Source organism: Pan troglodytes, chromosome 3 (assembly GCF_028858775.2).
Source record: "Pan troglodytes isolate AG18354 chromosome 3, NHGRI_mPanTro3-v2.0_pri, whole genome shotgun sequence".
Taxonomy (NCBI): Eukaryota; Metazoa; Chordata; class Mammalia; order Primates; family Hominidae; genus Pan; species Pan troglodytes.
The window spans coordinates 66,558,767-66,630,855 of record NC_072401.2 but is presented as its reverse complement, the minus strand read 5'-3'; the positions used below and the strand labels follow the sequence as shown (position 1 = coordinate 66,630,855).

Here is a 72,089-nt window from a genome sequence, read left to right as displayed (position 1 = left end):
TTTTGTTAGTATATCCATGGTATACATTTCATTCATTATTTTACTTTTCACCTTACTCCATTCATACCTTTAAAGTCTATCTCCTATTGAAAAGCGGCACACAGTTTTTATTTTTTGTTCTAGTTTGTCAACATTAGTCTTTGTATTGGAGTCTTTAAAATAGTTTCATTTAATGTAATTAGTCAAGGTTTTGGAATTATATATACTGTGTAATTGTTTTTGATTTAGCAATGTAATTTGTTCTTTCTTCCCTCCTGTCTGGCTTCCTTAGGGGTTAACCAAATGCATACATCTTCTATCATACATTTGATTATAAAATTATTAAAGTAAAGCTCCAGCAGATATTAAACTTCCAGCTTTTACTTTTATGTCTACAAAACTTATTTCTTGTGCTAGGTTTTTCCGTTGCTAGGGTATTGGAATATTTTAGTAATATTTACCTCTATATAAAGTGTTGTTATTTTAAGGAAATATTTTAATTTCGCATATGTATTTAAACCACTGAATAAATATTGTTTTGTACATTCCACATTTATATATATGTACCCACATATTACATTTTCTATTGTTCTTCATACTTTCCTGAATTTCTGTGTTCCCATTTGAGAATATTTTTCTCTCTGAAAAGAATTCTTTTTAATATTTATTTTTGAGAAAATAAATATGTTTCTGGAATACATCTTTCTTGACCATCGTTTTTGAAGAAATGTTTAGGATTCATAGTTGTCTTTATTCTATTTCAAAATTATACATATTCCATTTTACTGTCTTCTGTTTTCCATCAATTTTTGTTCAGAAATCAGTCACTCTTAATAATACTATTTTAAAAGCAAGTAGTTTATAATTTGGCTGTTTTTAAGATTTTCTCTAGGTCTTTCTAAATCAATATAGGTTGATTACCTCTAATCAAAAATCCGTTGTCTCTAATCAAAAATCCATTGTCTTAGCCCAAAATCTCCTTAAGCTGATAAGCAACTTCAGCAAAGTCTCAGGATACAAAATCAATGTACAAAAATCACAAGCATTCTTATACACCAACAACAGACAAACAGAGAGCCAAATCATGAGTGAAATCCCATTCACAATTGCTTCAAAGAGAATAAAATCCCTAGGAATCCAACTTACAAGGGATGTGAAGGACCTCTTCAAGGAGAACTACAAACCACTGCTCAACAAAATAAAACAGGATACAAACAAATGGAAGAACATTCCATGCTCATGGGTAGGAAGACTCAATATTGTGAAAATGGCCATACTGCCCAAGGTAATTTATAGATTCAATGCCATCCCCATCAAGCTACCAATGACTTTCTTCACAGAATTGGAAAAAACTACTTTAAAGTTCATATGGAACCAAAAAAGAGCCCGCATCGCCAAGACAATACTAAGCCAAAAGAACGAAGCTGGAGGCATCACACTACCTGACTTCAAACTATACTGCAAGGCTACAGTAACCAAAACAGCATGGTACTGGTACCAAAACAGAGATATAGATCAATGGAACAGAACAGAGCCCTCAGAAATAATGCTGCATATCTGCAACTATCTGATCTTTGACAAACCTGAGAAAAACAAGCAATGGGGAAAGGATTCCCTATTTAATAAATGGTGCTGGGAAAATTGGCTAGCCATATGTAGAAAGCTGAAACTGGATCCCTTCCTTACACCTTATACAAAAATTAATTCAAGATAGATTAAAGACTTAAATGTTAGACCTAAAACCATAAAAACCCTAGAAGACAACCTAGGCATTACCATTCAGCACATAGTCACGGGCGAGGACTTCATGTCTAAAACACCAAAAGCAATGGCAACAAAAGACAAAATTGACAAATGGGATCCAATTAAACTAAAGAGCTTCTGCACAGCAAAAGAAACTACTATCACAGTCAACAGGCAACCTACAAAATGGGAGAAAATTTTCGCAACCTACTCATCTGACAAAGGGCTAATATCCAGAATCTACAATGAACTCAAACAAATTTACAAGAAAAAAACAAACAACCCCATCAAAAAGTGGACAAAGGACATGAACAGACACTTCTCAAAAGAAGACATTTATGCAGCCGAAAAACACATGAAAAAATGCTCATCATCACTGGCCATCAGAGAAATGCAAATCAAAACCACAATGAGATACCATCTCACACTAGTTAGAATGGCAATCATTAAAAAGTCAGGAAACAACAGGTGCTGGAGAGGATGTGGAGAAATAGGAACACTTTTACACTGTTGGTGGGACTGTAAACTAGTTCAACCATTGTAGAAGTCAGTGTGGCGATTCCTCTGGGATCTAGAACTAGAAATACCATACTGATCTGCAGTCTATGGGAAAGCAAAAATTATTGGGCCTAATACAAATGTTTAAATTGTGGATGTCAATTCTATATGAAGTGAAGGAAATTGTCATCGTCCATAAACTTGCCAAGCTTGAGAAAGAAGAATCACAGTCATGTATCAAGAAAGCAGACTTTAGTCAGTCTCCAGTTTTCCCAGTGGTTCCTGTATCCAGAAAGACAAATTAAAAGTATAACAAAATTGGGTAGAAATAAAAAACAATCACACAAAACAGGGGTCATTGTGATAGCAAAGGTGTATTTCTGCCACATATATTCTGAGGCACTAAATTCCATTCACTTATTATTATTGTTATTATTTTGCTTTGGGTCCCAGTATTGGAGCAGTAGAACACTATGTTGAAACTCCTTCTTAAAATGAAGATTGTGAATAGTATAGTCTAATATTTTACTCTACTTACAGGTTAGTAAGACAACCCGTAACTACTTCATGGCTGCTAGCAGAAGACACTAGACTATGGGATAGAGACAAATCAGTTTATTATTAATGAAAAAAGCAATGGCCATGTCTTCATATTGTTTGCATCAGTTTCCTTTATTCCAGTTCAATTCCCAGTGAGGTTACTCAAAGGGGCCTATGAAAGAAGGCTCTACAGGCAGTAGGCTTTATTACAGGAAAGGAACAATGTACTTGGGGGACACACTGCTTTTACCATGAGCAGAACCAAGCCTGCTTTCTGTCCAGGGGAAGACATAAACTTATTCCTTAAGATTGCTCATTGCAAATGCAACTCTGAAAAATATCCAAGATAATGAACAGCAAGGGCCTTGCATTTCTGGAAGAGTTCACAACTTGCATGGAATCTCGGCCCATGGTGGATTGCTTCTGGACCCTTAGCAGCTGTTGTTAGCCTTTCAGGTATAGCACCAACTCATGCTAGGAAAAATCAAAGATAGCCTGAAAGAAGTGTGGATGATAAAGACTCAGTTTGAATAAACATCATTACCACTGAGAGGAACAAAAGTGATTGTACACTCAAGCTAATTCACTATATAAAAGGAGGTCACAGGTATAACATCATATTCAAAGAGATGTCATTTGAATATGTCACAAGTTAAAAACCAAATTTACTCTATTTTATAATATATTCTTTATGTTTCTGTATGTAGAAATCCATATTTCTAAAGCATCATAAATCTTCCTCATATGCTCTATATTACTTTGTTACAAAAGTACTTTGGGAAATTTTTCAGAGTTGTTGTCTGGGAATTAACTTGCACATAGCAGATCAAAACCTAAAATGCAATTTAGAAACACTTCAAAATGAATAATAGCTTTTTCATGTTGGAACGTAATATAGAAACACATTCAACCCAAGGTATTTTTTGTTATACTATAATGCTATCAATTGACAAAGATAACCAGTTCATTATTTTCAAAGCAACATTAAAATATTATGCAAAATCTAACATTCCATCTCCAGTACCCAGTTGTCAGAATCAGCTTTTAAAGAACAGTTTTTAATTTGACCTGCATGGAATATGCAAGCCTTTCTGCACAAAAGTATAAAGTTCATCATAAGGTTTTCACACAAACAAGAAATGAGAAGCAGTGAGATTTTCTTTATTAACCTATTATATTTATATTTATTCCACATTTTGGCTCGTCATTTTACTTTATTCATGGTGCCCTTTGTGGCACATAGTTTGTAATTTTGATATTATCCAATTATCTTTTCTTTCGTTGTTTGTGCTTTTGCAATCCTATTTAAGAATTTGTTTTTTAATTCAGGGTCATGAAGATGTATCCCTATGTTTTCTTCTAAGAGATTTACAGTTTTAGATATTACATTAAGTTTGTAACCCATTTGGAGTTAATTTTCACATACAGTATAAGATCCCAATGTTCTGCATTTTTTTTTTTTTTTTTTTTTTTTTTTTTGCTTTTAGAGATCTAGTTGCCACAGTAGCATTTGTTGTAAACACACTTCCTTTCCCATGGAACTGTCTTTACACTCTTGTGTCAATAAAATCATTTGACCTAGATGTATCAATTTATTTTTGGACTCTCAATTTTCTACCATTGTGATATATGTCTATCCTTGTGCCAGTAAAACACTTTCTTGATTAAGGTGGTTTTGTAAATAAGTTTCGAAATGTGGAAGTATCAGTCTTCTTACTTTTTTCTTTTTTTCATGGGATTGTTACGGCTTTCTAGTTCCTCTGAAATGCTACACAAATTCTAAAATCAATCTTTAATTTCTACAAAAATCCAGCTGGAATTCTGTTAGAAATAACATCTAATTTGTACATCAGTTTGGAAGTATAGTCATTTAATAATGTTAAGTTTTTTGACCCATGAACATTTTTATTTATTTAGATATTAATTTTTTGAATGTTTTATACCTTTTATAATATTAACTTTAACACTTCTTGTTAAAATTATTCTTTAGTACAGCAGATCCTTGAATAACATTACTTTGTTTAGCATTACTTTGTTATAAGTTGAAGAGAAAACAAATTGATTTCTCATAGAGGTGACTGTGTGGAATTTGCATGTTCTCCCCATGCCTGCATGAGGTTTCTGAAGTTTCTCCAGTTTCCTCCCACATCCCAAAGATGTGGCATTAGGCTTATTGACAAGTCTAAATTGTCCCAGAGTGAGTGAGTGTAAGATATATATGAGTGCACTCTGTGATTAAATGGCATCCTGCCCAAAGTTGGTAATCAGTTGGTGCACTGAACTGCTGGGTTAGGCTCTGGCCCTTAGTGACCCTGAACTGAAATAAGTGGGTTGAAAAATGCATGCATGAATGAATACAAATTATTGTAATATAGAAGTGTGTAAAGTTTGTGAAAATTATACAAATACATGACAGTAAGTGATGTGATACCTAAGTGCTCAGCAAGACTGCCATGTTTGTTATTGTTTGTTTTTGACCTGCATGGTGTTAAGAGGTACTCCTTACAATTTTCACTTTGCAAACACTTATTCCTTAATTTAACTCACACCACTACGACCACCGTCACCCACTAAGTGACCAAAAATTGAGTAAATAATTACTTGTTTCTATTAATCTTTCTTAACTGTAGGTATGGCTCACATTTATTGTAATGTTTAATATTAGAAGTGTTTTTATTCATTATTTAGAATTTTGATGATGTTGCTGTGATCAGATATACACTGTATCATCTTACCTCTTGTTTACATTAATTTGCCTATGGTGAAATTGGTTTCATTGTATGTTTACTTAATGTCACAGTTGCTACTAACCTATTGACTACATTAATTGTAGATTTATTGCATTTATTTTTATTCTACTGTGAGTGGAATTGTCTTCTAAACTTTATTTTTTGGATTATTCATTGCAAGCATATAAAAATACCATTGATTTTTGTGTACTTATTCTGTGTCCTGCAAACTTTTGTATGCATTTAAAGTTCTATAGCTTTCGGCAGATTTCTTAGAATTGTCTATATAAAAGTTAAAGTCATCCAGGTATAGCAATAGTTTTTCTTATCCCCCTTGTCTCCTTTTATTTTATTTTTTCTTGCTTAATTGCCCTGGATAAAATCTCAAGTACAATGTTAAGAGAGAAGTCATCAAAGTAGACATCCTTGTCTTGTTCTTGATCTTAGAAAGCATCTGGTTTACATCATTAAATAAAATATTAGCTGTTGGTTTTTCATAGATGCTCTTTATCAGATTGAGGAATTCTTTTATTGCTAGTTTGGGTCAGATTTTGTCAAATGCTTTTTCTCTGTCTATTGAGATAATTATATAATTGTTGTTTATTATGTTGATGAGATATATTATATTAATTGATTTTCAGATGTTAGATAATCCTTGCATCCCTGGAATACATTGTATTTGATCATGACATAATTATTGTTAGAAATTCTTTTATTTCTTTTGCTGGTACTTTGTTGAAGATTGTGTGTGTCTACTTGAAGTTCATTGAGCTTGCTGGATGTGTAGACTTATGTTTTAAGTTAATTTTAAAAGTTTGCAGTCATGTTTTTGAATAATTTTAATACATCCTTTCTCTTTTCTCTCATGTTGGTACTCCCATTGCATGTATGTTGATATAGTTAATGCTGTCCTACCTTTTTCTGAGGCTCTGCTTATTTTTCATTTTTTCTCTCAGTACATTAGCCTGCATAATCTCTGTTGATCTTTGTTCAAGTTCACTAATTTTTTCCTAACAGTCCAAACTAACTGACTTAGTTTGAACTCAGTTATTATTCACTAAGGTCCTCTCAGTGAATATTTTTAAATTTCAGTTATAGTATCTTTCAACCCTAAGGTTTCCATTTTATTTTTATTTTTAGTATCTCTTTTGTATTGATATTTTATATTTAATGTTACATTATCATCATATCTTCATTTATTTCTTTAATCATACTTATCTTTAGTTATGTAAACATATTTATATGGTTACTTTGATATCTAACATCTGGTTACTCCAACAAGTAGTTTCTGTTAACTGCTCTTATTTCATTGTGTGATCTTGCTTTCCTGTTTATTTGCATGCCTTGTAATTTCTTGTTGGAAATTTGGTACAGGTTGAGTATTCCTAATCCAAAAATTCAAAATTCAAAATGCTCCAAAATTGGAACTTTTTCACTCCTACCATACCATAGTGGAAAATAACACACCTGAACTTATGTGACAGGCCAGAGTAAAAACATAGTAAAAACCTTTTTTGTGTGGACAAAATTATTCAAAATTTTGTATACAGTTATCTTCAGGCTATGTGTATAAGGCATATATAAAACATAAGTGAATTTTATGTTTAGACTTCGGTCCCATCCCCAAGATATCTCATTATGTATATGCAAATATTCCAAAATCCAAAACATTTTCCATCTTAAGTGTTTCAGATAAGAGATATTCAAACTGTATTATAGCTACTCTGGTTAAAGATTTCTACCCATCCCTGACCCCCTCATGCTTCTTATTGTTATTTGCTTATTACCTGACTGGCTGAACTATTTTAGTGAAGTTTATTCCTTGCTCTACTCTAGCCTTCACCCCACCCTCAGTGTTAAGCCTCTGATGTTTCTCCTCAGGGAGACATAGTTTTGTGGTGTCCATTGCCATTCTGTGATTACAGTGGTAGAGTTCTCTTTCTATCTTTCCTAACCACCATGCAGTTGTCAAGTTCCATCAGTTGCCAAGGGATTGCTTTACTGTTGTTAACAATGTCTGGGACATAAATTCCCCTACAAACTAATTCAATAAAATTTTAGCTTCTTTGAAGGATATTTTCTGAGGTTAGTCTTTTATATATTCTGAAATTAGCAGAGCTCTTTCCAGTTCTTATTCCTGGGTTCTTTCCTGTAAACTAGCTGGCTTAAATTATAGGCTGTATCTATCTTAGACCCGTGGATCTCTTCCCAAATGCCTATTACAGCAGCCTTCATAGTTGTTGAGAGAGATTTTAGGTTAAAATTTTCCTAAGCTCTTTTGCAAATGAAGTCAGTTTTTTTTTTTTTTTTCATAAATGTTTAAGGGTTATCTATTTTGTGGCCTTTTTCTTCTCCTGCCCCAGGCAAAATCTGATCTAGGGCTCTTGAGCTGGTGGCAGGGTATGTTTCTTCTGAGTCACCCTTCAACTCTAGGACCTGAGTAGAGGGCAGGGGCAGCCCCTTAGGCAACTTTTGGCTTAATTCTCATGGAATAAAACCACCATCTCATAAGCTGGGCAAGGCCTATTTTAGTCCCAATATTCTCAGTGTGCCACATCTGAGGTAGAGCCTTCACTACAAGAATGAAGATTGGGCAGAAAAAGGAAACCTCCACATCTCCATCCCCTTGCCTCTGACAGCTTCAGCAACAGGCAGCTTAGAGTAGGATGACAAATGGCTCAGGTTCTGCTCCTCAGGGGAAGAAAGCACTGTGGCTGGGAGCTGGGGTAAGAGGGAGCCTTGTGTTTCTGGCTGCAAGCAGTCTAGGATAGCATCTCTATCTTACTAAGCCAGGATTTGGAGGAGGGAGAAGTCTTGGTTAGAATACTGCCAACTCTCATCTTTCTTACTGAATTTTTTTTTTTTTTTTGAAATGGAGTTTTGCTGTATTTCCGAAGCTGGAGTGAAGTGGCACGATCTCGGCTCATTGCCACCTCTACCCCCTGGATTCAAGCAATTCTCCTGCCTCAACCTCCCCAGTAGCTGGGATAACAGACACGCACCACCACGCCTGGCTAATTTTTGCATTTTTAGTAGAGACGGGGTTTCACCATCTTGGCCCAGCTGGTCTTGAACTCCTGACCTCAGGTGATCCACCCGCCTCTGCCTCCCAAAGTGCTGGGATTACAAGTGTGAGCCACCGTGCTTGGTCTACTGAATGTTTTATAGACTGGCTTGATACCTGTTTCTTCATTTGCTTTTAATCCTTACGACCATTTCCAAAGGTTTTGAGTGTTTTAATGATTTTTTAACAATAATTTTTACTAATTTCACTGGAGAATTTAGCCTTTATGTTGTCATGACAGAATAGCAGGTTGAGTTTTTATCACATTTTATTACTCTGGCTTCCTCTTCTGCTTCCCTCTTTCATTTCTAAGGACCCTCATCATTACATTGGGCCCACTTGGACAGGTCAAGATAATCTATATTTTAAAGTCTGACAATTAAACAATTATAATTCCTCTTTCACATGTAACATAATATATGTATCGATTCCAGAAATTAGAACATAAATTTCTTTGGGAAACCATTATTCTATCTACCAAATGCAGCCAATCGGGATAACACATTTACTTATGCTGAATGAAAAGCATAGGAATGGGCATGAATCTCAAGTTGATCTTAATTCCTGAAATCCAGAAGTTTTCTATCAGATCAATGGAAAATTCTCATTTTTTAAATTACAAGCTTTTAGACCATAAAGTAAGCAATTGTAGGTGGCCATTTTTAACATTAAAAAATGGGGCCGGGTGCGGTGGCTCCCGCCTGTAATCTCAACACTTTGGTAGGCCGAGGCGGTCCAATCACAAGGCCATCCTGGCTAACACGAAGAAACCCCGTCTCTACTAAAAACATAAAAAAATTAGCCTGGCGCGGTGGTGGCACCTGTAGTCCCAGTTACTTGGGAGGCTGAGGCAGAGAATGGTGTGAACCCGGGAGGCAGAGCTTGCAGTGAGCCAAGATCGCGCCACTGCGCTCCAGCCTGGGCGACAGAGAGAGACTCTGTCTCAAAAAAAAAAAAAAAAAAAAAAAAGAAGTATTTCTGAAAATAAGGACAATGGTAAGAAAAGCCTAGCTAAGAAGTAATAAAAAGCAATAGGGTCTGGACAGTATTGTTTCAGTGCCTACTTCCAATCATCTGTGAAGTCACATTTATTCCTCAACTTTTCTTATAGGTTAGATATAAGCTGAAGTATTATACACACATTCTCACACAGAAACATTTATGTGTCTATGCCTATGGATTGAACTAGTTTGAATTGTGAGGGCTTTTTAAAAAATCATGAAATACAAAGAAACCTAAGTAAATGAGCCAATTGTATTTTAGTGACTTACAATTATATTGCTGGTCCTTTCTTAAAGGGAGAGGTATACACTTGAAGATATATTCTTCATTTGAATTAACTTTTTCATATACTCTTTCCAACGTCATAATCTCTGAATTAATAGATTATCAAAGTATTCTGGCTTACTTATATGAAAAATCTATAATCATCCTTTCACATGTTTAATGTCAGTAATTTGTTTGTGGTTGTTTTGTAAATTTTCCCAAATAGGCTAAGATTTAAATATACAAAATGAGGGGAGGATTAAGCAATGAATAAGAGATAGCAGATGTAGATACGACACAGGTTTTAAACATATATTTATGAGTTTATACTATAATGTGTTGATGAGTCAGGACTCATTACCCCAATATATGGCACCTTGGTATTTAAGGAAACAGAAGAAACAGGAAGGTTTCTCTCATTTCTTCTCCCCTTTTATGTCTTTTTATGTCTGCCCTAAAGCGGGACGTGAAAAATATCCTCTGACGTTCCTGTGAGGTCATATGAACTTCATTGAAGAAATACCCTTTCTATACTCAGAAAAAAGGAATGTCCCTGTCTCTAAAAATACAGGAACACAGGAATAATTTGAACAGAGGCCTTGATAAGCTCCCCTTCCCCAGTTTACTACCATCATATCATACACGTTTTGTGCAGTCATATATCTGCATGACTGTCTACTTCTTCATCTGCTTCTTTCGGTGTAGGCTGAAAAATACACAGGTTTTCCTGTTTCCTTGGATCTTCATTTCTGAAGGCGCTTGTGCCATGTGAAATTTATATTAAATAAATTTGTATGCTTTCCTTTGTTAATCTGTCTTTTATTATAGGTGCCTCCGCCATGAACCTTGAGTGAGCTGAGGAAAATATATGACATTTTTGCCCCTACAATGTGTAGGAGAGGCAGGATACCGGAGTGTGGAAACAAACTGCCTGTATTAAATTCTCAGCTGCGCATGTTAGCTGTAGGACTTTTGATATATTACTTAACTGAAACTAAAATATAAAATTATATTTTTTGAGCATGACAGAACAAGTAATGGCACCAGAAATATGCAGATGATAATATACTCATGCCTCATAGTTATTATGAAAATATATATTATCTCCAAAGAATAGTATATGCCTGGAATATGGAAAGAGCTCATAAGGATTGTAAGACCATAAGAGTATGTCCTTAAATTTTGTGCCTCAGGTAGCTCGCTTGCATCACACTAGTCTTGATTCTGGTACTTAATCAAAGAAACTGAAATTAAAGACTAAATAAATAAGAATTAACTAACTCGAGAGCACTTTCTTAGAAAACAAGATAACACTACATAGGATACAGATAATTTATGCTTTGACTGAAAAAGCTCTAGTTTTAACTCTGGGGAAGTTTTGATAGGAGTATATGAATTTGAATCTTGCCTAAGGTAAAGGCATTAGCATCCAATAAATGATATACAAAGTTTGGAATTTTCCTGGAAAACACCAGAGTGAGTTTGTTTACTGATGGTTTCAATTGTCATAACCAGTAAGAACGGCTTACTTACAAAACCCAGAAAGACGTAACAATACCTGCTGTGTACTTTTGCCTCGAGTTCTCAGTAAGCCAAGATTTCAGGTGAATCTTGACAAACATACTGTTTGGAGTTAAAGATTACCATAAAGGAGGAATAAAGGAATGCCCTTGAATTTAAACTATGTATGTAGTGATAGGACACATATGACCAACCTGCAATTGATACTGCCTGTACATCTGTAAGTATAATTATTACTGGGCTACATGTATTATAGAAGAAAATTATTTACTTTTGTTGATATTTTTGACAGATATATGCCAATTGAAATTCTCAGATTTTTTTGATGACACAACTTGCCATTATATTGAATAAAACAATATATGACCTGAACACTGAATCCAAAATTTAGGCTACAAGAATAAATCTAAGAAATTAAAGAAAACAAACAAAGCAAATTGTTTCCTATTTATAACATATAGTTTTCCACAACACAATTATTTTTATTTTCTACCACTAATTCAATAATAATAATTATAATTAAAATAATAATAATTATTATTATTTTGAGACAGAGTCTCACTCTGTCGCCCAGGCTGGAAGTGCAGTGGTGTGATCTTGGCTCACTGCAGCCTCTGTTTCCTGGGTTCAAGCACTTTTCCTGCCTCAGCCTCCTGAGTAGCTGGGATTACAGGCATGTGCCACCACACTCAGCTAATTTTTTTGTATTTTTAGTAGAGACGAGGTTTCTCCATGTTGGCCAGGCTGGTCTCGAACTCCTGCCGCCTCGGCCTCCCAAAGTGCTGGGATTACAGGCATGAGCCACTGCTCCTGGCCTCAATTATAATATTTTAAAATTTTCAGTATGGTATGTTATGTTATTAAAACAGATAAAAACAATTTATTATAGAACTGGCCATATTATAAATAACTGTAATATAACTTACTTTGTTTATATTTTCATTCCTTAAGGAAAAAGTAATTTACCATTAAGCTTCATTCAGTGATTTTGCTATTTTACACTGAGATATATACTCTTTCTTTAGTTTGGATAGGACAGATGATTTCCTTCACATATCTGAAGTTGATTTCACAAACAACTTTGGATGTAAAGCAGCTGGTATTCAAATTTTAAAAATCTAAACTCTGCATTAAAATATTCATTTAAGATTTATAGATTGTGAAAATCACCCACTCCATGGAGTAAAAAATGATAACTAACACAAAACTACTTTAAAATAAGTCATTTGATGGCAAATGCAATTTTCAGAGGAAGCAAGAGAGTTCTTAGGGCACAGTGGGAAGTCAGAGCTGTTCATTAATTTACAAAAAGTCATAGATTACTTAAAATTCTATGCTCAGTATAAAGCACTTTAGAATCACAGGGGTATTTCACTTGTTAGTTACTATACCCAGCTTGTTTGATAAAGCAGTTAAGGGATTCTATCATTTACATAAGGCATTTTAAAAAATCTGCTTTAGAGACCTGAAATTAAAATATAAAATTATATTTTTTAAGCATGACAGGACAACATTTTATTTTAACTCAGACTTTCATTACAGGATTTTTAAATACAAATTTGTATTATTAAATGATTCCACATGTTTCTCTGTTTGGAATTAGGATAGTTAAGTAGTGCTCCTCTTATCCTTTGTTGATAGCTCTGTCATTTAATACTGCTTTTCTCTTTGTATTCGATTAAAATTATCCTATTATTGCTTAGGGCTTCTTCAGTAGTTAGCCACTGTACTGTTCATCATTCATATTACAAATTCAGACAGAAGTACATAAATTGGAATCCTTGCTGTTAATCATGTGTATTTATCTTTGTATGAATTTGGGATGAGCAGTATACATTTGTAGGCTGAATGACTAGAATTTCATACAGCGACATAACATAGCATTCAATAAACTGCTTTATGTCAGTGACCTCATGATTAAAACAACAACAACAACAAAAAAAAAAACACTAAACTAAATATATAATTATCTATGTGTGGTGTTAAGTCACTAAATAAAAATCGAATGGAAACCCTTTTCTGTGAGAATTATAATCCAAAAATAAATCATTAAATCAATACTTGACCAAAGTTATTCCATTAATAAATGAATAAACATTTATTTAAAATCCCTTAGCCAAACAAAGGCCATACTTCATGATTATTGCTTCTTTACCTTCATTGATAAATCATAATCTCTCTTGAGATCTCCGCATGCTGGATTACTTAGTTTTTTTCTAATAAACTCTGTTCTCTTTCACTTTTTTGTTTTGTTTTGTTTTGTTTTGTTTTGTACGTGGGTCCTTTCTCTGTATGGAATGTTTTCCATCATTTCTCTCCTTTTGAAACATACCCCTGTGCTTTCCCACTTGCATCTTCTTGACTTTTACTTATCAATAACTTCACATGAAACTTCTCTTTAGGTAACCAGATGACTGGCTAAATGGTTTTACTAATGTGCCGCCAGGTGCTCTGTGTATATATCATTATAACACCATTTAGCATTGCACCTGCAGCTATCGAATCCTTTCCCATGATTGCTGAGAGGAGAGAATATACTCTTTCAATATTGTATCCTCAAGGACTAACAACATACCCAGAAAGAGTATTAGTTGTCTGATAAATATTTCTAGAAAAATATTCATAGTTAAATGAATGAATAATGAAGGAAAAGTTTGAGTTTGAAATTAACTCTTTGATTTAAAGATGTATTACTAGGGCCTAATGTCTCATTATCTTACAGTTTTATTATTTTATATCAAATTTATTTCAATTAAACATAGAAAATGTATATAGAGGACAGTACATCCTCTGAAATATTTAGGCAGTATATTTTAGATTTCTACTTTTCTTTCTTTCTGTACAAGAAATAAAAATTCAGTATGTCTGTAATTCTATTTCATATCCACTATATTTCTGCTGATGTATTTGTGATCGAAACTCTTCAGTTGAAATTAATTAATAAACTGTATCAAATATATTGATCAAGTAATTACTTTTATAAGACAGGTAGAATTATTAAGTATCTGACCTCAGACGATACTGTGAAAGACAACACATTCAGGTAGAAATAATTAATTACCACATGGCTTCTGTAAAATTTGTCAGCCAAGATTTGATATATAAAAAAGCTGTGACTAGCAAAATGGCTCCAGTAAGTTTTAGCTTTAGAAATATATATATTTGCAAATATATTTTCATCTTTTACAGTAGTGCCACAAGAAATTTTCAGTGCAGAGGATTTAATAACAAAGTAAAAAATATATATAATTTCTGTACAAATATTTAGACATTTTTCTTATAGAGTTGATTATACTCCCTTAAACAACCCACATTATTCATTAATTTTGACGAAACTCTGACTATATCATTTCATTAAATGCAGTGACTACACTTCTTTGCATTCTACATAATCTGTCTTGTCTTTAGGCTAAAAGTCCCATTTAATTTGATTTCCATTTCAAGTCACATAATTCCATTTTCCTTGTTTTCCAAAACATTGTCTCCTCCATCTTCTGCCTTAACTAGATAAGACCTCATCAGGGGTACAGAATCCAAAGGTCAAGAAAAAAAAAGCATGGGAATTAAATCTTTTGATATCATTTATCAATTCACATTACCTAGGAATATTTTTCTTTTCTACTAGATGTGTTGATGCCTAGGATGAGATTTTTCATTTGATGTGTATTCATTTACATATAATCCTAGATCTTATAAAAGTTGTTAATAATCTCAAAGGAAAAATACTGAGAAATTTTAAATAATAAATGTAATGTCATTTAAGAATAGTTTTTCACAGTCTAACTGTACTCTTATTGGCTAATTTTCTGGCATAAAAAATTTGTCCTTTACTCAAATTTTATAAAAATTATTCAAGTAATCCAAAAGTTAATTCAATAATTGATCTTTTTAATAAAAACTGGATTATTAAAAAGCAATCACTGAAAATAAATTATTCATATTTAGGGCTTTTGTAACATTGCTTACTTTTAAATATTTTCTTTGGATTTTTTTAATCTAACTGATTTTAGTCAATTAAAAAGAATATCCAGATTAATTCACATTTTCTTGTTTCTGGTGATTTATTTTGTATATCATACACATCAAATTTAATATAAAATGAGGGCTATCTTCTCTAGTCCATCATATATATCCATATCATTTTCAAAACTTCTAGTTTTGGGGGTAGGTGTGAAGATTTGTTATATAGGCAAACTTGTGTCTCAGGCATTTGTTGTACAGATTATTTTGTCACTCAAGTATCAAGTCCAGTACCCAATAGTTATTTTTTCTGCTCCTCTCCCTCCTCCCACCTTCCACCATCAAGTAGACCCGATGTCTGTTGTTCCCTTCTTTGTGTTCATGAAAGAACACACTTTCATGTGTTTCGGCTCCCACTTACAAGTGAAAACATGTGGTATTTGGCTTTCTGTTCTTACGTTAGTTTGCTACGGATAATAGCCTACAGCTCCATCCATGTTTCTGCAAAAGACATGATCTCATTCTTTCTTATGGGTGCATAGTATTCCATGGTGTATATATACCATATATTTTTAATCCAATCTGTCATTGGTGGGCATTTAGGTTGATCCGGTGTGTTTGTTATTCTTAATATTACTGCAATGAACATTCATATGCGTATGTTTTTATGATAGAATGATTTATATTCCTCTGGGTATATATCCAGTAATGGGATTTCTGGGTTGAATGGTGGTCCTGCTTTAAGCTTTTTGAAAAATTGCCATTTTGCTTTCCCCAGTGGTTGAACTGATGCATACTCCCACCAGCAGTGTGTAAATGTTCCCTTTTCTCTGCAACCTTGCCAGCACCTATTATTATTTGACTTTTTAATAATAGCCATTCTGACTGGTGTGAGATGGTATTTCATTGTGGTTTTGATTTGCACTACTCTAATGCTCAGTGATACTGAGTTTTTTACATATGCTTGTTGCATGCATGTTTGTCGTCTTTTGAAAAATGTCTGTTCATGTTTTTTTGTCCACTTTTGAATGGGGTTTTTTCTCTTGTAAATTTATTTAAGTTCCTTATAGATACTGGATATTAGACCTTTGTCAGATGCAAAGATTTCAAATATTTTCTCCCATTCTGTATATTGTCCATTTAATCTGTTGATAGTTTATCTTGTTGTGTAGAAATTACATTTAACTATCTATATCTGCATGCATATACCTTCTAAAATTTAATATTGCAATATATTGTGTCTATGAGTGTATATATTTTGCAAATTAATTGTAACAGTATCTTATCTAGAATATGTGTTTAGAATAATGTTTAAATATTTTGATAAAAATTGTGAGGCATTTTTGACGCTAGTGAGGCAGTGCACCAGAAGTGGGTTGTTAAAAACAGCTTCATGAAGATGTTAATATCTTGGGATAGGTTTAAAACTAAAAATTGCTTTAAAAGAACAGTGACTTATACAAGAAAAAGGAGAATAAAACTGATAAGAATCAAAGGCTTAACATTAATTCTTTGAACACACATTTGAGCACACAGGGCTGGATTCTGTAAAGAATATATTAAAATTAAAGACAAGTTCAATGTTCAGAGAATGCAACAGTAACTACAAAGCAGAATGAAGGTAAGAGTATAAAACTGACAAATAAAAAGTACTGATAGTCAGCTGGTCTAAACACACTCACCTTTTAAGACTCAATAAAGAATATTCTCCTTCTCTAATAGCTTTCCTTAAACACCCAAGGTTAATGGGGGACCCCTCATAAGATTCCCCATAGAACTCTACACAAGGCGCTAAGTGTTTAAGTCTCACTCAGATCCTTTCTAGCAGTGGTGTGCGCATTCTCACCTCCAAACCCAGAGTACCCTGCAAGGCATATCTGCAACACTGAGTATTGCCTTTTGCCTGGGCACCACTTCACTTCTCCAGAGAAGGTTGTTCCTGTCTAGCATTCTGTCCTTGCACCTCCATATTTTCTTCCTCAAACTCGCAGGTGACCAGTGACCTGTAACTGCTGAGGGAGTACAAAAGCTCAGCTCTTTTACCTCCAGGTGGGGTGAAATTTTGAGTTGTTATTTATACTTCAGATCTTCTGGGATTAGCCTATGTCTAGGACTTTAACACAAATCCCACCCTTGCTACACTTTCCCTGTTCCATCCTGCTTCTTCCACACTCTTTCTGGATTCTCCTGAGAGTTCTTCCTTAATACATTTTTCCCACTTGGATCTTTAGCCTACAGTGTGCTTCTCAGAGAATGTCACATAAGCCAAACATCTACCTTCATGCTTACCAAACTGCATTATACTAGCTGTTTACTGGTCAATTTAGGACCATGTACTCTTCATTTTTGTGTCAGATCCTAAGGAGAACAGAAAACAGCACTCCTACTGTATATTGGTTTTCTAGAACTTTGGTAACAAAGCACCACAAACTGGTTGCCTTAGAACAAAAGAAACGTATTGTCTTATGGTTCTGATGTCTAAGGAATTAAAAATTCAGGTGCAGGCAGGCCCATGCTCCCTCGAGGGTTTAGGAAAGAGCTGCCCTAGGCCTCTCCCCTAATTCCTGACAGCATAACTTCAGTTTTCACATGGTCTGGTCTTCTTCCTGTGTGTGTCTGTCTCTTCACAGGCATTCTTTTTTATAAAAACATCAGTCATATTAGATTAGGAGTTCGCCTAAAGATGGGTATGACTTCATCTTAATTTAACTAACTATATTTGCAATGACACTATTTACAAATTAGGCCAAATTCTGAGACATTGCTGCTTAGAACCTCAGCATATGAACTGTGGGGGACAAAATTAATCTCATATTGCTAATTAACCTATTTTATAGGGTATTAAAGTCTTATTAAAAATCATTGCATCTTCCTTTTTGTAAATTTGACATAGATTTGGGAAGAATACTAGAAGAGACCATTAAATTTAGAAGAATTTGCAGTCTTCAGAATAATTCTGAATCTGTCTCAGAATAATTTTGGATAAAGAAAAGGAAGGTCTCTCTGAAAACAAACTAGTAGTATTTGGCTTTTCAAGCATTTGCTAATATAGAAGAAAAATCACTTAGAATAAAAAATATTAATCACAAAAATGTTCCCTAATCGAATGTGTATTGCATGTTTAAACATGTTGGAACCCTGAGATTCATTATGCTTTACAAACCCCGGGTGTGATTTTATTTATCTTTAATTACTAAACCTGAGTACTCATAATAATAGGACTATTGCAAGCATTTTCATGTTCGCACTGTAACTGACATAGTGAAGAAATGGCAGAAAATATAATCTTTCTCCAACTCTTAATTATTGAAAGGGAATTTTAAAACTTACTCTTATCTCTTTATTGCATGTTTATTCTATACCAGACACTACTCTCAGCTTATCATGAGTTAGTCCATTTAATCCTCATTGAAAAAAATAAAATGAGAGGACAAAGAGATCAATTAGCTTTCCACCAAGGCATAAACTCTAGAATCTGGGTTATTAAGCTCCATTGTTTACTACTGATTCATGAAGAAGATAATCTCATCACATTAGAATGAGTGTGGAAAAAAAACAGTATTTAATAATAATATGCTTCAGGTGCTTTGTATACCTTACAGCCATGATATTTCATAAGAGTTTTCTGACAGATAATTCCATTGTATAGCTGGAAAAAACAGAATCATGTAGCAGTTAAACAACTTCTAAATTTTTATAATTCTTTACTAATGGAATTTAAACCTGTTTGTCCAATTGCAAACCTTTAGGCATTGCAATACACTGAATTTCAGTCTGGCCAACTTGAGTCTTGAGGGAAAATAAAGTTCTTATGAATTCCTTAAGTCAACAAACTATCTTGTTCCAAACTAATATATTAAATAGCACAATAAAACCAGAGTTAAACTTCACTTATAAAACTCAATTTCAGATTAAAAAATCACAAGTTATATAAACAAAAGTATTATTAAAATTAAAGTTAACATTAATTTAATGTGAAATAGCATCACATTACAAGTAAATCAATCATTAATTTATGATTTAATTGGTTTTACGATCTAGCTCCAAATACAGCCCATTTCCCTGGCAGTCAGTATATTAAAGTGTTAATATTTTTGCAATATGTTCACTAGAGTATGCTTTTGATGGTAGCCATGAGTCTGATATATTTCAGACCATTGTATAGTGATTTAATTTTCCCAAAACATTTCTTCTTTTGAATGATTTCAAAGTGATGTTCACAGAAGTGCATTTGACTTCAATAAACTATCTTTGTTACCAATTATTAGTCTATGAGACAAGTTAAATATAAGTTGCTGCACTCTTTTATGATTGCAAACAATATTTTAATATTTAAATTACTTAGTTAAATATTTAAATAAATGCAAGTTTTAGTCTTTAAAACTTTATTTCAATTGCAATTTAACTGATTGAATAAAAAATGTCCGTATATATAAGTATAATCATTAACGATCTTTCAAATTAATAGATATTGAGTGTTCCGTAAAATTTCAGGTTCTAGTCTAAGTGCTTGAGATACATCAGTAAGAGAAAATCATACAAAATCTTTGCTTATGGAGTTTACCCAACATGAGGTTATGGATGTCACTGTGTACAATATTAACACATAGCAAAGTAGATGAGTCATATACACTTATCATTGCATTGAGTGTTACTATCTGTTTTTATAGATTTGTACTTGTAAGCAAAGATATTCTAACCTAAAAGTAATCTTCAGCTACAAAGATTACAATTGTCTGTTAAACTTGTTTATAAGGTTATAATCTAGCTAGATTATTACGGTTACTAAACTACTATTATTTTAATGTACTTTGTAATGTTATATTTTAAAATAACAATGGAAATAGAAATTTAAATTTCAAATATATTGTATAAAACTATTTGATAATGACCTCACAACACATTTGTAGAACTACAAGGATCCAGAAAGCCCACATTTGGTGAAAAGATGATGATTCTAACATGGTCATGGTGAGTTTGAATTTTCCATAACACTAGCCACATATATGCTTTTCTTATTATTATTAAGATATAACAATCATCTCTAAAGATATTCAGCTTACATATAATAGAAAACATATACATTAAAATAAAAAATTTTAAAAATAATCCTCAAATTGATGGTGATATCTCTTTCTCGTTCTCTCATCCATCTTTCTGTGTACTTAAATATTTATATTCTAATTTGGCAAATATATAAGACTGCATCAGTATTAGCAACATATATCGATTTTAATATTTCTGGAAAAAACTGACAATATTTGTCTCTTTGTAATCAACTTCTCAATTTATTTAATATAGATTTATCCTAAAGGGATATTTAGATATAACTGGAAATATTCATAGTATCTGAATATAGAAGTATACATAGAGAATAAATATCACAAACATGACTATATAAATGTAAATATTATTTAAAATGTTTAGCAGTAGCCAAATAAATTATGACAGAGTACAATATAGTCACTAACATAATTCTCCAGAAATATATGTAATAATGCCTTATCCATTTATTGTATACTTTATATAAATTTATGGCTCCTATATCTCCTATATGCTAGACTATATTAAATATTGGTTATGCAGCACTGAGCAACGTATATTTGGTTAACATTCTTTCCAAATTATATATGTCAGGAGGGAAACAAATAAACATCAGATAAATAAACATAAATAAAAATATTCATGGGTATGCTACATAAAGAATAATCCAACCTTGAAGCTTATGAAAAGTATAATATAAATATTTTTAAAAGTCTATATTAACATATTTTTAGAAGACAGACTGTAAGGCAAGGTGAAATAGATGTAACTGCAGGAAATACCTTGCCTTTTCTTATAGTATAGTACCATTATGTGAATGCACACATATACATATAATAACATACATATGCACACACATACATTATCTGGGAATCAGCACTGTTCCTTGAAATATAATGTGAGTACCAAAGGTGAGCCACATATGTAATTTAAAATTTCTCGTAGCCAATAAAAGCATATAAAATTAAATTTAATATCTTTTTAAACCAGTCTATCCAACATATTACTATTTCAACATTAATTAATATGAAGATAACTAAAGAGGTTTTTTACATTTTTTGTACTACAGCCTAAAAATCTGGTACACTTATAGCAAGTCTTAATTTGAACAAGCCAGATTTTACACATTCAATATAATGTGACTAGTGGCTATCATTTTGGACAATGAAGACAATATATAAATAAATATAATTTTTAAATTATATTTACATATATTATATATTTATATATGCTAAGGAAGCATAATTTGAAGGAGAGAGAATTGAATTGGGTTAGATCTGGACTGGAACTTGTTGTATAGTGGGCTCATAAGAAATAATTTATTTTTACCTAATCTGATAATTCTGGTACTTCTGTTGCATATAATGTCACAAATTAAATGTATTATAAAGTTACAAATTAATTTTAAAGTTACATAATATGTGTATATTCAAAATAACATTAACACTTGAAATTTGTGCCATGTCATTTAGAAGTCACTTATAGTTTAAAATTTATTTAAAAATTTGTTTTAATGATTTTCCTCTAAAAGTATTTTAACTGAAATAATTGCCAATTAAAATTTTTAAGTCCTTATACACTTATAAAAGCATGATTCCATTTGATTCTATTTCTTCTTTAGTCTCTATAAAAATGAAAACATTATTACTTACTGCTTACCACCAAGATTACCTGACAGAAATATTTACATAAAGTGTTACAATAATGCTTATATTTATTGGACAATCAATATGCCAGCATTATTCTAAGTACTTTCTATATTATGTCATATCATTTTCATTATTCTCTTACAAGATAGGTGATATCCATAATTATGAGAAATATAAAACAGAGCAATACAAATTGTTTCTGTAGTTGTTTTTCTTGGAATATGTAAGTAGAAACACCAAAAAGACTAATTTCATAAACGTGATAGTTCTGGTTGTGCTGTACTTTTCTAATTTTGACGCTTAAATTTGGGATATATGCCTAAAAATGTCTATGATATGAATCCAAATTACACTCTAATTATAGAATTTTGAGGCTACCACTTTAGCATAGCTTGTAGCTAGATTGCCTGTCATAAAATAATTGAGTTAAATACTAATTATAAGGATGCGTGTATTTAATTTTTATGTATCAAAAAACAGCAATTTACATTTAAAATTTGGAAATATTAACACAATTTTGTTTCATTTATTCAGATTCATAGATATTAATATTATGCTAAATCTAACTAGGTCTCTTGAATGTCAAGTTTTATCCCTTCAGAAAATAATACTAAGAGGCAAGGCAGTAGCTATATTGAGACTAAACAGAGATGGAAATGACAGAGTTGTACTAGACTCTTGGTTAACTTCTTTCTAGACATGTGACCAAAGCAGATCAGTTGATCTCTATCCTGTATTGTACTCACCAGTAAAATATGGATAGTAGTCCTGACCTCTTGAGGTAGATGGGAGGATTAAATTAGACACTGTTTTGTAAAGTGCTTAGCTCATTAGGAGTGAAGCATATAGTTCTTATTTGGTAGATGTAATGACTTTTTGGACATAATCATTAAAAGAATAGAAAGTATATTTTAGTGGTAAATAAATATGTTGCCTACAAAAGCATCCAGGTGAATCCTTTTTTAATAACGTAAAGATAATCTTAATTGACCCTGCTTTTCTATTCATTAGGTGTGAATTAGTAAGGTTTACTTCAGATGGGTTTGCCTATATAATCATTATTTTAGTCTGAGTTCATTTTTAGTTAATGTAGCCTGAAATGTGAATCTAGTGAGTAATGTATTTTAGTTACATTGCCAAAAATTTGAAGAAATTCTCAAATTTGCTTGCCAAATGGAGTGTGTCTCTGTAAGGTAACAAATTTAACATTTTGGTTAAAAAGGAAAAAAGTATATAATCATAAAATTTTTAATTATTCTAAACCTTACAGGTGCCATATGGTGATACCTTTATTTTTTAATTACAAATGTAAATATTTAAATGTTTATTTTAGTATCATATTTATATTATATACAAAAGAAAACTAAACTTAATCTCTGCATTTGAAAAATAAGTGCACTTCCTATAAGAATATAAAAACATGGGCTTTGTAGTTTCGCTCAAAATATATTAATGCATATTATATCATTATTAATATTTTAAATAAAGGGATTAAGTTGAACACTTCCTTTTTTCCTGTGACATTTTGTGCTAGGAACTTTCTGCACTGGTGCAGGTAGATACTCTTTTGAATACTACAAAATCAATAAAATCACTGGAATTTGTTTAACTAATATAGTTGTAATAAACTATGAATTAGAAATGACAGATTCCGTGGAGAAGGTTTACTCAACTTTCCATAAGTTGTGGATCAGCCCAACAATATTTAAGCTTAAGTACTTAGTAGTTTAAACTTCAGCATATTTGTCAGAACTAATGCTTTATTTATACACCACTGACTTTTCTTGTCAGGCCACAGGATTTAGTGATTTGGAAACATATGAAATGATGAATTAAAATTTTATGTCAGAATAGGAAAAAAAATCTAACGTATAGTCATCTGTTTTTGTTTTAAACGTCCTGTAAATCATTGAAAAAGAAGATTAAACCTGAATGGAATGTTTTGTATGCTTTTAATAATAACAAATGGATGACTCCCTGATACAATTTTTCTTTCCACTACAACCTATTTTTCGTTCTTTTGCAGGCAGGGCCTAAGCAGTAGTAGTGAAAGCTCTCATGAGTTACTAGCAACAACCACAAATAAAGAAAAGTTTTCAAATATTTTATTTTTGTAACTTTTTAAGTCTAGCTTTAAGAAATATTTGAAGTCTAGCTTTAAGAAATATTTGAAGTCCAGCTTTAAGAAATATTTTTCAACTATATTTCCACTTTTGTGAAGCAGTGTGATTGACATTTAACCTTCCATGCTGCAATACAGCACAGTACTTTGGCTGAAATATCTTAAAATACCTGTTCTCAAAAATCAAATTGGAAACTGAGAATGAAAAATATAATCAACACTTGCTAAAGAAATTATACTTATCTGTGGAGCCTATAATTTGCAAAAATTTTGAGACAGTTTCTATTTCCACAAATACACCTTCGGGGAAATTTCCAAATAACGACATATTGTATTTTAAGACAAATTGGTAAATTTATATGAATTTACTGAGTTATCTTTTTTCCCTTGTGATCATCTGGAAACAATGAGGAGTTTAGGAGTATGTATTTCGTGGATAGAAAAACTCAGTTTCTCTCTAGGGATATTCTTTCTTATTAAAAAACCAGATTAGTACTCTAGATTAAACTATATCATATGACCTCTTTAGAAATGTAATTAGCTGACAGTCAGTGATTATGGTCAAAGGTAATGAAATAACACAGGAGGCAGATGATGATATCTGGGACAAATTCCATGACACTTGGACCTAGGAACAGGGGTACTACCCTGGGCCATATGTATTGGAGTGCTTCACATATATGAACACTGAAACACAAATACAAATGTAATTTATATAGTGTATTAAATAAAAATGCAAATATATATGTCATTATAATTTTTAAGAATTCTCTTAAGAAAGTTTGTTGAATATTTGTACTTAATCAAGCGAATTAAATGTTCTGGAGATGGACTTTGGAGGAGGACTTTGCTTGTCAGGCCACAGGATTTAGTGATACTGACAACACAAGCAGATGATGAGAGGAAAGAACTTGGGTCACCTACAGAGAGTACCTAAGGAACTCGGTTCCAAAGATAAATGGTGCTTCATTTCTCCCCTCTGCTGTGTGGTGGTGTTTTGGGAAGTGCTGAGTACAGTACAGTGTGAGGGACAGGAACGCTGAATAATATGTGGTATGAGAAAGGGAACCAGCCTGCCCTGATTTGCTGGAGAGTTTGACCTTGTCAATCTCCAGTCTGGTTTGAAATGGTCCAGTGATGGCCCAGGCATCATGGGATTCAGGTGCAACTTTGAAAACCCTGTCCTTTCCAGGATATTTTTGCTATGACTCCAGCTGGCTCATAAGCAGTGAGCCTGGCTAGAAGAAAAAAGAAAGCAGCTCCTTTGTTTCCCTGGTTGCAGAAGAATCTCTGAGGAGGAACCAGATGGATCCTGTTACAGGAAAGCAGTTCAGGCTGTGAGTACAGCTACATTTGTAGAGTGTGTGTGTGTGTGTGTGTGTGTGTGTTTGTGTAGACTCCATTTTCCTTCTTGCTCTGGACCCCACAAGTGTTATGGGAAAAAATGTTTATACCAAAATGGTTGTGATAGAGCCTGTGAGAATGGCCCAGATACAAAGACCTGGGAGTCTTGATTGATTTCACACAGTATGTGAAAGAGAATCGTCAAGAATGGCTGTGTTCACGATATATAGAATACTGGGAAATTAGCAGGATTTAAGAAAACAAAGGTTTTTACTTGTTAATTTTGACATATATTACATATTAAAGAAGAAATATTAAGTAGACTTAGTTATTCTGGTGTTGTGGAGAAAGTCAGATTATAGATAATATTTAAAACTGTGGAACTACTTGTGATTTCCTAGAAATTGAGTGTAGATATCAAAGCCCTGGGAAATGCCAACATTTAGAGATTAGAAAGAAAAGAAAAGAAAATTGTTAAGTATCCAATGAGGAAAGAGAAAAATATTGTTTTCATCAAGAATGAAGAAGGGATAAATGATATCAAATACTACTGAATGATGAACTAAAATGAAGATTGAGTAATGACAATTGGATTGGCAATTAAAAGGTTATTGATGACAGTCACAAAATAATTTCAGTGGAGTTGTGGAGATGAAGTCTTAATCATAATTGGTTGGGGAATAAATGAGTGTTTAGGAAGTAGGAACAGGGAATTTAGTTAGCAGAACTTTAATTTACAGTCTTGAAAGCTGGAATTTGAATATCTCATCTGAATAAGACTAGTAGAAACAAGAATTACTTAATACCAATACTCCTCTGACATTAATCTAATGGTGATGTTTGTCTCTTGTCATGTTGATTTTCCTCCTGAAACTGTGCATTTACAGAGAGCATGTTCAGTAATGCCAGCTTTAAAAATAATGAATGCATAGGCAAGAAGCTGGATCTGTCTCTCAATTCTGAACCACTATTCAAAAGAAACTACACTGCTTTATCTGCAAGTATTTGGAAGTTTTAACTTTGTTTTTAATTTCAATAGTGTTATATGAAGCAATTTTATTAATTTTTTGCCACCAGGCATTAACATTTTTAATAAATCTACTTTCCAAATAGTAATGATTCCAATAGGACATTAGAGATAATGAGTTTTACATTAGAGATAAATGAGTTTTACAAAGAACAGATGTAACTTGATTAGGAGCAGAAAGAGACTGAGTCACCCAATCAAAGATTGCTTATTGTGTGTGGACAACTATAACAATCAGAAAACTGAGTAAAGCAAAACCTACAAACACAGTAACTAGAAAAAAGTCATTTATAAAGTTATAACAATTTTTGGAAAGTTTCTGAAGCCTAAGGATAATACTTTCAATTTGATACAGTAGAATCATTCGAAGATACTTACTAAAATGCCACTGCTAGAAATATTAAAAGGTGATAGAAATAAGCATAAAACAAGGCAAGGAGTAGAATAAAACTAAGTTAAAAAGAGAGATATAGATAATTGGATTACAAGATTAGGAAGTTTTAAAATGTGGTTAATTGTAAAGAAAGAAACACAGAGAGTGAAAAAAATGCTAAGGCATTTTGAAGAGGGTTTAAATACACACACACACACACACACACACACACACACACACATATATATATACGACAGTGTGTGAAATACCAAGTATCTTTTCCTACCACAATGGTATGAAACTAGAAATCAATAATAGACAGGATTTTAGAAAATTTACAAATATGTGGAAATTACACAATATGCACTTAAGCAACTAATGAGCCAAAGGTAAGTATAAAAGAAAAATTTAAAATATCTTAGACAAACAAAAATGGATCACCATATACCGAAACTTATGGAATGTAGCAAAAGCTGTTCTAAGAGGGAGGTTATGTCAATAAATGACTACATCAAAAAAAAGAAGAAAGATCTCAAATAAATGAGCTAATATTACACCACAGGAACTAAAAAAAGAATAAACTATGCCATAGTTAGTAGAAGGAAAGAAATAATAAAGACTACAGCAGAAATAAATGAAATACAAGAAATGATGAAGATTGGGAAAATGATAAAAAGGATCAATGACACTAAGGCTTTTTTTTTAAGATTAAGAAAATAACAATCCTTTACATAGAGTGAGAAAAAATCTTAGATTCAAAATCAGAAATGAAAGAGGAAAGATTACAACTAATACCATAGAACTGCACAGGTTCACAAGAGACTATGGTGGGCAATTATACACCAATAAATTGGATTACTTAGAAGAAATTAATAAATTTCTAGACACATACAACCTGCTAAGACTAAATCATGAAGAAATAGAAAAGCTGAACAAATCAATTCTGAGTAAAGAGATTAGCAATAAAAAGCCTTCCATCCAAAAAAGAAAAAAAAGCCCAGGACCTGATAACAGTGTCATTGCTGAATACTATCAAACACTGAAGGAAGATCTAATACCAGTATTTCTCAAACTTCCAAAAATTGAAAAGGAGGTAACACTTAATTTTTTTCCCACAGGTCCAAGAAAACTTCTAATGGGAACACTTTCAAACTTATTTTATAAGGCCAGCATTACTGTGATATTAAAGCCAGACAAGGACACTACAGGAAAAGAACATTACAGGCCAATATGCCTGATTAAAACAGAAGCAAAAATTCTTAATAAAATACTAGCAAACAAAATTCATCCAAACGTTAAAAGGATGATTCACCATAATCAAGTGGGATTTATCCCTGCAATGCAAGGATGGTTCCATGTACACAAATCTATAAATGTTATGTTCCACATTAACTGAATGGACAAAAACCACATGATCATTTCAATACATGCAAAAAAAGGCATTTGACTAAATTTTATATTCTTTCATGAAAAATGCTATCAATAAATTAGATGTAAAAGTAATGTACCTCAACACAATAAAGGTTGTATGTGACAAGACCATAGCTAACATCACACTTGACAGTGAGAAATTGAAAACCTTTTCTCTAAGATTGGGAATAAGACAATTCCTAGGTATTTCAAAATTTTTGTGACTATTATAAATGGATTGTGTTCTTGATTTGAATCTCAGCTTGAATGTTATTGATGTATAGAAATGCTATTGATTTTTACATTGATTTTGTATCCTGATCCCTTACTGAAGTTATTTATCATTTCTAGAAAGGTTTTATGGAGATTTCAAGGTGAAAGTATAGAGTCATATTGTTTGTGAAGAGAGAGTTTGACTTCTTCTTTTCTTATTGGATGCCTTTTATTTCTTTCTGTTGCCTGATTGCTCCAGCTAGAATTTCCAGTCCTAGGGGCATGCTTGTCTTGTTCCAGCTCTCAATGGCAATGGTTCAAGCTTTTTCTCATTCAGCATGATTTTGGCTGTGAGTTTTTTATGGATGGCTCTTACTATTTTTAGGTAAGTTCCATTTTTGTGACAAAGGCACCTAGTTTGTTAAGGGATTCCTTTTTTTGAGGGTTTTTTATATATAAAAATAGTGATTCCTGATCTTTTTATTTTCTATTTGCAAGATCAGTCTTTCTTAATCCTTTGACTTTGTGCCTTTAGGCGTCATTACATGTGAGATGGGTCTGTTGAAAAGGGTAGATGGTGGGGCTATGTCTTTATCCATCTTTCCACTCTATGTCTTGTAAGTAGGATGTTTAGCCTATTTATATCCAGGGTTACTACTGATATGTGATATTTTGATCTTGTTATGTTGTTAGCTTGTTGCTATGAAGACTTGATGATGTAGTTGCTTTACAATGTCCGGATATGTGCTTAATTGTATTTTTGTGGTAACAGTTGTCATTTTCTTATTCCATGTTTAACACCCTTTCCTAGACCTCTTGTAAGGCTGGTCTAGTGGTAATGAATTCCACCAGTGCTTGTCTGAGAAGAATTTTATTTCTCTTTTGCTTATGAGGCCTTGTTTGATAAGATAAAAAATCTTTGGTGAATTTTTTTAAAGGATTCTGAAAATATGCCTACAACCTCTTCTGACTTGTGAGATTTCTGTAAGAGGTCCACTGCTACCCTGAAGGGGTTCCCCTTGTATGTGTACTGATTCTTCTCTTTAGCTGCCTTAAGATTTTTTCCTTCATATTGATCTTGATGAATCAGATGACTGTGTGCCTTGTGGATGGCCATCTTGTACAGTATCTAGGTAGTTGTATTAGTCCATTCTCATGCTTCTATAAAGAACTACCTGAGACTGGCTAGTTTATAAAGAAAAGGGGGATAATTGACTCCCAGTTCCACAGACTTAATGGGAAGTATAACTGAGAGGACTCAGGAAATTTACAATCATGGCTGCAACTGAAGGGAAAGCAAAGACCTACTTCACATGGTGGCAGGAAAGACAGAATGTAAAGTGAGAAGTGCAACATGTCTTTAAATCATGCATGGGATCTTGTGATAATTCAGTCACTATCATAAGAACAGCAAAGAGTAACTTTGCCCCCCAAGATCCAATCTCCTCTCATCAAGAACCTCCTCCAATCTGACATGAGATTTGGTCAGGAACACAAATCCAAGCCTGTGTTTCCAACCTACTGAATCAAAAGAAAAGTTTAACTTTGTGAGATGAGTCCACATATCATAAAGTGTTTTCACAGATAGCTTCCTTCTGGTTTTTAGCATGGGATATTTGATTCCTCAGTATAGGCCTCAATGGGCACCCAAATGATCCTTTGCAGATTCTACAAAAAGAGGGTTTCCAACCTTTTGAATCAAAAGAAAGGTTTAACTCTGTAAGATGAATCTACACATTGCAAGGCATTTTCACAGATAGCTTATTTTTAGTTTTTAACACAAGATATTCAATTTTTCATGAATTACCTCAATGGTCTCCCAAATGTCCCTTCACAGATTCTATGAAAAGCGTGTTTCCAACCTGCTGAATCAAAAGAAATATTTAACTCTGTAAGATGAATCCACACATTGCAAAGAATTTTCACAGATAGCTTCTTTCTAGTTTTTTTGTGGGATATTGGTTTTTTACTACAGGCATCAATGGACTCCAAAATGTCTCTGTGCAGATTCTACAAAAAGAGTGTTTCCAACCTGCTAAATCAAAAAAGATTTAATTCTGTTTGATTTATCCACACATTGGAAAGCATTTTCACAAATAGCTTCCTTCTAGTTTTTATCATGGGATATTTGGTTTCTCACTATATGCTTCTCTGGGTTCTCAAATGTCCCTGCACAGATTCTGCAAAAAGAGTGTTTCCAACCTGCTAAATCAAAAGAAATGTTTAACTCTGTAAGATGAATCCATATATTGCAAAGAATTTTCACAGATAGCTTCTTTCTAGTTTTTATTGCGGGATATTGTTTTTTTACTACAGGCCTCAATGGACTCCAAAATGTCACTGGGCAGATTCTACAAAAAGAGTGTTTCCAACTAGCTAAGTCAAAAAAAGATTTAATTCTGTTTGATTTATCCACACATTGGAAAGCATTTTCACAAATAGCTACTTTTTAGTTTTTATCGTGGGACAGTCAGCTTTCGACTATAGGCCTCAATGAGTTCCGAAATGACTCTTCACAGATTCTACAAAAAGAGTATTTCCAACCTTCTGAACCAAAAGAAAGGTTTAATTCTGTGAGATAAATCCACATATCACAAAACACTCTCACTATTAGATTTGGGATATCGATTTTTACCAAAGGCTTCAATGGACTCCCAAATATGCCTTTGCAGATTCTACAGAAAGGGTGCTTTCAACCTGCTGAATCAAAAGAAATGTTTAATTCTGTGAGATGAATCCACCCATCACAAAGCATTTTCACAAATAGCTTATTTCTAGTTTTTAATGGTGGGATTTCTGTTTTTCACTATAGGTCTCAATGGGCTCCCAAGTGTCCCTGTGCAGATTCTACAGAGTGTTTCATAATCTGAATCATTATCAGACCAATCAGTTAATGTGTTTTTTCGTCCTATTCGTTCAGTCTTTTCATCAAACAAAAATCAAGTTCTTCTTGTTCTGTTTCTTCTGAAGAACATAGCTGATTTAATGACCCCTCAGGAACAGACACTGATTCCCTCAATTTCATTGGGGCTGGCTGATGTCTCTTTTTTACTTCCATCCAAGGTTCTGAGTCCAAGTCAGGCAAACTGGCAAATCTCTAGACATTGTTTGAAGAATACTTGTTTCACTATCTTTCTTTGGAGTCAATGGGCTTCCAATTCTTGGAGAATTTGGGGCAGACTCTGTATGTGAGCAAAAGGCTTAGCCTGGTACAAACTCTGGACAATCAATCAGTTGAGAGAAGTCTGTTCGTGGTACGTTGCATGGAGGAGGGCCTGGAATAGGCCATTTTTCTGGTTCTATCTTTTTTCTCATTTTCTCATTCATAATTTCTACTTCTGTGCTATCCTTCAGTGCCTCTGAGATAAGGTTTGTAGTGAGAGCCTGAACACGTTGGAAACCAGCAATCAGGAAAATAGGCAAGGAATCTTGTTCACCCCTCTTTCCTCGAAGAAAGTAGTCTCTTTTCGAATTTTCTGCATTGAAGTAATATTCAATTTGACGCTTAAAACACTCTTTAAGCAATGCTTCTTCCACGGGGTACAGGTGTATTTTATCGTGGGATGTCTGTTTTCACTATAGGACTAAATGGGCTTCCAAATGTCCTTGCACAGATTCTACAGAAAGAGTGTTTTCAACCCGCTGAATCAAAAGAAAGTTTAAACTCTGTGAGATGAATCCACACATCGCACAGCATTTTAAGAGACAGATTCTTTATCGTTTTTATTGTGGGATATCGGTTTTTCACTATAGGCCTCAATGGGCTCCCAAATATCCCTGCGCAGATTCTACAGAGTGTTTCCAACTAGCTGAATCAAAAGAAAGTTTAACTGTGAGTTGAATCCACACATCGCAAAGCTTTCACACAGATAGCTTCTTTCCAATTTTATCACAGGGTATTCGGTTTTTTACTATAGGACTCACAGGCTCCCAAATGTACCTTTGCAGATTCTGCAAAACATATTTCCAAGTTGCTGAAACAAAAGAAGGGTTTATCTCTGTGAAATGAATCCATACATCCCAAAGCATTTTCAAAGATAGCTTCTTTCTAGTTTTTATCACAGGATATCATTTTTCATTACAGACCTCAATGGGCTCCCAAATGTCCCTGAGCAGATTCTTCAAAAAGAGTGTTTCCAGGGGGCCAAGTGGCAGAGCTGGGATGGGGGTGGGGGGTGAGGGTGGGGGTTGGGGGTGGTGGGGAGCACAATTCACTTGCAGCCCCCCAGAGCAGGGGTCGACTCTGTGTCCCCTCCCTTAGCCTACGTGAAACCTGGCTTTAGGACCTAAGGGCAAAGTGAGCGCCTGGTTCTCCAGGTACCATGTGCGTGGACTGCCCATGCCCCTGGCTGCTGTTGCCCTGTGGGCAGGGCAGGAGCCTGCAGCCAGCCACAGAGGCCTGGTGTGCGCTCCACCCCTGAGCCCGCAGTAAGGGTGGCCTCTGCCCGGGAGTCGGGAGTCATCCCCTTTGTTCTTCCTCGTCCTGGGAGGGCCGCTAGGAGGGGGTAGGCCCTCGGCCGGGCGGGGCCGGTGGGCACCTGGGCGGGCGAATCTGTCAACTCCCGTGGGAGGCCCTGCGAGGGCAGCCGGTGAGTAGCCATATCAAGCTCCTTAGGGAGGCTCCACCCCATCCTCTGGGGTCGCCCTTCCTCGGCGTCCACGCCCCCGCGGGCAGTTACCTGTTCTAGGTGTTCGTGCCGCCCGACTCCGGTAAAGGTCCTCAGCCCCGGCCTGCTACGTCTCAGCTGCTGCCCGCGCCAGGTGAGGGCTCGGGGCTACTGGTTGGGGCTCCCGGCGCTTGGTGTCTGGCTCTGGGAGTGCGCTGCCGAGAGGATTGGGCCGGCGGGCGTTCGGATCCGGGAGGGGGCGGCACGCCGGGCACTGGGCGGCCTAGGCTGGCTGCGGCGGCGACAGCGGCTGTCTCTTGGGTTCTCTGCCCCCAGCCGGAGCCAGTCGGTGCCCCGGCGGTGAGACGGGCAAGTTGGGCTCCCTGGCCTCGGGGCCACCCCGACTGGGGCGGCTGGGGCAGAGGGACGATATTTGCTCACTCCCCGGTGTCTGCCGCTCATTCTCAGCAGGATCTGCCCGCGGTGACTGCTGAGAGGGAGTCGCTGTTGGCCAAGGCGAACCGGCCGGCCGAGCATCAGCCCCTGGCCGAACATGAGGGCAAAGTGGCAGCGAGGGAGGAGAAGGCCAAGGCCACCACCAGCGAGGGGACGCGGGGAGAGCCGTCCTCCCCGGTGGTGCCTACACGCAGCATGCCCCAGGCGGCTGTCCCCGTGAGGCCCTTGGCGCTGCATCTGGCGCACAAGGCGCGTGGGCCCGGGGGCCCTTTCAGCAGGGAGCCGCGGTCGCCGCGGTGGCCAGTGCAGCCGCTGCTGCGGGATCCGTCGGCCTAGGATACCATGGAGGAGGCGGCAGCTGGCCCTAAGGAAAAGCGGCAGCCGCCCCCGCTGCTGCCTAAGAGAAATCCCTGGAACAAAAAGCCTTCACAACACCTGTCCCCAACCACAACAGGTCGGCCGCAGCCAGCGCTGGAAACCCTGGAGGCAGAGTTCGGTTCCCTCAAAATTATGAAAGCAGGAAAACTCAAGAAAAAGAAATCCAACAAGGCTAGTGATTTCAAGGATATGGAGAATTGGCGAACACCAAGTGAATTAGTGAACACTGGATATCAGAGCGTCCTCAGCCAAGGAAATAAAAAGCCACAAGATAGAAAAGAAAAAAGAAGAGAAGGTTGGAAAGAGAAGTAAAAGAACAAACAAAACCGGGAAACAAAATTAAATGGTCCTGGTGAAAATGTCAGTGAGGATGAGGCTTAGTCAAGTAATCAACGAAAGAGAGCTAATAAGCACACGTGGGTACCACTCAGATGATGTAAGACCAGAGAGTCAAGAAAGACCTGAATCCTGGAACAGCTCAAGATGTCAACCTGAAGCAAGTAAACCAACACATAACAATAGGAGAAATGATATATGAAATTGGAGGTGAGATAGAGATAAATATGGTTATCAAGAACATGGTGAAAGGACTTTTCAGCCATTTCAAACAGAACTTAATACCAGTATGATGTATTACTATGATGATGGTACAGGGGTACAGGTGTATCCTGTGGAAGAAGCATTGCTTAAAGAGTGTGTTAAGCGTCAAATTGAACATTACTTCAATGCAGAAAATTCGGAAAGAGACTACTTTCTTCGAGGAAAGAGGGGTGAACAAGATTCCTTGCCTATTTTCCTGATTGCTGGTTTCCAACGTGTTCAGGCTCTCACTACAAACCTTATCTCAGAGGCACTGAAGGATAGCACAGAAGTAGAAATTATGAATGAGAAAATGAGAAAAAAGAACCAGAAAAATGGCCAATTCCAGGCTCTCCTCCATGCAACGTACCACGAACAGACTTCTCTCAACTGATTGTCCAGAGTTTGTACCAGGCTAAGCCTTTTGCTTGCATACAGAGTCTGCCCCAAATTCCCCAAGAATTGGAAGCCCATTGACTCCAAAGAAAGATAGTGAAACAAGTATTCTTCAAGCAATGTCTAGAGATTTGCCAGTTTGCCTGACTTGGATTCAGAACCTGGGATGGAAGTAAAAAAGAGACATCAGCCAGCCCCAATGAAATTGAGGGAATCAGTGTCTGTTCCTGAGGGGTCATTAAATCAGGTATGTTCTTCAGAAGAAACAGAACAAGAAGAATTTGATTTTTGTTTGATGAAAAGACTGAACAAATAGGATGAAAAAACACATTAACTGATTGGTCTGATAATGATTCAGATTATGAAATTGATGACCAAGACTTAAACAAGATTTTGATTGTAACTCAGACACCACCTTATGTGAAAAAACATCCTGGAGGAGATTGAAGAGGCAACCACATGTCTCAGGCAAAAATCACATCTGAACTTATTAAAGTTATCAATGATGGTTTATATTATTAGGAACAGGATCTATGGATGGAAAAAGATGAAAACAAACATACAGCTGTAAAGGTGAAAATACTGAGAACGCCCTTTCTCATATGAAGGATAAAAACAAAGTTACTATGGAAAAAAAAAGTAAGTCTATTAACTAAAATGTTATATTAAACTTATACAGCATTTATGTTTGTAAGTACCTAAACTGTTGTTAAGGGCAGAATTACTTCATGTTTTTGAAAAGAATGAAGATATTTTTAAAAGTTTCAACAATTTTTCAATTTTATCATTAGATGTTTCATATTTTATATTTTATTTTATTTTCCCATTGGAGCCATGTGTTATTTATTGCGATTCTCATTTTAAAAATAAGGAAACAGAGTAGATAATGTAACATGTGCAATATCATGGAAATTCTATGTGTGAGAACAGATTTTCATACCTAACTCTGATGGGTTCAAAGGCTCCATATACTTAAAATTCCATCTGCTTCTTAATTATGGTGTTTAGATTTTAATTGTGAATTAAATCTTGGACATTCACTATGTAGTAAAGATTCAGAACAAAGAAACTTAGTTTTCTTCCTTATTAATCTTCAACTTCCTGAGTTTAATGAAAATTAAAAAGTGTATAGAGTTTATTGATAATATAGGGATTGGCAGAGTATCATTCTTAAGTACTTAATATTTTTGTAATGCTATATTCACACTATGTTAAAAGGGGGAAAGTGTTTTAAATAATATTTTATGAAAATATTTCTTGTTTTTTGAGGAAACATGAATACTTTAATAGGTTGTAAGTCTTTATTCCTTTACAGTGTGTTCGAGTTTTTTAAATGATGAAAAGTCATCTAAGCATACACCTACTTAATAGACTGAAAGTTATAACTTGCATACTAAACTTTGATTTAAGAAATATGCTAACATAATGTGAGATATTTTCTTCTATGTTTCATAATCTTTCTCTGGAGAAATCCTAAAATAGAAGGACCAAATACTTAAAAAAAATTGTGAGAACTTAAGTTTGGTGTTAGATTTTTCACATTTACATTAATTTTACTCATGTAGTCCTAGGATAAATAATTTTTGTATTTTCCTGCTCTTCAATGGTATCTTCATCACAATCCAAATACACTGATCATTAGATGTTTAAATCTTTGAAATCTTTATTCTAATGGAGCATAGGGTAGTTATATAATCTACCCTAAATTATCGATAATGGCCACTGAAGTTCTAAATTTTCCTTGGTAGAATCTTGTCAAATTTTTGATTATTTAGTTCAATTGACACCACATTGCTGAGATTTATTGAAACACTAGTAATTGCTAATATTCAAATGAAAAGAACACACAGAATACAAAGAATTAGGCACTGATATTCTTGTCCCTACCCCTCATTTCCTCTATAACATCCCTGAGCAATGAATCCAAGCCAATTAAGAAGTTAATACCAAGGTCAGGAAAAGAGAAATAAATGATGTCTTCATAAAGACTTAGCAAAAATGTTCAGTTTTGGATGATTTCAGAAATAGTTAATAAAATTCTTCTCTACTTATGCTGATCCAACTCTATATGGGCGTCCCGCTTCTACATACTTCAACTTCCCCCTTTCCTCTCTGCTCTCTCTTCTCTGTCTGTAGCATCTGAACCATCCCCTTTTCTCTTTCATGCACTGGCCTGTTCTGAACATACCCCATTCCTTGGATATTAAAATAATATCTTACAGTGCAGTTAATAATAATGACCAAATTCTCTGTTTTGTTTTAACTTAAAATCTTGTTTAATATCACATTTGCATAATTTAGTTGTTATAAGGAAAGGCTAAAAGTTCACTGAAGGATTTGGGGTTGCTTTATCAACTCTTACTTTGGATTCCCTAATCTCCATCAATTAGTTTATATCCTTGTAGGTCCTGGCGATGTGAAAACTTGGTTAGAAAAGAGCAGGAAGGATTGATTTTCAGAATACTATCAAGTATATTATTGAAATTTGACCGTGAATGGATACTAAATGAGTCCAAGAATAAGAAAATTCATCTTAGCAGTTATGTCTGATGTCTGATGTCTTTCTCTCAAACTGAATGATCAAAAATTCAGTCTGATAAACAGACTAAAAAGCATTCATTTCAAAGATGACTTAACTGGCACCTTCTGGGAATACACTGCTCTGAATGAATGTAAAAATACCATAAAAACCATATCTACTTTCCTTGTGGATGATTTTAAACCTTCTGTTACAAACAAAAGATAAGATGGCAGACTTCCTCCCTTTCCTGAATTACAAGAGCTCGCTGGGCACATCGAAGACATTTTGACCAAGAAAAAAATGCATACCAAATTAATAACTCTTAAGATTAAGCAATTAGCTAAACCATGGTTAAGGAAATGACTATATCTAAACTAGAAAAAAAACTATTGCCAAAATTGTAAGAAAAAGGAATACCACAGGAAAAATTGCCCTCTCCTATCTTAAAATATAAAATCTATTAAATAAACAAAAGACAAACATCATCCAATAAAATGTTGACTCTCAAAAAAAGAAGTCACTCCCATCTGTCCACAAATGCCCTTAACAGCAAAACACTGTTTCTGGGTTGTATCAGTGCCATATTGTCATTTATAAAATCTCCTGTTTTCCATAATTTCTTTCTTAGAATAATGAAAAACTGTCAGTGGCAGGAATCTTGAATGACCTTCAGATTTGGCCTTCTATCTCAGCCACTTCTTCTCTCTGTAGACCCTCTATTAATCAAAACATTTGTTTTGTTTTGTGATTCTATTCGGATGATTATGTGGGGAAGAGACCTACATTTTCAATGTGGTGATACAATTTTAAATTGTGAACAAATCTCTTCCTGGAAATTCATGAAAAATAAAAAAGAAAAATCAATAGCATAGAATTTGATAATGAACCAGATTGATTACAGTATTCATTTTATTTTGCTTCTGTTGCAAATTTACACAGATTTAGTGACTTAGAATAGTATATCTAGTATCTTACAGTCCTGGAGGTAAGACTTCAACAATGAATCTGAAGGGACCAAATCAAGGTATCTGTAGTATTGCATTTATTTGGGAGGCTTCAGGGAAGAATCTGTTTCCTTGCCTTTTCTAGCTTCTAAAAGTTGCCCAAATTTCTTGGTTTACGACCACCTTTCTTTTTCTTCGAAGTAATTTACTCCAGCCTCTTGGTTCATTGGCACATCTCCTTTTCCTCACTTTGACACTTTTGACTCTTTCTTATAAGGATCTTTTATTTTATTACACTGGGCCCACCTGCATAGTACAGAATAATCTCTCCATGAATCTCAAGGATCTTAATGTAATTTCATCTGCAAAGTTATATTTGTTATGTGAGCTAACAAATTATTGGCGTTTATGACATAGATGTCTTTGGTGGGCCATTGGCCTACCACAGTTACCCTCCACTGTTATCTTTGAAGTTGAATCTGTTCCTGATTGTTTCTCTCCTAAAGAAAATTTATATGTGGGACAAATAACACTGAAAGTTCTCAAGTGACCTGGCTATGGTCTTAAAAAATTGTCCTAGGAAGAGAGAAAGTGGCTTTATGAAGACCGATGTCTATTGCAATTGCATACTTCCAGAAAGGATTTATTAACCCTTTTAATGGACATTTTAATATGTTTCCCAACCAAAACCACTAATGCTTGGAGCTACAGTTTTGATTAAAATAAGAACTGAGAATATTTTACAAGTTTAGATATTAAAAGAACTCACAAGAATGTACAAATCATACTCTTGCAAAGCTTTTGGCTGGGTGTGGTGGCTCACGCCTGTAATCCCAGAACTTTGGGAGGCTGAGGCAGGTGGATCATGAGGTCAGGAGTTCGAGACCAGCCAGGCCAACAGAGTGAAACCCCATCTCTACTAAAAATACACAAATTAGCCGGGCATGGTGGCGCACGCCTGTAGTCCCAGCTACTCGGGAGGCTGAGGTGGGAGAATTGATTGAACCTGGGAGGCGAAGGTTGCGGTGAGCTGAGATCAGGCCACTGCACTCCAGCCTGGGCAACAGAGCGAGACTCCATCTCAAATAAATAAATAAATAAGTAAAGCTTTTATTTAAAGGCTAATATTTGGTGCAGCCAAAGATACAGAATAGGCAAGCCCAAGGATTCTGAGAGTCTTTCAGGAGTAAAATTTCCACAGTCATTTTGTGTACATATAGACATGTTTTGTTTCTAATGTAAATCACCATCTGTGTCATGCATCTTAACTTTGGGAGATCCTGAGACAGATGTTCCTAGTCTAATTGCTGGTTTTCTAGTCATATCAGGCTACTTAATCTGTTATGCCCTTCAAAACTATCAATGAACAAATGAACTCTGGCAGTAGTCAGGTAGACTTTGTACTTTAAGTAACATGTTCTGAATTCCCCTGACCTTATCTTGGCCAACAGCCAAAACCATATACCTTTGCATCTCCCAAGATAAAGATAGAATTTATCAGTTCATTTGTAAATTAACTCTATCCTATAAAGTCAACCATCTGATGATCTAGCAACACTTTTTAATTGAAATTGCTTGTGATAATTTCTTCTCATGCATCTATTGCAATATTTATAGAACAAAATGCTAGTGGAAAACTGTCAAATATTATTTTTGCACATGAAATGAGGTATGGGTAAATAAGTCAAATTATTCTTACCAATTACACTAGTATTACACTAAATATTACATTATGAAAAGAAAATTACTATGAAAGAAGTCATTTTGGATTACAATAGTATTTCATACAGCTTCTAACAAAAGCAGTCATTACCTGTATATTAAATGTTGTCATAGGCCATGGTGTAAATCAAGGGTCAAGTTTTAGTTAAATCTGAAATCTCAGTGCCTTGTGGGGCACAGCCATATGACCTTTTTTACTACATGGTTGTATTGAGTAGATTTCATCATGAGCCTTGTATTTAAATCATACTCTTTCTCAGGTGAATCCTTATTTAGGTTTAATGGGCTTTCATTTGCAGCCAACTACGAAGCATTTTGTTACCATAGAATGTTTATTTCATAGTTACAAATTGGACATATAATTTATATCCACAAATGTTGAATTTCCCAGTGCAATATCATTTGGGCTGTAGTCATCTACAATTTAAGTATGGCAGAAAGCTTCTTGTGGGAATCCCTCATTGACATTGGAACTATCAGACTCAAGTATATGTGTTATCACGTTGCCTCTGAACTGATGTTAGTTTCTACTTTCTATGTATATATATATTTTTTACCTCAGCAGTTACCCTTCTGAAAAAAAAAATATATATCCTCTCCATGCACTAAGACACGCAATACTCTGATGAGTTGGAACACAGTACATATGTTAATACAACGGGTATTTTGGTCTTCAAGCAATTTTGTATTCCTCTGTAATAGAAACAGTTACTACAAAACCCCAATAACAAGTTGTCAAACATTTTTTAAATGACATATACTTCGAAGTGACAACAACAAACTTATCCCAAATCCCAGTGGTTTCCACTGGATAAGAGTAAGAAGTTTTGGCCGGGCGCGGTGGCTCACGCCTGTAATCCCAGCACTTTGGGAGGCCGAGGCGGGCGGATCACGAGGTCAGGAGATCGAGACCATCTTGGCTAACACGGTGAAACCCCGTCTCTACTAAAAATACAAAAAATTAGCCGGGCGACGTGGCGGGCGCCTGTAGTCCCAGCTATTCGGGAGGCTGAGGCAGGAGAATGGCGTAAACCCCGGGGGGCGGAGCCTGCAGTGAGCCGAGATCGCGCCACTGCACTCCAGCCTGGGCGACAGAGCGAGACTCCGTCTCAAAAAAAAAAAAAAAAAAAGAGTAAGAAGTTTTTGTGTGGTGGCCATATGTTTCAGACACTTCCAAAATTATTTGAGCATGGGAAGTGTTAATGTTGCGTTGTGTGTTTTTGAAGCTCTAAGACAGCTTGCTTTTAGAAAAAAGATAATCAAATTTGACTGTTTTCCTTTTAATTTTGTGAATAGGTGCTAGCAGTATTTCAAAATGTGGCATGAAAAACTAAATAATCCAATCAGTTAGTGCACCCCTTGATTGATTTTGGAGCTGACCTAGAGAGTAACTTAACTTTGGTTGTCTGAGTAATGTCCTTATGACCCTTGCTTAAGTGATGACAAAAAATTTTATCATTTTTTTCTGAGCTTTACCATATCTGGGTTAATTAGCTTTACTCTAGTGGTCACAGAATTGATAAGCATTTGTAATTATGACTTGGTCTTCAGATTAAGTTATCAACATTATATAACAAATAACAGTACTTTCCCACCGAATCAAATCTATATGTATTTATTTTCACTAGGTTGTGGTAATTAATTAACAGGAGAAATTAAATATTCTTGTAGGAACACAGTGAATGCATGTTGAAGCCCATCCCAAGTAAATGCAAATTGGCTTTCTCTTCTAACTAGAGTTGAAAAAGAAGGCAAGCGCCAAACCAATAAAGGTATGAAAATCTTAATCATTTAGTGGCATGTCTTGAATTTCTACCATATAGAGTATAGCTGATGCTTTTGGTGGAACCATTATACCAGTTGACTTTCAGATTTAATCCTTTATCTATGTTCCATAATGAATTATTAAACAAGTGATTTTAGGGTTCTAATATGCTTATATATAAAACAGACCTTTTGTTAATTTAAATATTTATATTCCTTATGAATCCTATATTGTTTCAAATTAAGCACTTGCATACATTTAGATGATTCTAAATGATTCAGTATGTATTGCCCAATTAAAATAGGTGAAAAACAGATTTGTATAACTTTCCTTTTCCTGTATTTTGCGTAAGTGAAAACTTTCCCATTCAGACAAAACATATATTCCAATAATACATTCTGGCAATTAGGAGGCAACAACAATAAAAAACTTTTGTTCATAAATTTCTACTTGAACCTGACTTTCACCTGCAAATCTCTTATAATTGCATCACCATATCCTAGTGTGAGAATGTAGTGAGAAGTCCCACACTAGATACTGGTGCCTCGATCTTGGACTTCTCAGACTCCACTGTGAGAGAATAAGTTTCTGTTCTTTATAAATTACTCAGTCTGTGATATTTTGTTATAGTACCACAAAATGGACTAAGACAGTCAATGACCAGCAATCCTAATAAGTTTCTTTACCAGACCCAGGCCGTTTTACCCATCCTTGAGTAAATTACCTTGAGTCTCCTACTGGGATTTACTAAGAGACATTAACACTTTTGTCATGCAGAGTCCTAATCCCCTCCTGTGTTAACTGGCACTGACTCTTATAGGATTATAGACTATAATTCTCTGTAATAATCATTTTTTTTAAAAAAAATTAACTATTGGATAAATTAAGTGAATTTTTCGTTGTCCTTTTCCAGACAAAGTAGTTGGTAGAGGAGCTAGACAATCTAATTTCTCATAGTGATCTGTGAAAATTTTAGTGGCTATTCCATCTATTTCCTCCTTTTTAAAATATTTGAATTGAGCTTATGAAGACTTCCACAGAGTTAAACTGTCTTCAGATTTTTCACCTTTTTTTTCTTATTGCTCTCTTTCTTGGTATAATCCTGAAATTTCTCATATTATATTTCGCTCTATTCAGGGGCCTGAAGTTTATAGCAGCTTCCTATAGATCTAAGAATAAAGTCACATAAGGAACTCAAACAATTAGAGTCCATCCTTTATTATGAGAGCATCAATCATTACTGGGTAAGAATCATAGAATTAGTGGAAGTCTTAATATTATACAGGAAGTAATTTTGCAGCTCTAGCAGCCTCTGGCTGCTTATCTGTCAGCATCAGTTGTACCAGAACATACTTTAAAAATCAATACCAAAAAGAATGACAAACATAACCACACTCAAACCCAGTCACACAAGCGCACACACACACAACATTGCATTGTTCATGGACTTATTAAGACATACATATATTTACACACACACACACACATATATACACACACACACTCCCATATATATTTATGTGATATAACACATTTAGATGTTCATCCAAATCTAGATCCACGAATTTTTGGTCTCATAATTTTCTACCTTTCAGTGGATGCAGTACTTGTGCAGCTTAAGCCCAGAAATGGCCAGTAAGTCAACCTGAGGACAATGATTTCTCTCTCCCTCACTTTTATTTCTCTCAAACCATGTCTTAGACATTGTTATTTACATTATATTGTCAGGAGTAGTTTAAAATATCCCATCTCATTGCCATAAATTTTGTAAGTTTGAATATTTTAAAGGTCACACAAGTTGTACAGAGCATCCTTACATAAGGCTTAATGTATAACCAGAGAAAAATAAAGTATAGAAAATAATTGGGAAATCCAAGGGAGCTCCAGGTGCAAGCTCCCAGCATCCTTATTGAAACAGAAGTGCTTTCTATCTTTGAATTCAACCACCCAGAGTTTTATAATAAATATTGCCTTCAGAAATATGCAGAAAAGCTCAATGCAAAATGTCTCTGTGAAGTTTTCATGTTGTTCTGGTCACTTAGTTAAGGTAGGCTACATGTAAATTGAAAATCATCTGTAAAACATTAGACCTGAAGTTCCTGGTGGCCAAGGGCAATGCCCAATCAGGACAGGTTATGTCCTGGGATCGATATATATTTCATCTTGCTTAAAAATGAGAACAATAGCTGTTATTTGTTTAGTGTTCCTTATGTGGCAGATATGATGTTAAGGGCTTTACACTTATCTCCACTTTTAGAAAAGTAACTATTAGTTTCGTTTTACAGATGATGACACTAAGGTTCAAAAACAGACTGGCAGAATCTTGCCTCAGGCCCCCTAGCTAGTTAAGTGGCCCAGCTAGTTTTGATATCGTATGTGGCCCATTTGATCCCCAGTTCACCTGAAAGCACATGAAGCACATCCTAAGGATGCCTAGAAGAACATTACTGTGAACAAACATCAATCTGACACTGCAAGATTCTTGGTTCTCAAGGAAACATAAGATTATATTTAGCAAATTCTGCTTCTAAAATAGGAAAAGGGGTTCAAAGTCAATTGATGAGATACTAAACAAGGACTGATATGAAAAAGAACTTTTCAGGGCTCAAGAGTGACTGAGTATACAGAAATTTTCATTATACACTGTAAATTAAACTTAATTACATTTTAACTCCATATTTTAAAAATAACAAAAAAATTAATAAAATAGTAAAAAGTAAATAGCCCTCAGAAGTTGAGAAGTCACCAGGGGAGGTTCAGACTTTAAAGGGCACGTCATAAATGCCTCCTGATATAAAGATAGAATTTTCCCAATCCACCTATGAATTTACTCTATCTGCAACAAAAATACTTTAAAAAGCTATATTAAAACCAAAGACAGTCTGTTTATCTGAACACAGTATAAAAGTGAATAAACAATCTAAATCTAAATGATACTAGAAATAAAACTGAAACAGTGATAGTACTCATAATATAAATAGGATGCCTACAAATAAGAAAAATCTAAACAACCTAATTTGGATAAGAATAAGAAAAAAATGAATAGGTTATTAATTCAAGAGGAATCTTGAATATCCAATAGGCAGATAAAAAGATGCTTTTGGTTATCATTGGAAATATGTGAAATAAAAATAAAATAACTAATAACAATTTTCACTATTAGATAAAATTTAAAAGCTTGAGAGTAACAAACATTGTCAGGATTTGAAGACAACTAGAATTTTAAACACCTTTGGTATAAAGGTAGAAGTTGTTGTCACTAGTTTGGACCACAATGTGGCCTTTTCTAGTAAACTAAAAATATTTGTAATAGATTACTCTGCAATTCAACCACTGGACATATGCACTAGAGCAGAATTTTTCAAAATTTAATGGTGACTTACAATAACAAAGATATTTGATATTGTGACATTATAAATACATATTTTTAAATATTTGTGTCCATGCACATATAAGCAAAAGAATAATAAAATTATTTATTATAATATTTATATGTATATAAACAAAAGTTAAATGAAACAATATTTACCCCAATGATTTGAGATGAACAATGAAACAAATGCATTCTGTTTAATTCTTCCTGTTTCTTTCTGTTGTGGCTGAGAAAACATTACCCCAAAGTATGGCACTTTGGCATGCTGAGTACTTTGAGCTGAAGGATATTGGAAAGACCTCAGAAACAAAGTCTACTTCTGACCTTTCTTGGCCTTCATTCTCTTACTTTGTTTTCTCTCTTGAGGCAGGCCATAAAATCTGGAATTCCTCTTCCCAAAGGCTGGTCATACAAGCCAAAAATATTACTCTAAATTTCCTCCACTTTTTTGTGTAGAAGCCGGCCATAAAGAAATTATCTGATCTACTTTGTCTGATCGTATCATAGAACCCTCATTCCAAAAGGGTTCTTGCCCCATTCCCAGGAAGAAGGAATACCACACAGAAAGACCAAGAAGAATCTGAACAGACAGGCCTTGCTGTGTTTAGCCAATCAGTCTATGACCATTAGATCACTCCCTTTTTGACACATTTCTACATGGCAGTCCATTCGTTACTGAACCTAAGCATAACAATAGACATTTTTCCCTAAGGCTTTAGGTCTTCATTCTGGTCTCTGTGTCACATAAAATTTTATTAAATACGTCTGTTATACTTTCCTCTTGTTAACCTGTCTTTTGTTGTAAGAGTATCAGCTGTAACCTCTATGATGAGAATAGTTATGACATACTTTCCATTTCTGCAGTTCTGATCTATCACATTACACTCACAAATAGAGGCCATAATTCTCTGAAATACCTTTATGATACTGAAGTGTTGTGACTCACAGATTGAAAATGCTGTTCTCTACATGTGAATAGGGTCTTTTCTTCTTGTACATGTGTAACAAGAGATACATACAAGAATACTTCAATGAATACTGGTGGTTATTCTAAAGTGGGAAAGAATAATATACTCTACAGTAATGAATATAAACTGGAATTAAACTTATATAAAAATAGGTATGAATTTCACATGCATAATGTTCAGCAAAAAAGTTGCAGAAGTAAATAGAAAATGTAATTCCATTTATAATTACAAACATATGAAACAAATTATTAATATTTGTGTGTGCATTAAAGAGAGACAGAGATATAGAAAGAGCTGTATAAAATTTTTAAAAAAGGGCTAGACACAATATTTGATACATTGGTTGTTATTGGCTGCCATCACATAAAGGGCGTATAGGTGGTTTAGAAGGTAAGGTATTCTCTTGTTAAATTTTGATGTAATCAATATATTGATGTGACTTTTAACTTTACTTTTTACATGTGATTTATATATTTAATGTTTTGGATTTAATATTGAATAATTTTAAATATATAATAATTATAAATATATAATTTTAGATAGAGATATATAATTTTTTAGATATAATTAATAAAAGACCTAAAAGGAGATGTTTCTACTTAGTGGAATATCATATGCTAAGTACACAGTATTCTCTTCACTCTGAATATTAAAAGTATCTTGGCCTCAACGTTAAAACGGTGGCCAGGTGCAGAGGCCGGGGTGAGATTTTTGTGCTCCTGCCCTGTGGTAGTGTCTAGGGGTGTGTGCCTGCAACCCCAATGTTACAATGCTCTTAGCCTCGCTATCCACAGACGACTTTAAGTGTCAACCAGCTCAATGAACCCTCTGACTTTTTGCAAGGGCAGAAGGCGAGTGTGACAGCTTTCTGTATCCAAAGTTCTTGTCCAGCATCCCTGAAGAATCTGGTCACACATGGGCTTGAAGGATAAATGCAAGGTTTCATTGAGTGGTAGAGGTGGCTCTCAGTGGGATCGATGGGGAGCCGGAATGGGGGGATGAAGTGGAAAGATGATCTAGGCTGTCCAGCAGCCAAACCCCTCTTCAACCACAGCAACCCAAACTCCTCTTGATGGTCAGACATTCCTCCTCTTCTCTCTTTCTCTGCCGTGTTGTTCGGCCTTTCTCTGCTTGTCTCATGCTAGTCTGCTTCTGGAGCCTAGGGTTTGGGGTTTATATGGATACAGGATAGGGGGCCTATTGGGCCAAAAGGCAGCTTTTTGGGCACAAAAACAGGAATGTCTGTCCTCATTTAGGGCTTTGTGTCTTCAGGCTTGAGGGTGGGGCTTTTGCCAGGGAACTGCTGTGTTCAACCAGTGATTCCCTGTCTCCTATCCATATCACTTTTCCTTTTTATTTATCTTTATGTGGATTTACCTATTTCAGTTCTACCTCATCCTGCCTCCTGAAGTACTGGAACCCTATAATTCCTGCTCCTGTCTGGAGTTCTTCAGGGTGAATTGTCTTGATTCATAAGACATCCATGGTAGCCAGAATTCAGATTTCATCTTTTTCTGCTCTTCTAGATGAGTTATGGATGCTTCCTTCTAGTTTTATCCTTCAAAAACTGTATTGATATTTCTCATCAGCTATTGTGTCCTTCAATACTCTGTGCTTTATGGTGAAATTCAGGGAAAAAAAGAAGATACATGCATTTGCTTTTCTGTTTAACTAGACATTTGTACATATTACTCCATATTACTGTTATCCATGAGCTATAACTCTGAAGACCACAAAAATGCTGCAGTGACTTTTAGTACTACACAGAATGATATCACATAATAAATTTTAGTTTTTCTGTCTTGATGTAAGAGTTATAAGAAAGAATGAAGATTCTAGAAGTCTTTATTTCTTTAAATATTGAGTTATCCTATTAAATACCAGTGGGTGGTACTCACTGGCTGAAATTCTAACACCAAGCAATATTGTTGGAAGTAAAGCCTTTAAAATAAATTTCCTTTTTGTTTATTTATTTATTTATTTTACTTATTTTTGTTTGAGATGGAATCTGGCTCTGTCGCCTAGGCTGGAGTGCAGTGGCACGATCTCGGCTTACTGCCACCTCTGCCTCCCTGGTTCAAGAGATTGTCCTACCTCATCCTCCCAGTTAGCTGGGACTACAGGTGCATGCCATTACACCCAGCCAATTTTTGTATTTTTAGTAGAGACAGAGTTTCACTCTGTTGGCCAGGCTGGTCGCGAACTCTTGACCTGCCTTGGTCCCAAAGTGCTGGGATTACAGGCACGAGCCAAAGCACCTGGCTGAATTTTCTCTTTATAATGGGAGAAGTTTTTAAATTTTTTTTCTTTTTCATTCTAAAGGGATGTAAGGCATTCACTGATACATCACTGCTTAAGAAAAAACGCTGCACTTGGGAGTTTAATCACTGTGATATATTCAAGTTGCCATATTTACAACCAATAACATTCACATTTTTTATTCTGAAAGTAACATAAAAACCTCCCTGGCTGCTCTATATTCAAGCAGAAAATCAGTTATTTGAATATCACAAAGAGTACACTATGACTATTCATATTAATTACAGTTGAATATCCTGTTACTGACTATAAACAATTTAAATTATAAGTAAAAATGAATTTATTTAAAACTACAGTTTATATGAAAATGGACTCCTGAAATTAATGGCCTTGGAAAAAATTAAAAAATCATCTTTCTGAGAATAAATTGATATATAAGATTACTTTTTAGGTGAGGTTTACCAAAAATCCTTTACTATTTAATTACTGGGATATTAGGGTATTTATTTTACATGGAATTACTATAACTACCCTATTCTAGTACTAAAACTGACATAAAATATTTGATCCGAGCTATGAAACATTATAAATAATTAACAGAACATATTAACTTATTTTTGGTTTTTAACTGCTTACACTGATGTCAACACTATCCAAAGTCATCACATAATCAGTGTTCTGTGAAATGAAGTCAAATGCATCATTAAATGTGTTGATCAGCAATTCTTAGTGTGAACTGAGAGCAGTTTTACAGGAGAAAGACCAGCTGCTTTCTCAGAGAGAGAGAGACAGAGAGTGAAAGAGAGAGACAAAGAGAGATTGAGAGTGAAAGAGAGAGAGAGAACAAAGCAGGTCTACTTATTGAACATATGGCAATCCCAGGAGGATCCTAACAACATAACTTAATATGTAAATATCCTAGTGCTTATAAATATTCTAATAAAATGAGCTTTTGCATAGTACATATAAAATGTTAATTTTAGATCAAAGATGATTCATGATAACCCAATGAATTCATTAGTATACTGTCATCCTCAGAGTCTCACCTTGTTATAGGCTAGCTTCTTGAAGTTAATCACCCAAGATTTACTAGCTTGAAATTCTTCTCCTCATTTACATCAGCCTTTTGAATTCTCACTTGAGAGGTGATATTTTGTTCTCATTTCTGTGTCAATCTGGAAGTTTTTCTGAAGCAAATTAAATTAAAATTACAAAGCCTTATTGAATAAAATAATTTATGGTGTATTAATTAGTTTCCAATTAATATTAAACTGTGTTTATCTTTTGCAAATATTAATTATAATTGAGCACTTTGTTCCCCAGGATTTTAAAAATCAAAATTATCCCTGTACTTTTAAAATCAGAACAAGAAAGAGAAATATTAACAATATATTACTGTATGAAATCAAATTTTACCTATGGGAGAAAAATTGTGTTGATGACCTTTGTGAATCGGCTATATCTAACATTAAAATAATTTTTGGAAGTTAAATGTAGTGTTTCATCCACTGAAATTATATCATATGTTGATGTTCAAACTTTTTTCAAATGTCAACCTTAATTGGTACTTTGTCTGGCAAAGACCATGTTGGGCATTGGCATTCACAAAACCATTTTCTTTTTCCCGTCACCATACAGAGAACTACGTTTTCTACACTTCGTGACTCTCTGGCAGGACCATGTAACAGAGTTCTGAACATTTGAATGTGGATATACATGATATATGACTATTCTAAGCTCTAAAATCTCCATGGAATTATTTATGACAGATAATAATGGATTTAGATCATAATCTCAAAAAACACAATCCCAAACCCTGTAATTCCAAATGTTGAAATAATGAATTATCAAAATTCATTAAGTCTAAATCCCTAATGTCTAAAATCCCCAAAAGCATAATCACAGGATAGTTGCATCATGGAACTATTACCTTGCTATTGTCTTTATTTAGAAATTAAGTATGGCTTAAGGAGATGTATATGGATTCCTAATTGACAAGGAGTAGATTTGTGACTTTAATTTTAAGTGTCAGCTTGACTAGATTAAGGAATACCCAGAAAAATGGTAATGCATTATTTTGGACGTGTCTGTGAGAATGTTCCAGAGGAGATTAGTGAGTGAGTCCGAGTGGACAAGGCGAGGAAAACCTGCCCTCAATATTGGTGGAAACCATTTAATCAGCTGGGGAACCAGAGAGAGCAGGTACAGAAAGTCAACTGGTTCCTCTCTGACAACTAGGGTAGACTTTTCTTTTGCTGCTTTGAACATCAGAACTCCAAGCTTTTCAGCATTTGTACTCCAAGACTTACACCAGAGGTCCCCAGGTCCTGAGGCTTACAGCCTCAGTCTGAGAGTTACATCATCTGCTTCTCTGGTTTTCATGTAAAAATATTGACATTTCCTTAGTAAATGATGATATGTTCTTTTTGTATACCTGGATTGGTGAAATTTCTCGAGCTCTCAACTCTTTGGGTTACTGCATACGCAGTGGTGACCCATTGTGATTTTTATTCCATCTTCTCAAAGATTTAGGTTGTTCATAACAGTATTTTAGATGATGAGTTGTGAGTGTACATTATTACCAACCATACTGATTTGTGCTTATACATTTTGGTCTTGACCTATTTCTCTGTGAATATGTTTCATCTGCTTATAACTTGTATATACCTGTGATTGTCGTTAGTATAATTAGTGTTTATGCTTGCAAAAATACTTATATCATTATTGCCTATATTATTGTTCAAATTGGCCTATGAAATGTTGTCATAGTTTTATGTTTCTCAAATAACTTTGTTTTTAAAAATATAAGTAAATATTTATAAAATAATTTTGAAACTATTTTTTCAAGAATTATATTTTTCAGATTTTGATTTTTTTTAGGATTGTGATTTTTGAGTTTATTTAGACTTTGAGGATGTTGATATTCTTATGTTTCAACATTGGAGATTATGGTGTATGGCGTTTGCAGTTGTGTCTTTCAGAATTATTATTGGCTTGTGATGATAGCAGGGAAACTGATACAGTTTGGAAGTGTGTCGCCTCCAAATCTCATGTGAAAGATGAAACCAGTGTTGGAGATTGGCCTTGTGGGAGGTGTTTGGGTCATGGGGCAAATCCCGCATGAATGGCTTGGGACCCTCCTCACAGTAATGAGTGAGTTTTGACTCTTTCAGTTACAAAAAAATTTGATTGTTAAAAGAGCCTGGTACCTCTTCCTCTCCCTCTTGCCATGTGAGGTGTCTGCTTCCCCTTCACTTTCTGCTATGAGTAAATGCTTCCTGAGGCCTCACCAGAAGCTGACCAGTTGCTGGTGTCATGCTTAATAAACTGCACTACCATGAGCCAAATAAACCTCTTTATTTTGTAAATTACCCAGCACTTGGTATTCCTTTATAGTAATGCAAAACATAATACAGTAACCTTAAAGCCAAGTGATGATAATGACAGATTGAAGGCTGGCAGAGATCTTGTGAATGGCTTCTTATGGAAGAGCACTCTTTTTGTATTCCCCACCAACCACCCACAAACTCCAATGTACTGTGAGCTTAGTAAGTGATAAATGTTCATCGTACAAAGAACCTTGAAATGTCTGGCTTTAACAGGTAGAATAGCTACCATTAAATACTATAATATGAGGTTTCTAATTAGAACATATGCAGATGGTAGTTTGCTGAATTATAGTATAATTGATTGGCAATACAAAAATATTAGTAATAATAATAGTAATACATTTGTGGATAACTTTAACCTTTGCTTGAAATTTATTAGAAATTTCTGAAATAGGCAGGATATATTTTTATTTAATCAATAGAAAAATTAAAGTGCAAGATAACATTTTACAATATAGCAAAAATACTATTATACTATCAGAACTTAGTGGCATTAATATATTTATATATTTTATATCTAGTGGCATATATATAGTCACTACAGTCTGATAGTCTTTTTAATATGTAAATAATAAAATATAAACATATTAAATGCTTTATATACATTATTATATAGAGTATTTAATATTGCATTTAATATAGTTTTCTAAACAAATGATAATATATGTAATTGTCCTTCAGGCTATCAAAGTCTTTGTACATATTATCTATTTTTTCTGGTATTCATTTCCTATTGACTTGGTCTGTGAATATTGTAATCATCATTCAAAGTTAATATCAATTATCATTTATTTTTTTGCTACTTCTATTCAGAGACCCCTTGTCCTTTCATGGTCTTGTCCATATATTTTTTTAATTAATTTATTTATTATTATTATACTTTAAGTTTTAGGGTACATGTGCGCAAGTTACATATGTATACATGTGCCATGCTGGTGCGCTGCACCCACTAACTCATCATCTAGCATTAGGTATATCTCCCAATGCTATCCCTACCCCCTCCCCAACCCCACAACAGTCCCCAGAGTGTGATGTTCCCCTTCCTGTGTCCATGTGATCTCATTGTTCAATTCCCACCTATGAGTGAGAATATGCGGTGTTTGGTTTTTTGTTCTTGCGATAGTTTACTGAGAATGATGATTTCCAATTTCATCCATGTCCCTACAAAGGACATGAACTCATCATTTTTTACGGCTGCATAGTATTCCATGGTGTATATGTGCCACATTTTCTTAATCCATTCTATCATTGTTGGACATTTGTGTTGGTTCCAAGTCTTTGCTATTGTGAATAATGCCGCAATAAACATACGTGTGCATGTGTCTTTATAGCAGCATGATTTATAGTCCTTTGGGTATATACCCAGTAATGGGATGGCTGGCTCAAATGGTATTTCTAGTTCTAGAACCTTGAGGAATCGCCACACTGTCTTCCACAATGGTTGAACTAGTTTACAGTCCCACCAACAGTGTAACAGTGTTCCTATTTCTCCACATCCTCTCCAGCACCTGTTGTTTCCTGACTTTTCAATGATCACCATTCTAACTGGTGTGAGTGAGATGGTATCTCATTGTGGTTTTGATTTGCATTTCTCTGATGGCCAGTGATGATGAGCATTTTTTCATGTGTCTGTTGGCTGCATAAATGTCTTCTTTTGAGAAGTGTCTGTTCATATGCTTTGCCCACTTCCACATCCCTCCAGCACCTGTTGTTTCCTGACTTTTTAATGATCGCCATTCTAACTGGTGTGAAATGGTATCTCATTGTGGTTTTGGTCTTGTCCGTATTTTTCTTTATGAAACATTAGATAAAAATGCCACTTTTTCCTAATTTTTTTTATTTAACTCTTTCTTTTTAAATTGTTCAAGGGAGAGCTTAAGTATCCAGGTATTCCAACTCAATAATGGGATATTGACTTATGAAACTTTTATTAAATACCGATAACCTTGTCATGTACTGATAAAAGAGAAAATGAATAGTTGATCTAAAGGCTAATACTACACATAGGGTGACTCTGCTCATGTTAGAATATAAATTTAAAGTGAAAAAGGTAGAAACTGACTTGGATACTTATTTACAAATTATTTTAAAGTATTTATTATATTATGTCTTATTTCTCAATCATTGTTACTTAATATTATTTTTTACAACATATTATTCTAAAATTAAATGTACTTCATTACCCCTAAACTTGTGTAATTTTTAAATTTTATTTCATCCTTCTTTATCCTAATATGTCCCTGTGACATTAAGTGGGCATATAATATAGATCTAATTTAAAGAAGTATGTATTCCTTTTCCTTCCTCTTCCACAATTAATAGAGTTATATTTCCCTAAGAGTCTTACAACTTTTACAAGTATGTTGCTTAAAATGTCAGATACAAAATGGACCACTAGGAAATGTAATAGGTGTCAGTTATAAAGCTGTAAGATAAAATTCAAATTTTCAGTTGCTAATACCAAATAATCTTTATTTTAGTGAATCAAATCAATGAAAAATATAATTTTCCAAAAGTGAAAATTATGTTTAAAAAAGTTTGAATAGCATTTCAAACTATCTGGGTTGAAGGATCAGGAGTTTTGTTTTGTTTTTTTCTTTTTCCTTGCAAAATAGTATTACAATATAAACAAATTATTTTAAAAATTCGATAAAATTAACAAATGAAAAATAAAATCCCAACTTTTAAAATACTAACTTAAAGAAATAAGCTATGCTTTAAAAATATAGAGAAATGCAGTGAATGTGCTGTGTTCACTTGAGAAGAATGTTGCATTCTGCTGTTGTTTGGTAGATTATCCTATAAATATATTAGTCTTATTCAGGCCATCTATATCCTTATGCTTTTCTGCCTGTATGTTCTTTTTTTTCAATTACTCAGTGAGGAGTGTTGAAATCTAAATGTATATTATATTGTGGATTTATATATTTCTATTTTCAAATGTATTTTTTAACAAAGTATGGATATTTTTCTTTTAGCACATTGAAAATGTCACTGCACTATGTTTTTTGCTGGTGTGAGTTCTGCTAAGAATTCTGTTGTAATACTTATCTTTGATTGTATTGGGTATTTTGTCACTAATATTGAAAAATCCTTTGCCATTATTTCTTCAAAATTTCTTTTGCTCCTTTCTCTTTTCCCCCTTTTTCTGGGATTCTGATTATGAATGTTTGGTATTGTCTCATGTATCTTGTATGATTTTACCTGTTATTTAATTCTTTTTTTACCTTTGTTTTTGTTTGACTTTCTACTGACCTGTCTTCACATTAACTGATTCTTTTATTTGCTGTGTTGAGATTACTGGTGAACCTGTCAGAGGCATTCTTTTTATTTCTACAACTTCTATTTGTTATATTTTAATGTTTCCATCTATCTATTAAAATACACATTTTATATTGCTTATAATGCTTTTCCATTAAAGCCTGTATTAGATTGGTCATATTTATTTTAAATTTACTGTCTGTACCAACATCTGTGTCACATTATAGTGTTTTTCTGAGGACTGTTTTTCATCTTCAGACTGTTTCTTTCTTTTTGTTTTTTTGCATGCCTTATAATTTTTGTATTTGCATGCCTTGTAATTTTTGTATTGAATTCTCAACATGTTATATAGCACAGAAGATACTGAGTCACATATTTGTTGTAGTTAGGGATGAGCACATCTTTCCTTTCTCTGAGTCTTTAGTTTGAGATTTTGCATTAGTCTGGTAAGGAATAGGGCTGAGTTTGAGATTTATCTTTTCTCTAGTTACCCTCCATGAAGTTGAAGGCTCAAACCCTTCAGAAATTCCTTTCATGTATTGTACGGGCCCATTTGCAAGACATATTTTCTCAGTATCTACTCCACACTTGGCTTTAGGCCCCATGCTTTACTTTACATCTTCCCTTTGTACTGCTTCCCAGAAAGAATCTATTTCCTGCAGCTCTCCATATTATACTCCATTATTATTTTTATTTTACACCTTTCATTGTGGTCATGGAGAGCTGGGGAAGACAAATGTTTTCTGATGTTTTAACTAAGCCTCTTTCTTACATAGGCACTGCAAATTTAGGCCCATTCACATCATTCACATTTAATGTGATTATTTTTATAATTGAATTAAAATATACCATATTGCTGTTTTCTATTTGTTTGTTTGGTTATTTTTTCCTATTGTTTTTCAGCTTCTTTTCTTATTTGTTAATTGTTTTTTATTTCTTCTCACTTTTTATTATTATTTAATTCTTTAGTGGTTATCCTATTTTTACAAGACAGATTTTTAATTAAAAATATTGTATCCTCAAGTAATATTTTACTACTTCATGTATAGTGGAAGGACTTTCAGTTGTAGATTATATTTTCTATTTCTCTCTCCCAATTTTTGTATTATTTTTGTTATGACATTACTTTTTATCTACTTTATACAATATATTACTATTATTTTAGCTTTACATGGTTAACTATAAGTAATTAAAAATGAAAAAAATTATCTTTCCAACATTCTTCTTTGATTTAATGGATTTATATTTCTGTCTAATCTGATATTTCTCTACTGGAAGAAATGTATTGAATAATTTTTGCAGCGTGGTGTTTTTTGTCTGAGAAAGACTTTGTCTCTCTTTCAATTTTGAGACATACTTTGTAGATCAAAGTCCATTGTGTTTTGGGATTGCATGATTTTTTATTGTTAGTTTTATTTCTATGTATTTAATATAGATATCTTCAAGATTTCCCATTTATCTTTTGTCTTCGGGTGCTTAAATATTATGGGCCTTATTTTTCTTTTGTTGCTGTTACTTAATTTGGTTTGGTTTGACATTTCTTCTGCTTGGTGTTCTCTGAGCTTCTTGAATTTATGGATCTCTATTTATGAATAATTGCAGAAATTTCTCAATCTTCAGTCTTAAATATTTCTCTTGTTCTATATTACCTCTCTTTTCCTCTGGCATTCCATGGGTCCTGTTTCATAAGATTATTTGATATTTTTTCTCAGCGATCTCATGTTATTTCTGTAATTTCCATTGACTTATATTCAAAGTCACTGGTTACATCTTCAGTTGTGTCAAGTTTATGCATTAGTCCATTGCTGATATTATTTATATCTATTATGTGTTTTTTATTTCTAAAATTTTCTTTTGATTTTTTAGATTGTTTCCTTTTCTCTGCTGGAATTATCCATCTCATTTTGCATATTGTCCAACTTTCATAGTAGAGAATCTACTTTTCCGTGGCCCTGAACCATGTAACACTGCAATGGTGTCAGTTTATTTAATCAACTACAATCCAAACAAGTCTATAAAATGCTATCAGATTATACTTGACTATAGTCATTACCCACAGATTAAAATATTTATAGATAGTTCCCCATGAATATAGGATAAAGTCCCAGATAATTTGTCCAGATGTAAATCGTTCTATATATTTCCATTTTCTATGTATCAAATACTATCGTGCTCTCCTGCATAAACTTTGTATTTTATTAAATTGATCTAATAAATATTCTCCACTCTCCGCATATTTTCTGTCTACAGGCCTTCATCTACAGGCCTTCTGTCTACAGGCTTTCATTCTAAATTATTAGAATAATTTTATATTCTTCTTTAATATTCAGTGTCCATCTTATGTCTGACCTCTCTATGAACTCAGCGCATCTCAACAGTCCATCACTAAACTTTAACCTTCAGAAGAATTTATTTTCTCTCAAAGGTATACTATTGGGCCATGTGTATCTTGCCTCCTTATGACTTAGAGTTTTGGTATATTCAGTGATTAAAATAATATTCATTTGATGATAGTGCTTATAATGGTGTTGATAAAGATGATGAAGATGATTGTGATGACAACAGAAACCTTTAAATTGTTCTTTGCAGATATGTTTGTTCACATATACATGTCATATCAGAGTCCAATGAGACAAGTTGCTTATTATGATTTATTTTCTCCAGACAGCTGATGAATTTTGTGTCACACAGGAGGTTAAAATCCTAATTTTATCTAAAATTATAAATCAATTTGATTGTTAAACTGAAGAGACAAAATAAGAGAAAAAAAGAGAATGTCTAACACTATAGCATTGGTAGTATAAAAATCTCTGTATCCCAACATTTAATTTTAATCTTCTTTGATATCTAATTACATCTACAAAATATTGTGACCTATGCCATTATATTTATTGCAAATGCCAGTGAAGGTTTCTAGTCAACTAAACTGTATATTTTTGCATATAGAGATCTGTATATTCATGATCACTTAAAGTTTTAAATCTATAAGTGCTGAATTAAAAAGATTCAAAGGGCCAGGCGCGGTGGCTCATGTCTGTAATCCCAGCATTTTGGGAGGCCAAGGCAGGTGGATCACCTGAGGTTATGTGTTCTAGACCAGCCTGACCAACATGGTGAAACCCTGTCTCTCCTAAAAATACAAAAAATTAGCGGGGCATGGTGGCACACACCTGTAATCCCAGCACTCGGGAAGCCAAGGCAGGAGAATCACTTGAACCGGGGAGGCAGAGGTTGTTGTCAGCTGAGACTGTGCCATTGCACTCCAGCCTGGATAACAAGAGCGAAACTCCATCTCAAAAAAAAAAAAAAAAAAAAAAAAAAAAAAAGAAAAGAAAGAAAAAAGAAAAAAAAAAGAAGAAGAGAAGATTCAGAAATAGTTAAGGAAATATTTTGTATGCTTCTATGATTGTAGAAGCTTTTCCTAAAAATAAATCAAGAGGGAACATGCAGAAATAATTATAATACCACAATAATAGAATTGGAAATAGTGGAAACTTGCATTTCCATTGCACTACACATTATTTAAAGTAATTATATAAACATTACACAGTGTAACTCATTATGTATTAATACGCTAGATTTTATCCTCTCAGCAACGTTTGGAGCAAAAATGATATTGTACATTCTTGGTCCCCTGGTATATGTTAATTGCTCTAAGCAAGGGGTTGAATCATGGTCTCTTAAAATAAATTCGGTATTATATTAGAAATTGTTCTAATTTCAAAAATGTCTCATTTTAATAGAAATTCCTGTTTGATATAAAATCAACGTTGAACTTTAGAACTAATTTGAGATTATCAAAATGTATTTTGCTCTTTTGATACAAAGTTAAAAATGGCTTGAAAGACAACAGTGAGGTGAAATTCTCCTAATGGATAGAGACTTTAGCATATGGTTAACTGCATAATGATGGGATTGGAAAAAATAATATTTGAAGATTAGACACCAAGAGGTGGGAGGAAGCAGACTGCTATATTAGTTTGTTTTCACGCTGCTGATAAAGACATACCCAAGATTGGGTAATTTATGAAGAAAAGGAAGTTTAATGGATTCACAGTTCCATGTGGCTGGGGAGGCCTCACAATCTTGGTGAAAGGCAAAAGGCACTTCTTACATGTGGCAGACAAGATAGAATGAAAACTGAGTGAAAGGGGTTTCCCCTTATAAAACAATCAGATCTCGTGAAACTTATTCATTACCACGAGAACAGTCTGGGGGAAGCACCCCCATGATTCAAATATCTCCCACCGGGTCTCTCCCACAACACATGAGAATTATGGGAGCTACAATTCAAGATGAGATTTGGGTGGGGACACAGCTAAACCATATCAGATGTATATTTAAGAATGTGCACAGAGTTTGAAGATCTTTGACTCTCTCATGAATACCAAGCCAAGGAGTCTCAAAGCAACCTTGTGACAGGATGTCTTTTTCAGTGGAAATAAAAAAATCTCTCATCTCAAAGTGGGTTCATAAACTTATAAGCCATGAAAGAAGGGACGGAAGCTATACAAGGTCCCAATAGCATAGGTGAAAACAATTTAAGAAGGATAGTAGAGAGAGTGGTCATTAATTTTAATTATGACATTTAGACTAACTATAGCAGTGAGTACTGTATCTTGTGCTATTAACTGTCCTTTGTGCTTTGGGAAATCTTTTTCATGCTTTTTTTTCTTTTTAATAATTATAACTAATCGCCAACTTTGAGAATTATTAAGAGTTCATAATGGACCAAATATGTTGTGCAAATGGATCTGAATTGTATAAATCATAATCATAGGAAACATTGTGTGTGTCCCACTTACATCCCTTTGACCTAATCTGAAGGTCACCTGCAGAGTTACCATAAAGCTCTCTGTGTCTCTGCCTGAGAGCAATTTCTAGCTACTATTGTCAATTTGAACCATGCATAGCAGGTCAACATTTTTAGAAAGTTGATATTCCTTGAGAATCTTTCAAATAATGAAGTAGCTGCTAAACAACTATCCCACTCTCTGTTCCCTCAGAGGGACAGCTCTAAGTTACATTCTACATAGTCTCAGAAAAATCAAGTCCCAGTTACCCTCAAGTGGAAAATGTTCACTAATGTTCCCTTTATTGATTTCTATCCCTTCCCTCTATCACTTTCCCTTGACCTTACCATGCTACCCAAGATCCTCTTTCTAACAAATTACTTATACTCAAATTAATAAATCAAGGTCTGCTTCTAGGGAAATAAAAAATAAAATATTTATTTTGGTCACTTAGCAGGAGTGATGCCTGCCTGAGAACTTTATTAAGTTTATTAAAATTGCTTAGTAGTCAACCTTCTTGCTAAAGTAATAAAAATGTGTTGAGTGTGATCTGTGAACCAAGAAAGGATTGATAGAGATAATCTGGACTGGGAAATCCATTACAGACATTTTTTTGGTTACACTGAACAGAACAAACTAGATCCAAGTCATTTTTCTGGTTACACTGAACAGAGCAAACTAGATCCACAACAGTTCTCCCTAAAGATTATCACGTGGAAAATGGTGAAACTCTCAATGTGTTGCAGTATTAATATTTTTATTCTATTCAGTAAAAAATGATGCTGGAAAAAGTTTAGCAACTTTCCCTTGTTTGTCTACTGAGTGCTGACTTTCAACCTCAGTCTTATATAATCTCAAATTTCCTGGAGTTCTAGAAAGAGTTTTTTTTTACTTATATCATTGTAAACATTTCATGAAAATAATTTTTACTTACAATGTCATTTTCAGCACAAGAAGCCAAGAGTAATGTTTACCTTGGTTAGGTGTATATGTTTTCTCTTCTATTCAAGATAATTCTTACTATATTCACAGAGGAAATGGAGTTTCTAATGATAAATAAATAGCTATGTTAACACTAATTAATTCATTGGGAGCTTAGGAAATGCTAACATTTAATAAGGCTTTATTGACAAAATGAATTTTGAATTTCATTTTATAGATCCCTTAGTAATAATAAGAAAAGAGGTAAATACTAGGCAAAACTATAGCAACTTTAAGAAATATCATTAATTCCTATTTTTGCCTTGTGCTTTATTTTTTAAATTTCCCCGATATTATTACATATGTGGTTATATTTTTCTTATGTTTTATTGATTACCTGTAAAATGCCACAGTTATTTTGGAAAGTAAAAAAAAAACATAAATAAATAAATACTTTTTGCTCTCTAAATATGTAACATTTCTTATTTACTCTTCCTGGAAGAAGTATACCATAGGGGTAAGATTTAAAATTTAAATGTGTCATTTATGTCAGAATACCATTACTATTCATGTACTTTTTCCACATGATAATCCTAAAGGAATTAATTTGTTAAAATAAGATATAACAGTTCACATTGTAAAATTCATAACTTTATTGAAAACATCATGCCATTTAAAAGGCTGAGCTTGCTATGGAATTAGTCACCGTATTTAGTATTCTGCTGCAGATAAAATATTTTTATTTAAGCTCCTGTGAGATTCACTCAAAGATTTGAGAAGTGAATTTATTTCCTACTAATAGAAAACAAAGTGAAATCTACTAACCATGATTCACAAAGGCTAGAAAAGAGTTTTTAGAAGGCATTATAAAAAGTTTTCTTTTTCAAATTATCTCACTTTTATCCTCCTCTAAGTCTCATACACCTGTTCGACTTTTCCTAAAAAGTTTTCAGTCTTACAACTTTAACATTAGTTAAGGATAAATAAAGGGGAAAAAAACGACTTGATACACTTAAATTAAGGAAAATGTCAATGGGATATAGAAGGAGATATTTAAAAAAAGACAAGGAAATCAATTTTTAAAACAATTTTCAAATATAAAATCAGAACTGGTATTTTAAAACCTAATTCTCTGAAAACTTTAGTTTTATATCATTTTTGGTAGAATTTATATTTAAGTAATATACAGGTTTATCACTGCTGTGTTAGGACAATGCATATTCCAACTTTTTTCACTAACTTTTTAAATGTTTCCATCAACAGTATTTGTAAGTGTCTTTAGGATAATTGCTTATTTGCTAGCTTCTGACATCACTAAATTAGAAAAAAAATTGTCCACTTGTAATCTATGTTTCCGATAATTGCCAAGTTTTAAGCCACATGTGTTTAATAGGGAAAATCAAAGTTTAAATATACTATAATTTTATTTCTAAAGAGGGTCTTAATATAAAGAGGGTGTTGAGAATGGTGAGTTAGAATGAAATAAATGATAAATATAAAGAGGGTCATGAGAACTGTCAGTTAGAAGGAAAAGAAGCATGTGAGGTAATAATGTTATTTCATGACATAAGGAATGGTATTTGGCTAAGAATGAAACTCTTCTAATTAAGTAATGGAAGTTGACAGGCCCAGTTGGCTGTATATAATAGAAAAATGGCAAGAAACAATACTGTAGGGTGAGCCACAGTAGCTAAAGATAAAAGATCATTAAATATGCAGCATTAACATAGAATTTTTAAACTGTCAGTTAAAGAGGCTATAAAAATGACCAAGACATAGATCCAAGACAAAGAACTGTGTAAGAAATACTATATAAATTATTCAATTATCAGGAAATACAAAAAGATCCAATATCCTCTCTTGGTCCATTTAACATAACCAACACCTCCTAGTCTAACTGTCGGACCCCTCCTCCTACAAGATGACACATCGTATGTTACATGCAGGGATGGCAAAATACATATTCTGTCCAAATACAGCTTCTCTAAAATTGTAACTATGGATGGGAATTTTCTGGACACAGCAAGAACCTGGGATATTAGGATAAAACATTATAAAACCTTGTCTCAATTTCTCAGCTCAGTGGTGACTTATGAATACTATCCACACTGGTAATATTTTATTTCATTTTCACCTTCTCATCTCTATTTTTTCCCTTACAATAAACGTTTTCCTTCTTATTGGTATAAACGCCATCTATCAATAAAGTAAAAGATACTAGGTATTTATTACATGCCTCATGTTTATAAAACAAATGTGTCATTTATAAGCAGGATGTGTATGCACCTGTAACAGTGATTTTTAGAATTCATTAGTAACACTGTTCTCACTACATCTTCCCTATGTGTCCTCCCCAATACTTTAAATTCAGAAGGAAGAGAATACCTTGATGAAAAATATATTAAAATGCAATGTTCAACGGGATAAACAACTTAATTGTGCTTCTGTCCCCATTCCTTGACTTGATCAAAGTTTGTTCCATCAGGATTACTTAATATTTGTTAAATAATTAGGCTACTTTATAATTTAACATCACATCTATTTTTAACACATTTATTCATTTTCCCAGTTTTCCTCCCACTTCAAATGTGACTTTCAAAGGTTTCTGCTCCTTTTCTATGCAATTTCTTAATTTTGCAAAACTTCAGGGTTCAGCTTTAAATCCTCTTCTCTTTTTACTGCAGTTCTCACGCCACTCAAGAGATTTATCTAAACATATGGTCTAAAAACACTCTTAATTGCCAAATATTTCTAAGTGTTTATTTCTAGCTCTGGTTGGTAAACTGAAATTTTTGTTGTTATAACCAAAATTCTACTCGAAATATCAACCTGATTTCTTAGAAATCTAACAAACTAAATGTAGATAAAAGAGAATTTGTGACTTCTCAGTGTCTTCCCAAACATTTCTTACCTGGATTTTCCCATCCTAGCAAAGGGCACCACCATTCACCCAACTACTAAAGCCAAAAACTTATGTCATTTATTTTTCACTTTCCTTAACATTTAATATACAGTACACCTGTAAGCCCAATTGATAGTGGCAAGAAGCAGGCAAATTCCTGGGCAGATAAGTGTAGGTCCGTCGTGAGGCCCACCCTTCAAGCCAGGAATAGCCCCAGGCCTGAAAAACCTGCTGCCAGTTCCAGATGGAGTCCACCACCCCAAGTGAGAACTTCCTTGATGCCTTTCAGCCGGTGGGATGCTTTTTCTGGGCCCACCCATGGACCAATCAGCATGCACTTCCTCCATTTGGAGCCCATGAAAACCCCAGATGCAGCCAAACTCAGACACAGCTTGGGACTACATGCCTATAAGGAGGAGCTACCCACATTGTGTCTTCTCTCTGCTGAGAGCTGTTCTGCCCCTCAATAAAACCATCTCCACCTTGCTCACCCTTCAGTTGTTCACATAACCTCATTCTTCCTGGACACTGGACAAGAACTGGGGACCTGCCAAACTGTGGTTTGGAAAGGGCTATAACACTTTCCTGCCTAGCTTGCCAAGCTGAAGACAGTGACCTGCTCCCCTTCACCAGACTGTTGGAGTGAAGAGCAGTAACCCTTCTGGAGGCCCAGACCTCAGGATTCCCTGAGCCAGAGCTGTAGCACCTATAGCCCTCCCATGTTCTGCCTGCATCAGGAGGCCTTCCCACATGACACGAAGTGGCGGCCTTGCTGGACCAGCCCAGGATCCATGGGCTACAGTTGGCAATGGGACTGAAAGAACTGTTAACACATCCTCATTCACCAAGCTGTGGGCAGTGGAAATGAGGGAGCTATAGCACACATCCTCATGCCCCTTGGGGCTTGGCAGTTGCTGGCATCTCTGAGTTTTTGGGTGCCACCATATTCCCCTCCTTCAGATGCTGGGGCTCACAGTGGAAGCCACTTGTGGTACACCTGGTCCAGCTGCAGTCTCGCACAGAGCCAGCGCCTGTGTCAGCACCGGGAGCTGCCCACCAGTTGGCATAATTGGCTGTGAGCAGTGGCCAGACCCTGCATTAGCTCACACACCCCTCACCAATCAGTGCCTGGCTCACCCTTGGTGGGCATGGGATCCAAGCTGGTAGCATGAGCTAAGCACAGCATGCCAGTCCAAGCTTGCAGAATGAGACCAGCAGGTGCAAGCAAAACTCAAGCAGAGGTGCCACCAGCCATAGAGGTTTCCAACTGGCAAAGCGACACCCAAAGATCCTGTGAAACTTACCTCTAGCCACCGCATATATTCCAATTACACCAATTTGTACATGTTATATAAATTATATATATAAATATATTGAATGTGTATATATGCAAATTATAATTAAATATAGTATATAATATACACTATAAAAATATATAAATTATGTATATATTTAGTGTAATACATTTTGGATACATATTTATGTTTTACAAATTCATATATATATCTCTGCACATAAACTACACTGAGACCTATTATCTATCACCTTTTATACTGTTAAAGGAGTTGAAAATATGTCTCTCTGGCATATTGACTATTTAAGTTAAAGACCTATGAAAAACAGCAGGCGCAAAAACTTCACTCTGAACTTTGTTTTGTTTCTTGAGAGCAGAAGATGAAATTACCACATGAATTTATTCTCAAGGACAAAAGTTAAGAGCAAGATTTCTTATAGATCTGTATAGACTTCTTAAAATAACTTATCTTTTAAGCATCCTCCAGAATTGAGATGCTTCTTAACAACTTACCATTTTTTATCCAATTCAGTATTTAAGTTACTGACTCTATCTACTTTTTTGGGTCTTCATTTTCTTATGTTGTCTCCCATGCCATGCAAAACTTGTATTAAATATGTAATTTTCTTCTGTTGATCTGTCTTATGTCAATTAAATCTCTGGCCCAACCAGGACCCTAAACGGAAATTTGCTGCCACTTACTGCAATAGTCACTTAACTGGTCTCATTACTCCCAATCTTGTCTCTCTTCAGTCGACTACACTCCCTTTTAAAAACCTGTAATACCGTTCCTATATTCTTAAAATAAATTCCAAGCTTGTTGCTATGGCTCTTAAATATCTCTAACACTGCATCTCAGAACCACACTGATCTTTGTTCACTAACATACAGCCATGTTAATCTTTTGTATATCTTACTGGTCAAGCATTATTTTCCCTTTGAGTATCACTTGTCCTTACTGTTACCTAAATATAGAAGGCAAAACTGTGAATGGGTACCTCCTCTTTGTAATTCATGTGCTTGCAGATATTTGATTAAATTTAGGACATCCACACACTGTTTATTTGCTATTATATTCCCCCAGTTTTGTTATTCTTGTGGTATTCAATGACATTACATGAACTCTTAATTTTTGTTGTTGTTACTTGTCAATCTCCTTTCAGTAAAAACTATCCCAATTCATTTTCTCATAATCACAGAAACTTTGAGCATTCTGGCACAGAAGAGGAACTATAAAATACTTTATGAATAAAGGAATAAATAAATTACCACCTTTTACTTTTTTATTTGGCTAATATTCCTAAAAAACCAAGTTATGTTATTAAATAAAATACTGTATATTGCTTCAAAGAGAATAAAATACCTATGAATCCAACTTACAAGGGATGTGAAGGACCTCTTCAAGGAGAACTACAAACCACTGCTCAATGAAATAAAAGAGGACACAAACAAATGGAAGAACATTCCATGCTCATGGATAGGAAGAATCAGTATGGTGAAAATGGCCATACTGCCCAAGATAATTTATAGATTCAATGCCATCCTCATCAAGCTACCAATAACTTTCTTCACAGAATTGGAAAAAACTACTTTAAAGTTCATATGGAACCAAAAAAGAGCCTGCATTGCCAAGTCAATCCTAAGCCAAAAAAACAAAGCTGGAGGCATCATGCTACCTGACTTCAAACTATATTACAAGGCTATAGTAACCAAAACAGCATGGTACTGGTACCAAAACAGAGATATAGACCAATGGAACAGAACAGATCCCTCAGAAATAATATCACACATCTACAACCATCTGATCTTTGACAAACCTGACAAAAACAAGCAATGGGGAAAGGATTCCCTATTTAATAAATGGTGGGAAAACTGGCTAGCCATATGTAGAAAGCTGAAACTGGATCCCTTCCTTACACTTTATACAAAAATTAATTCAAGATAGATTAAACGTTAGACCTAAAACCATAAAAACCCTAGAAGAAAACCTAGGCAATACCATTCACGACATAGGCATGGGCAAAGACTTCATGACTAAAACACCAAAAACAATGGCAACAAAAGCCAAAATTGACAAATGGGGTTTAATTAAACTAAAGAGCTTCTGCACAGCAAAAGAAACTATCATCAGAGTGAACAGGCAACCTACATAATGGGAGAAAATTTTTGCAATCTACTCATCTGACAAAGGGCTAATATCCAGAATCTACAAAGAACTCAAACAAATTTACAAGAAAAAAAACAAACAACCCCATCAAAAAGTGGGCAAAGCTTATGAACAGACACTTCTCAAAAGAAGACATTTATGCAGCCAACAGACACATGAAAAAATGCTCATCATCACTGGCCATCAGAGAAATGCAAATCAAAACCACAATGAGATACCATCTCACTCACACCAGTTAGAATGGTGATCATTGAAAAGTCAGGAAACAACAGGTGCTGGAGAGGATGTGGAGAAATAGGAACACTTTTACACTGTTGGTGGGACTGTAAACTAGTTCAACCATTGTGGAAGACAGTGTGGCGATTCCTCAAGGTTCTAGAACTAGAAATACCATTTGAGCCAGCCATCCCATTACTGGGTATATACCCAAAGGATTATAAATCATGCTGCTATAAAGGCACATGCACACGTATGTTTATTGTGGTACTATTCACAATAGCAAAGACTTGGAACCAACCCACATGTCCATCAATGATAGACTGGATTAAGAAAATGTGTCACATATACACCATGGAATACTATGCAGCCATAAAAAAGAATGAATTCATGTCCTTTGTAGGTACTTAGATGAAGCTGGAAACCATCATTCTCAGCAAACTATCGCAAAGACAAAAAACCAAACACCGCATGTTCTCACTTATAAGTGGGAATTGAACAATGAGAACACTTGGACACAGGAAGGAGAACATCACACACTGGGGAATGTCATAGGGTGGGAGGAGCGGGGAGGGATAGCATTAGGAGATATACCTAATGTAAATTACAAGTTAATGGGTGCAGCACACCAACATGTTGCATGTATACATATGTAACAAACCTGCACGTTGTACACATGTACCCTAGAACTTAAAGTATAATAAAAAAAATTAGCTGGCATACACAAAAAAAGTGTTCCTTGATTAAAATAATGCAAACTTATTTGGTTATTGCACATAACAAGATTCTTTGTCATAGGCATTCTGACAACTTCTAGAATGCTATTATACTGCCAATATTCAAGGGGAAAGGTAGCATCTATGTTTTCGCATGGTAGTTTAACCTTCTTTCCATGAAGCACATCCCCACTTAAGGGAAATAATAACATGTTATTATGTTTTTTTTATCTACAGATTTTAAAGTTGTATTACATTGAAGAAACAATAATTAAAGACACAAAGATTCTCATTACATAAATTAAATATCTTAGCTTTTGTGATACTTCTGAAATTTTTAGATTTTAGAGCTATAATGAACTTTTCAGAAAGATATCTACAAATGAACAACATACTTTCTTCTAAATTAAAACTAAAATATTATTTTTGTATATATGCTTTGGAATTAAGGAAATAAATGAAAGTAACAATATATAATGAAATCTGGAAAATAGAGAACTAGCATTAAAATAATCATATTTTGTGTAATCCAATTACATATTTCCTGGCTATCTCCAAAGAAACTTGTAATCTATTGAAGCTTACCATAAAACAAAATCAAATTAATCAACAGAATTTTATTATAAATCCTTTAAAATTACACATTTGACTTCTCTCTATATAAGAATTTACTAGAAGTGTTGATATTTGCCTAAAAGGGAAAATAAATTGTTGAGTATTAGGAGTCTTTTTGTTTCAGCATTTAGGCAGAGTTGATTAAATTGATTTTTTAATCATATTTTTACAGAAGAGACATATGTTGAAAATTTGTGCCAAAATAATTTAGGTTGGTATATTAACTTTGAGCAAGCTAAAAATTGTCAAAGAAGAATTTGAAGGGTTGTCCAGATTAGTATTTTTTTTAGTGATAGAACTGTTTTTAGCCCATATGAAATTACAAATTAATATATTTCTAACATATCAAAAACGCCATCAGAGAAATGCAAATCAAAACCACAAATGAGATACCATCTTACACCAGTTAGAACGGCAATCACTAAAAGTCAGGAAACAACAATTGCTGGAGAGGATGTGGAGAAATAGGAACACTTTTACACTGCTGGTGGGACTGTAAACAAGTTCAACCATTGTGGAAGTCAGTGTGGCAATTCCTCAGGGATCTAGAGCTAGGAATACCATTTGACCCAGCAATCCCATTACTGGGTATATACCCAAAGGATTATAAATCATGCTGCTGTAAAGACACATGCACACATATGTTTATTGCAGCACTATTCACAATAGCAAAGACTTGGAACCAACCCAAATGTCCAACAGTGATAGACTGCATTAAGAAAATGTGGCACATATACACCATGGAATACTATGCAGCCATAAAAAAGGATGAGTTCATGTCATTTGTAGGGACATGGATGAAGCTGGAAACCATCATTCTCAGCAAACTATCGCAAAGACAAAAAACCAAACACCACATGTTCTCACTCATAGGTGGGAATTGAACAATGAGAACACATGGACACAGGAAGGGGAACATCACACACCGGGGACTGTTGTGAGGTGGGTATAGGGGGGAGGGATAGCATTAGGAGATGTACCTTATGCTAAATGACGAGTTAATGAGTGCAGCACACCAACATGGCACACGTATACATATGTAACAAAACTGCTCGTTGTGCACATGTACCCTAAAACTTAAAGTATATTAATAAAATAAAATAAATAAAAAATGAAAGAATTGTTCCATGATATTAACATTTTTTGAAATGTAACATAAAAAACTAAGAAATTATTTATTATCTATCATATTTCATTTGAGATTTCATTGGATTTTTGTGAATTTACTTCTTATATTTTTCCTATGACTTTTGAGATAATCTTCTTTTCTTGAACAGTGTGGAGACTCCTGTGCTACCACATATTATTACAAACATAATTCAAGATGGTCCCCAGGCCTCTGGTATGTTGAGATGAAATTATTTTGTAGAATTAAAAATGAGATCCAAAAGATTTTTTGAATAAGTAATTTATTTTAAGTATGCCATATTAGTTTACTTTTAGCATTTTCTATAACAGATGCATATAAGTGAAGGAAAATATTATGTGTACATCATATATATTTTTGTGTCAAAAATTTTAAATAGAACACACAGTGAATTAATTTCCATGACAATTAGTTGTGAAACAATTCTCCCACTTCAACAGAGACTAAAATAAATAGTAAATAATATATGGTAAAGGAGGCATTTAACTTTTTAATAATTATAATAAAGCAATAAATAACGTGTATCTTAATGTGATGAACATTATACATTATTATCCTGAAAGATTAATTGCAGAGTTAAATTACATATTCTAATTAAGGATCTGCTAAATGGCTTGGAAATAAATACCAAGCACCATCTTTGTGAATATAGAAAAGTATATTTTAAAAAACCCTATCATACTTGCAAGTTATATGTTTTAAAATGGATTCAAGAAGAATTGGGCAAAATGGAAAAGCATGTTCTTTATATAAAATTAAATGACCAATCTAATTTAAAGTGCTTTCCAAAGATAAAGTTAAGATATACTAAACATATCAGGTACACTTGAAATTGCACTTGTTGATACTGTCCAAATCATAAGAACTTAACTTCTATGAAAAGTAGCAACATGTGTCATTTCAAATATTTTTAACACTTCTGGAAAATCCTAATTACAGATGGTTGCCAAGGAAACAAAGGCAATTAAGTAAATGAATTAAAACATAAATTTTACTTGATGGAATTTAGGTTTAAATTTCAAAGTGAGAAATATACCCCTGGCACTACAAAATAAAATGTCAGACACTTAAATTATCACTGAATAAAATTAGTGCATATATAATCAACAATACTTCATTCCCGGCTAGGTATCCTAATAAAAATATTGCACTATACTATCTTTCAATAATCTTAGAGAGTTTTCAAAACCATATAGGTAAATGTGATTACCGGAAATGTGATAAAGTAATATGAGCTATTAAATTATTTAACTATTCTTCAAATTATCAAAATTAATATAAAGTAGATATGTAGTTTAGATAACTATTCTAATCAAAAAATAAAAATTGAATGTACATATATATCTAGAAACTACATAAAATGAACTTAAGGACTTGAAACTACACAACATTAGTTATTTTAAGCAAAAGACAGGAACACAATTAGAGTGAGCACTGCATTCAATGGAAAAGTCATTAGCAGTAATAACAAAGTATGATTTTACTTCTTCATTCTTTACTAGTTTTATTGAAATGACAAAAGCCAGCTAAAACACAAGACACAGGAAAGATAAAATTAAAAAGTATTATGCAAAAAAGTTATGCAAAAATATAACAACATTTGATTAAGTTCATATGATTACAAAATTCATCAATGTTTATATGTTCAGACCCAGGAATAATGGTTAACATCAGTTTAAATTAAGTGCTATCACTTTACCAGAGCTTTTAGGAAATAGCATTACTGTAATAAAAGGAATCATAACAAACTGGATATTATGGAATTTAACTTAGGCAAATAAAATAAAACTATCATGTTGAAAATAGTAACTCTTTTACTATTTTATATAAAAAAATATGAACTGTCAGAGTTATTGATATGTTTGGGAGAGTATCAATCTTTTCAGGGCAAAGGAACATAATATGACTCAGAGGACAATGGAAAATCACATTTTTGAGAGTTAATTTTAGTCAGATATTAAAAGGTTTTGAATGTCATGCAAGAAAAATTTTTACTTTATTTTGAAGGCAATCAGGATTCATGGAATTATTTTAAACATGAAATACTCATTTAAAAATTAGAACAAATATTTCCATGGAAGGATGGCTAGTACATTGAAACAGTAAGAGAAATGGGCACATATGTTTTTTAGTGCAGTAAGGTAGACCTGAATAGGTTGGGTTAACAAATTTAGGATAACAGAAAACTAATAATCAATAGTGCATACATTTTTGAACCA

The 72,089-nt window shown here is 34.1% G+C and overlaps 2 pseudogenes; one reads left to right on the top strand and one right to left on the bottom strand.

The window, feature by feature from the left end:
• Positions 1 to 31,255: 31,255 nt before the first annotated feature.
• LOC742786 (la-related protein 1B-like) lies at positions 31,256 to 33,112 on the bottom strand (annotated as a pseudogene).
• A 764-nt stretch (positions 33,113 to 33,876) lies between these two features.
• LOC742664 (la-related protein 1B-like) lies at positions 33,877 to 42,031 on the top strand (annotated as a pseudogene).
• The last annotated feature ends 30,058 nt before the right edge of the window (positions 42,032 to 72,089 follow it).